This window comes from Pyxicephalus adspersus, chromosome 3 (genome assembly GCF_032062135.1).
Source record: "Pyxicephalus adspersus chromosome 3, UCB_Pads_2.0, whole genome shotgun sequence".
NCBI classification, from domain to species: Eukaryota; Metazoa; Chordata; class Amphibia; order Anura; family Pyxicephalidae; genus Pyxicephalus; species Pyxicephalus adspersus.
In genome coordinates this window covers 70,508,203-70,580,291 of record NC_092860.1, presented here as the reverse complement: position 1 = coordinate 70,580,291, position 72,089 = coordinate 70,508,203, and the positions used below count along the sequence as shown (strand labels likewise).

Sequence of the window (72,089 nt, the reverse complement as noted above, 5' to 3'; positions counted from 1 at the left end):
TTACAATAAAACAAGAAGGGCTTAGTCCTTGGCAAAGAAGGTAGGGGTCAAAAAGTTTGTAGCTCCCTTCTATTTGGCAAAAGCAGACCCCTGCCTTCCCCCAACACTACCCCTTGCTGTCCCCAAAATGTAATCTTACCCTACAATGGAAAAACAGGCAATAAGAAATATTGAACATCAAAATACATTGTTATGAGAACTCATGTTATGAGAAAGGCAAAGGTTCTTTATCCCAACAGTTTGTTAGATTCAATGTTGTTACTGTCGATAAATACTGTATGTAATAAGCTGGTAGGTAGCATGTAGTTATTAAATGGCTATATATTTAAATACAACAAAAAAAGTTCAGGACTTAGGTATCGAAAATGTGTTAACAAGGACATATCTTATGCCTATTGTAATCAGTGTCCTGTTTAACGCTAACTAAATTTAGTATGAAATGCCTTTTAGTCTGCAGCTCTCATTATCCATTTCAAGTACCCTACATATACATTTTTGCACAATGCAGTGTACACTTTAAGTATCTGCTGGCTCCTAATTCTGACACTAACTGGTCACCACTTCAGTCTACGATTTGTAGACAGAAAACATTGGATTTAGGGCTGCAGTTGTTATTGCAGTGGGGACTGGAAATGGTGTTACAACTAGATAAGTGTCTGCGTGGAATCTCTGTGGAATCAAAAGCCTAGAATTTGCTGCTGACAGGCTGACTTACTCTGGACTGTAACTGATTTTTATCTAGAAAGGTTACTGCTGCAGTGCAGAAAAATATACTGCATATTTCTTCTACTGCTCTGTGTAGTGGACTATAGACCTTGCTATATTACAGAACTGATAGAACTAACAGTTCTATCACGTGCGACCTTTGCAATTTCCTTCTTTCTTTTTCGGTTTCACAGTTTGTACATTTGTTAACAGGGATTTGACTCCACATTTTAGTCATCTTTGTTCATTTCAAAAAGACAATTTTTAAAAAATATTCCAGTCAGAAGGAGGAGGGGGTGCCAGGTAACAATGTGTGTGATCCACAGGGATTAAAGGCCTGGAGCAGTAGAGCCACAGAGAGAGGATGAAAAAGTTTCAGAGAAGCAACCTTCTAAAGGGGCAGAATCAATAGAAGGGAGCAGCCTCCCCTAAGTAAGCCTGTTCGCAGTGATAAAGGTAGGTTATGCAGAGCCCTGGAATAAATCAGTTGTGTTGATCCACATGTGCCTTATAAGTTCCAGTGCAGGTGCTGAACAATCCATGAGTAGGATAACTTGATCATTGGAAATCAACATTACACTGGCAACCCATTCATTTAAGAAATATTTTATTGCCTCCCAGTCTTCCATATGTAAGAACATCATTTCCTGCACAACACATTGATGGCTTGCCAGTCCAGCATAATTTCATCAGTTTGTCAACTATTACTTAGCTATGTACAGCTTGTTTATTAACTGAAATATTTGGTATTTTTATGTTTTATTTACATTTAAACAGCTAATAATACAAATACTTCTCACTTAACAGCCTGGATCTGTTCCTTAATGTAGGTCGTAAAGCAAAGACAATTTTCAGAAAACTGAAATTTTACAGTAGACACAGTAATATCAATTCCCATGCTTCTTCAGCACATGTTCCCTTGAAACCAGTATCCTTAATTTATTTTTTTTTCTATATTATATGTCATCTGTGGGTGCATATAATAAAGGGACCTACAAATTGTTAACAATGATTTGAATATAGCATATTGGTATTATTACAATTTTGTTTTGGAGTGTTTGCAGAAAATCACCAATGTTTTTGCTGTTCTATTATATTTTCATGTATTTACATTTACATTTTTCACCTTGATTTTCTGTGTTATATAAATGTCCAAAAAAGTTCATAGCAGTATGATCATGTGGAGCAATATAGGGTAACATGTACACTACATTTTGTAATCATAAATAAACAGACCTATAAATCTTTGTGCAGGGAAAAAGGGGGAAAGTAGTTAATATGTTTGAATGCCCTTAAAAAAGCCCCATTTCCTATATGGCTGTGGACACGGGATCAATTCTCAGTGGCAGAGTTCGCAAAGGAAAACAAAATTCGTTCATGCACAATTTCCTGCCACTCAGCAGAGCTAAAACCAAAGTATTTCCTTTTAAGCTCTTGCTGACCAGCAATTTAGGAGGTCGCTTCCCTGCTGACCACTAATATAACAATACTAATTTTCATGGATCGTAGAGTTATTCTTCTATATTTTTTTATTGAAAAAAATTTGTTTGTATAAAGGAAGGGGAATTAAATAAAATAACTGCTTTGGATCCCAAATACACTAAGTACACAAGTAACAAAATTAGCAAAATTAGGGAATCATTTTTTTTAAACTGTATTTATATAGTGCCAACATTTTATGCAGCACTGTATATCAAATAGGGGTAGCAAATGACAGACAAATACAAACAATGACACTGGAGGAAGAGAAGAACTTAAGAGATGGGGGATGTAGCACAAGAGAAAAAAGGTATTTATTTTTAGTCTTACACTGCCAATAATTCCTATTATTCACTAGTATTATTAAATATCAGCTTTACGCATTGTTGCTTCAATGGAAAAATTGATTTAGTGACCCTGTTTAAAACAGTTCTTTTTTAATATTATAGACAGCTTTATTAAATATAACTCTAATATACTGTGTTTTTAAATGTGTTTTGTCTGGGTAGTTGAACTGCATATACAACTGTTTATATTTTTTTAACTAGGTTACAGTAAGCAACTACAATAAAACCAAAGACAGATTTTAAAAATGAATTTAAAATATTCACTTAGATTACAAATGTGTGTTCTGTTTGAATACCTAATCCAAGGAAAAAAAAAGCCCAAAAAGTTTCTATATAATTGAACAATTGAAGTTAAACATAGCTTTACTTTGCTTTGTGAAAAAAAGATATCTGTTTCATTATTAAATCAAACCCAATGTATTCTACATCATAGAAATGAAATGTAAATAGGTCATATTTCTCTTTCCCATTAAACTTGCCATTATATAATATGGCTTTAGCAAGATGATGTATTCTCCAGTATATAGCATATACACATTAAACAGACAATGATATAACTAGATAAAGCACACTAATTTGTATGCATTGCTAGCTTCAGAGCTGAAAACTGGAGAGCATGCAAAATCTGAAAAAGACTTACTTGTAGTCCTCTGCGCCTTAGGATGTTTGATTCATCCATATCTAATTTTTCCTTCTTTGCCCAGTGGTGTCTTTCACACACCCAGCTGCAGTATGCTAACTTGTTAAAGTCTTCTTAGATCTGTCTTTCCAGTGTCTGGCAGGAGCACAAATAATTTAACTGTTCCAGAATTCCAGTTGGCTGTTACCAGTCATATGATTGCCCTTTTTCTTAACCTCTCTGTTGCCATACTAGATTGATGTTCTGCTTATCTCTGTTATCTACACCAAATTGTCACCCAACCAATGCACCAAGTGTCACACATTTTTTAACTCTTGCTCCCAAACTCCATTATCATTAACTTTATTAATTCATATCTGCAATAATCTGTCTAACATAACCTGGTTAAATTTTTAGACCTACAGTTATATTCCCAACTCACATTGTGCTTATGTCATGGATTCAGCATGCTGTTGTGCAGTATTGTTTTTATGTTTACTAGTTATATTCAAGGCATTTGAGAAATGGAAACATAGTAGTTCAAATTATAGTAGACATTTTTTATGATTTGCAGAGCCATAACAAGTACCATACTAACAAAGTGAGTAAAAAATTAAAAAAAAAACTTACAGTAGGATGGACATAAAAAAGCCTTGTCAAATCCAATGCAATCCAAAATGCAGATGTAAAAAACATCTTAGTGGTTACTAAGGATAATACTGATAATCTAAATAATAAAAAAAAGGTTCTTACTTCAGAGGCTGTTAGTATACGTATAGACACTAATAACTATGTTACATTAAGTGCAACCTTTTTTGAAAAACTCATGTACACCTTCATGTATCCCCAGACTGTCTAAGGGATGAGCCACTGCTGTAATGATGGATTTCAGTTCTATAAAGACATTTTCAGATATACGGTTTACCTCCCGCCCCCAGGCACCTATTGTCAAACACTAAGAGCCTAAAATATGTAAGACACTGTCACTGCTAGGTTTTTTTCAAACAATTGAAAACGCTTTTGCAGGCATTTGCAAATGGCTGTAAAATCCCAGCAAAGCAGGCAGCCCATTCACACGGGGGTGGTCCATTGTGGTGTGTTAAGGCTTAAGTATTATTACAAGGTACATCAAGAGTTAACATGCACTATGTATATGTTGTCCATGTGTACCACCACAGAGCAAAAATCTGTGCATTTATGCTAAGCACAGCACACTGCAATGCACAGTAGTTTGCTACTGCAGGAGCAATGTGGTATGTTTTGCACCTTAAAAACAGGCTTTCAGTTTCGTTAAAATGTATTTCCAACTACACGTATTTTTTATCTAACACATGCCGCATCCCTAATAAACCATAGAGAAAAGTATACGGTAAAGAACACCAATTTTTGTAGCGGGATTTTTTAGGCCAATACCAACAACATGCATTATGAAAATAACAAAATTTTATTATTCTTTACATTAAAAACGATAATTCCTAATACATAAAACCAATATTACAAGCAATAATCTCTCCTTTCAGGATATTCCTATGGGGAGTACACTCCGAGTTTGTTCTCTATGCGTTTCGCGGAAATATCAGCTTCCTCAGGAGAGAAGAGAGAGAATCTACAACCATAAAGACAATTACATTATTTTCATGTTCATATAATCATCAGACAAAATGTTACTATGTCCACAGCAAAAATACATTATATTCAAAGTATTGCACACCAATGTACCTGATGCTTGTATATTCAGAAACACTGTCTTTTAAAATCAGTGGTGAAGTACAGGCCAGTGACCATGGCAATCAGGCTGTTATATGCTCCCATCTGCTACTGACATAAAGACAATAGCACCTTAATTTTTCCATCTTATCATGTTTTACATGTTTGGTAGTACATAATAAAAAATAAATACCCATTTCATAGGAAGTTCAATGTATGTTGCAAGTGCTCTAAGCAATATGGCAAAGTACCTTAAATGTGTTGTGCGGAGATATCACATATTTGATTACAGATGTGTTGTTTACCTTAGTCCTAATGATAAGACACAGGTACATAAGCACCAGAATGGAAGCAATTATAGGCTACATAAGGACTAAATGAGATCCTTACTTACAGTTTAATGCAGGACTTCAAACAAATAACACTGCTCTATAATCTAACAGCTGAGCCACGTGATTAAAAACTGGCTACCTCGTGTGATAGAGTAAGCATCCCATGTACCGAATAGGCAACCTATAAGGGGATGATCCTCCTACGTCATCCACCTACTGCGGGGTCCCACCCCTAAGCACGTAAATGCTGGCCGTTTATTGCCATCTATGTACAGCTAAAATGTAATCATGCCAGTACTTTGAAAATAGGATTTGAGGATTAACCACTAGCTGGAAAGATGACTACAAACATGTAATTTGCAATAAATCATATTTTTACTGTACAGAAAAAAAGAATGCATTTAAAAATGTTTTGAGTCCTGTGTTTTACAGCTTTACTTGTCTCAACAATTGCTGTTTATAAATGCAAAGTGCTAAGACTAGAGAATCCTAAAAGCTTTCTTGCATTTCAGCAAAAAACTTTTTAGGAAGAATATTTAGCTAAGTATTAAAAACTGAACATATTTTAACTTTTTCTGTAAGTAATTGCAAGTCTGCCCAAATTAAACCAGGAAATGCTATAGGATACTAGAAATCAGACTCTGTAGAGTTATCCTCAGAAGGAAGATGATGCAGTAAACATCAAAAATGTACGAAAAAAAACCTCAGGCAAAATACTGATTTTTTTATAAATTCAGTTAATAATTAAAAGCATTCCGTTAGTATTGGACTTAAATGTGTTTGTAAAATAACATATGCTAAAATCTTCTTATCTTCTTCAAAATATGAATATATAAGCACTTAAACTTTCCTTTTTCTTGTTTTATTATTAAACCATTAATGAGAGGCACATTAGACATTTAACACAAATTTGTTTAATCAGCAAAATAATAATTATTCTCTGGCTATGGAAGACCCTGGTAGCATTGAGCAAAACTTGATACTTAGTATACTGAGCAGGTTGTATGGATGCAATTAATAAAAGATGGTATTTTATTGTCTATGGACTCCAGAACACATCACAAACTTGTATTTGCTGTTCCATGCATTTTGTCATACATGTTATTCCCTTTTAACTTTCTCTCTTTCCTTTCCTTTGTTGATGTCTGTACCCATGAAATGTGTTTGTCATGTAACTGAAAACCTCAATAAAAATGATTGAAACAAAAATGTAAGGCTTAAACCTTAAAAATGTGTACACCTTTTCTGTGAATTATAGAGTAATTTTGGTTTTCATTGACCCTTTTTGGTTCCTTCATGTTTTTTATTGATTAATGTATAGCATATCATAACAATTTTCAACTTGAACATTTTGGTCATCAAAATCTGGAATTTGATTTGTCACTTATTTTTTCATGATATAAGAAAAAAAAATCATCTAGTACTTAGCAGGTTCTTATATTTTTTAAATCTTACCTCAAGTGTTACACAACACACAACAGATTCCAGTGTCATTATTTAACAAAAATCAAGGGAAAACATAGAATCTTTACCTTGTAGAATGATGTTTAGCAGCAATATTTTGAAGTAATCATAATCATTGTATATGTGATGGTGTGCGTGGGATCATTTTCCTATTACACAGCTCAACAAAAAAATTGTTTTCATTTGCCAAGGATTTTTCAATTTATTTAGTGTATTTCAAGTCTGCTAAATCCAGAAATGCAATCAGTTTCATTGAATTGGCTCTAGTTCTTGTGATACAGGAATCGGAATAGACAAATATTAACACAGCATAATATTATCAATCTTTATTTACACCGATGTTTTGCATTTTATACATTAAATGTAGCATTATTTTCATGAAACTTTCATTTGCCTTTTTATTCTCAAGAATTCTTCAAGAAGTTGGTTAAATAACCCTAATGTATTTTGCTACATTTGTGGTGAATATTCTCAGCAAAAAAGGGGTAGAAACATTACAGAATTTGTGAAACAAGCATATCTTGAATATTTTGTATTAAACTGGGGTACCAAGATACGTATCGGGCTCCCCATATGGTATGCAAAACTTGTGTAGAGTGTCCACATCAGTGGAAAAATGGAAAACTGAAAAGTTTGAAAAATGGAAAACTGAAAAGTTTGAAAAACGATGTACCTATGGTATGGCGAGAGCCCAAAAATCATCAAAATGATTGTTATTTTTGTGCTGTGAATGTAAAAGGTTTTAATCGATACAAGAAAAACAAGTGGCAGTACCCTGATTTGGAATCAGCAAGACGACCTGTGCTGCTTGGTGCTGATGTTCCCATACCAGTGTTCAGTACACTCCCTGATATTCCTGTATCCGACATGGAGGATATACAGGGTTTGGAGTGTATTCCAGGAGTTAGAATGGTAGTGAATATGAAGGAAGTGTTTCATCAAACCAGCACTTCTCCCAAAAGAAGCTCAGTGATTTAATACATGACCTAAGTCTGTCAAAACAAGCATCTAAACTTTTAGCATTCAGGCTAATAGAAAAGAACTGTCTGAGACCGAAAATTAAAATAACGCTTTATAGAACAAGAGAGGTGACACTCCTACCATATTTCAGTGAAGATGGAGACTTTGTGTACTGTTGTAACATCCCTGGACTACTAGCCCATATGGGAGTAGTACAAAAGCTTTGCTATCATGAAAACCAATGATTCATATGTGTTGATTTTAAATAGTGAACTTTCTACTTGGACAGCAAAGTGGATACACAAAGTACCCATGTTTCATCTGCTTTGCTCCACTCTAGGATAGTGGAGCAAAGCAGGATCACTGGAAAAAAGTAACATGGCCTCCAAGGGAAAACATGAAAAAAGGTGCGGCAAACAGCATTAACGAGCCAATGGTTGACAAAGAAAACATTTTTCTCCCTCCACTTCACATAAAGTTGGGATTAATGAAGTAATTTGTTACAGCTCTGAACAAGGGCGGTGATTGCTTCAAATACATTTGTAGATTCTTCCCTGGATTGAGTACTGAAAAAATAAAAGCAGGAATCTTTGATGGACCCCAGATTCGGAAACTGATAAATGATTAAAATTTCACAAGTTACATGACTGATACTGAAACTTTTGCCTGGCACAGCTATGTCATGGTTTTCAAGAACTTCTTGGGTAACCATAAAGCACAAAATTATGAGGAACTGGTACAAAACTTGCTCTTAAACTTTGGAAATTTGGGTGCTACTATGAGCATAAAGGTACACTATCTCCATAGCCATTTGTAACAATTTCCGGAAAACCCTGGCGATTTCAGTGAGGAACAAGGGGAGAGGTTTTATCGAGATATAAAGGTAATGGAAGAAAGATATTAGGGCAGATAGACACATGACGGCAGACTACTGCTGGAGCCTTTATTGTGATTGTCCTGATCATCAGCATAAAAGGAAATCATACAAACAGAGTTTTTCAATTACTTCTTTTTGATTAGTTCTGACTAAAGATGTTCTTTTAGAGAAAAGAGCCTTCGTCCTGGCAACTTTTCCAAACAGACCAACTGGCCTTCTTTTTCTAATTATACATGATCATTAACATGTTAAATTAAACGTGTAGAGTATGAGCAAATACTCTTTTTTGAAGGGAGCAGTGGATAGGTCATCCTTTAAGAGGTAATTGTTGGATGGAATCTGGGGAAGAATTGGCAGCCTAAAGAATAATCCAAGAGCAGCAGCAAAGCCGTTCCAGGATGAGCTCCCAGAGGCTGGAACCTCTACACATCTCACCAGGAGGGGTTTGTTCCATGTGAGCGAGACAAAGCTGTCTCCAACTGTTACCAAGAGTGCAAATGTCTACAGGAATCCATCAATCATTGGGGTGACAGTGGGACAGAAACCAGGGGTAGATAAGAAATAGAGAGAGGATGATATGGAGAACACTGAGATTAATGCTGGATTGTATAGGCTTTTAGAGCCAAATGAAAAGCAAGACAATTAAAAAAAATGGTGTTGAATTCTGGATATACAAATTTGAAGGTGTAGGGGAATACTTTACTATTAGGGTTATGAATATAGAAATCTTGATGCCTCATTAAGGACAGGTGGAAGACAGAAGAAGGGTCATTCATGACCAAAGAGAAAGGATTTATTTGTATGCCATGATACTCTTTGTAAGCCATGAGTAATCCTTAAGAGGCAGACAGGTTAAAACTAATGTAATTTAGAAAGGATAGTCCAGAATTCTTTTGGCTGATGCATAGAGAGAAAGGATTTACTTTATGTTTAGAATTATGATGATAATTATTGGGAAGGATCCCTTCTTTGGGGCAGAACTGGGTGTAGGGTATGTATCTAGCACCAGTTGTACGGGCAATATGGCAATGTTCATAGATATAAAATGGTAGATGTCGAATTCCTAACTGGTTGCAGTTCAAAAAACATTGCTGGATTGTGAGTTTTATGGATTTCCCATAAAAAATAGGCCAGGCATTGCCTAATGACAGAGAAAAAGGATTATCATATTATATTAGGAGAGATTATTCAATAACCAGATTATTCATTATTGAATAAACAGAACAAATATTTGAAATATGCTGCAGTACAGTCAACTTTACAACTTCCAATTTTTGTGCTGTGGTGGTGACATTTGAACCATAAGACTGTAGCCATCTCTGAAATGCAACAATTTAATTCATAAATGCTACTTATTTACTAATGTCAATGCTAAGGCCTCTGGATATATTTGATGCACATTCCCATAGGAGTTCAATGTTTGTTAAAGCAACTTCATTAAGGACTCTAAATGTTGGTTTTTAAATTGTTCCTCTTTTTTAAGCAAATGACCAGTGTCTTATTGGAGTTGAAAGTTTAAACTTTACATTTTGGCCATCTTGAAGTGGAGCATCCCCTGATTTTGACCCATCACAAAAACGTTTATATTATTTGTGTTGACTAGCATACCTACTATCAGTTATACAACTGTCAGAAACTGTTTGTATTATTTCTTGTATGTTCTATAATTGTCTCCAAAGATCTAGCTGCTGTCGCAGCGGTTCTTAATTTACTTTTAAATTAGGGAATTGCTTCCAAAGAATACAGAAAGAAGATTACTGTTACTTATTTTTGCTGTAACATATTCAAGATTTGACACACGAGTTTCAGACTTAAGTGACCTAAGTGAAAGGATTTTTCCCTTGTCAATTGATTGCAGGTGATAAAAAGGAAATTGCCAGAGATGAGTGGATCCTGAAGGAAAATCATAAAGTAACTGGACAAAAAAACTTCTGAGGTTTGTTGAACAAATATTTTTCCAATAAGGTTCTCAACTGCTTGTAGAGATTGTCCTAAATTTGTCTGAAGATGCATGGGTTAAGGCTGTCTTTAATTTTCTGTAATAAGAAAAGAATGGTAATAGCCATGGATGTTTTTCACAATAGATCTTCTACCAGGCTCTCAATTGTACTGCTTTGTACTGCTCCTATAATGAATGCTGTATAAATTTGAGAACAGGGACAATGCAGCCATTTTGCAAAGCTGAACGGATTGATTATCTTTGTTGTTACAACAGTGCAATGATTTTCTATACAATTCACAGCACACTGCTGGAAAGCTTACTTTTTGCTAACTTAATACGTATCTACCTTTTTTTATATATACATATTTAATATGCATATTTATGTTCTATTTTTTTTCTATTTGTTTTGGACAACTACTAATTTATTTGAATTACTCTGTAACCCCCTGTAGAGAAGGGTGATGGTGTTTTACAAATTTTAAGAAAAATCCCTTTCACATAAGGAATTAAATATCCCTTGAAGCTGAGACAGATACACAGAACTTGGGATGCATGTTCATAACTCACTAAGGAGCTGGTTGAACGTCGTGTCGTTTCTGTTCTCCAGTGAGCATTTCCCTAAGAAAACACAATTTAGTTATGGGAAAGTAAGCTTATAAATTTAGGGCCAAAATAAATATAGATCATCAAAGCTAAGGATAAAATTGCTTAAATTTTGGATTCCCTGGTTCCTCTTTTATCTTAATAAAAACTCTAATGGAATTATTAACAAAAAATTACATTTTCATCACAAATCAAATTTTAGATTCAGTGACATTATTCTTAGGTCCCTGTATATTTCAATGCAATGCAGGCATAACTGGCTAGTGGCAAAGACCAGCAGGGACCCGTACTTCACTTACTGAAAACAGGAGTTTGTGGTAATGTCCACATGTGATAATAAGCCTCTGTGATTGATGAAACTGAAATCCAATAAATGAAAGGAGTACTCCAGTCATACTGGAAAGGAAAGGCTAGATGATGTTTGATGTCTTTTAGTCAGGAAAGCTTTGTTTATGTTTGTTTTGGTGGACTTTTACTACTGCCAGTGTAAATGTTACAGCACAGCACCTTGTTTTTAGCTAGTTTAGCTTGCACCATGCTTTCTAGCCTAGCTGCCATACTGCTATCATGCAATTTCCCCCTGACTGGAAGAAACTCCAATAACTCGCATTGAGGGAACCAGAGGTTGAACAAAGACTACAATCTCTGTACATTGTACTAGAATTCATTATTCTGTGTTAACTCATGATGGGCAAGCTGGTCTAATGGATATATTTCTTCTGCGTGTTCTACACCATCAAACACTTATGAATAAATGCCACATCTCATTAATTAATTATGTTGAAGAAGAAAGAAAAAACTTTGGAAAAAAAAACATGAACTTTAAATAATTTACTGAAAACCAAGCAATCTTTTAACAAACAAATCAGCTTTTTAATTCAATCCATATACAAAAAGGAAAATAAAAAACATCAACAAAAGACAATAATGCAGATTAAAAAAACATTGATCATTTGGTAGTCCAAGTTTTTTACATATGTTCTATGCGTTTTGCAGAACATGTCTGCTTCTTCAGAAGTAAAATAGTGCATATCAGACCTATGTCACAAACGACTGACATGAATAAAATTCAGTAAAATACAAATTGTCCCATTCATATTGGACCTATATCTGAGGACAGTAGAGGCACACCAATGACATGGAACAGATGAGGAGAAGGTGATCCAACCACAACATCATTGAAGTAGTAGTGTAGTAATTAGTGCTACATTTTAGGTTATTTATTTATTTATTTATTAATAGCATTAACCTCCTGGCCGGTTCATTTTTGTCTGGATTTATATGTCTAAAAGCAGTACATTTTCTTTCATGAAAATTTATTTTACATTGTAGACCTGTAATTTTTAGACATAACTCACCGAAATATTTATTAAATTTAATAATAAACTTTAAATAAAAAACACAAAAATCTGTTAAAACAAGGGTGCATAAATAAATAAAAAAATACTGAAACCTGTAATTTAACTGTACAGTAGCAGTTGTTTTGTATGGAATCCAATACAAAATAATTTGAAATTCCCGCCATGCCCCCTCACATGTAAAAATGTCGTAAGTCGAGTTGCAAGTCGCTGGGGAAAACCCACTAGTCAAGCTGCAAGTCATTCATTAGGCGACTAAAGCCGGACTAGAGTCCAAGTTGTGCAACTTGAGTTCCAACCTGAAGGTAAATCTGGTCTACACTGAATATTCCAGAAATAAATACAATCGTTCTATTTAATAAATTACTAGGTCACAATAATGTTTAATAATCTGGATGATATTCGTGTTCAACAACACATCTAAAGCTCACATAAAAAAGTTATTAAAGTCATTAAAAGTTTCAGCAATGGAAAGTCTGTGAAACAGACACCATCAATCCAGTGTGCACCCCCATTAATTCAAGTGCATTGCAATGTAAAGTTATAAGGAGAATAATACTAAAGTAAAACACAGACCTATACTTTGAGCTTTGGCATTCTGCTATGTTACAAGTCGCTTAATACGAAATTATTTTAATAAGCAATCTTTGTTGATAACATTTTGTGCTAAATGCATGGGGGTTCTTTGAGAATGCTTTTGGCAATGTTTCGCTTTTTATTGTAGGTAAATAAAAAGTAGTATTGTAGGCTTCCACTGATGGCATAATTCACAAATATTTTAGATACGTTCTATCAAATGTAAGTTTGTTTTTTTAGCAGCTTAAGCTGCGTACACACTTCCAATTTTTATCGTTGGAAATGAACGACGAACGAACGACGAACGACCGATTGGCCAAAAGTCGTTCGTAAAAAAAGTAACCAACGACGCCGACGAACGAGGATAGTCGTTGGAAATGAACGACCGGACCGGACCGGATTGTTTCTCACAATCAAATAAATTACTGACCCTATGATCCTATGAGGGTGACTTTTTTTACATAAGGAATATTCAAATATGCTACCACATTGAAGCCATATCTGTTCCTGGGAAAAAACGTATATTACATGAGGGTAGACTTTATGGAAACTGCTAGGCTGAAAGTGATACACTAATCACACAGACAGTTAAGTTGAATCCTCACAATGGGGTTAATTTACTAAAAGAGTTTTACCTGTTCACTCAGCAAGGGTAAACAATTTATGTTCCATTCATAAGCTTTTCAAAAACAATATATGGTCCATATATGTAAGCTTTTCAAAAACCAATCCCTTCTCTCATGAATCCTTCAAAGCCACAAAACATTGATAAACACTAACCAGTGGCTTTATTAGGTACACCTTTTTGATTGGTTATTTAAACAATTGTTTAATCAGCCAATCACAAGGCAGCAACTCAATGCATTTATGCATGTAGACATTGTCAAGAGGACCTGGTGAAGTTCAAACCGAGCATCAGAATGGGGAAGAAAGGGGACTTTTGGTGAAGTTGAACATGGTTGTTGGTGCCAGGCAGCCTGGTCTGAATATTTTAGAAATGGCTGATCTGCTGGGATTCTCATGCACAAATGGTCTGTAAAGCTGCGTACACACGTCAGATTTTTATCGCCCGATAATCGGCATCAGCCAGATATCGGGCGAAAATCTGGCGTGTGTACAGTTGGTGTTGTCCATCGTCCGAACGACCGTCCTGGCGGATCGACGGACGATGGACGACAACCGTTCCTAATCAAAGGGAAGGGGGAGAGCGCGCAGCAGGGTGCCGCTCTGTCGCTCTCCCCCTCCCCTCTCCATAGAGCATGAACAGTGCTGTATGTACAGCACCATTCATGCATCGTGCAGTCCTTTGTCGTTGGAAAGGATCGTGAAAGATCCTTTCCAACGACAAAAATTGCACGTGTGTACGCGGCTTAAACCCTGCTGTGATGTTTGGATGATAAAGTTAGATTTTGGTGTCCACACCATGAAAGCATGAAACCATCCTGTATTGTATCAATGATTCAGGCTGGTGGTGGTGTGATGGTGTTGGGGATTTCATTTCTTGCACACTTTTGGTGCCAAATGAGCATTATTTAAATGCCCCAGCCTACCTTAGTGTTGTTGCTGTTAATGTCCATATCTTATTCTAGTGGTTACTACCAGAAGATTTACTACCATGTTACCCCCAATACCCAAATCATTTTCAACTAGTTTCTTGCACATGACAATGAGTTCACTATACTCAAAATTTCTCCAGAGTCACTAGATGTCAGTCCAATAACTCAATCCAGCACCTGCATAACGCTATTATGTTAGTATGTACCAAGACTGCAAAGGATTTTTCCAGCACCTTGTTGAATCTATGTCACAAAAAATTACAGCAATATATACAGCAAAAATATTTGTAATATGTTACATTTTTCCTATATAGTTTTACCTACACTTTTCACTAGGTAAAGTTTGTTTTTGGTATTGATGAGTTTTCTATTTGTTTGAAATCATTGTACTGTAACATGATCCATAGCTACTGGATTAGCTTCGGATTGCAGACTGAAATCCTGCCATTATTCCTTACAGTTGTTTAAGATAGTGGAACATAAACATTTCTTCACCCATAGCAAGGTGCTTGCAAAAGTAAAGTGTCTTCAGACCATCATAAGTTCTTTACAGTAAGAATAACATTTTATGGCCAAATTCCATTGAAAGAGTTTTAGAGTTTAGTACAGGGAAATAGCCTAAAAGATTTTTATTGGTGTTTGTGCCCCCAATGGGGAGAGTTACTTTTACTCACGAGACAATGTAAAAGGGACATTAAGTTATTGGTTATCTTGTTTGGATTGGAACAGCAACAAAGACACGTTTATTTAGTAAAGTCAGAAATGATTACAACATCTCTACGGTTTTATCACAGGGTATTGCACCAGGGACAGAGACAGGAATTGATGGCTTATCTCCCTGGGGGGAAGAAACAGAAACTTTTGTTAAAAACATTTGTTTTTATTACTCACTGATTCCTACATTGGGGACACTAAAGCTGCGTACACACTTGCAATTTTTGTCGTTGGAAAGGATCTTTCAGGATCCTTTCCAACGACAAGGGGCTGCAAGATGCATGAACGATGCTGTACATACAGCACCGTTCATGCTCTATGGAGAGGGGAGGGGGGAGAGCGACGGAGCGGCACCCTGCTGCGCGCTCTCCCCTTCCCTTTCATTACGATCGGCTGTCGTCCATCGTCCGTGGATCCGGCAGGTCGGTCGTCCGGACGATGGACGACACCGACTGTACACACGGAAGATTTTCGCCCGATAATTGGCCGATGCCGATTATCGGGCGATAAAAATCTGCCGTGTGTACGTAGCTTAACAGGACACTTTTATTACTTGAGACAGGAATGAGGAAATCAGAAAACTATCCCAGGAAATACCAAAAAATGTTGTATCCTAAGACCCTGCATCAAAAGAATAAAACAATGGCAGCATCTTTATAGCTATTATCAGAATTACCTAGTTATGAAAGTTAGGAAAATGTCCATCAAGCGCAACCTTTAGGAACCCGTACACTTCTCTTTTTACAAGAGGAAAGCAATCAAGCTCCCTAAGCACCTGTTGCCAAATTTTCAACCATAACCTTACACCCAATGACAGTCAAAAAATTCCCTTGGATATTTAGATTTGGAAAGAAAAGTTTGTAATTCTTTCAGGCTTTTATCCTTCATATCCTTCACAAATGGTAAATACTACAAACACTACTACACTAAATGGGGGAGGGGCACATATCAGCCATAATGTCATGTATTGAGAGGTGCTGTAATGAACCAATAGAGAAAGCCTACAAATTAGAGCCAGGAAAATATAATTTAAGTTATACTGAGTACTTTTGGTAGGTAAAGCCCTGTCTTTTTGGGGACTCGTTGTTCATTTTATTTTGTGGTTGTGTTTTTTTTTGTTTTTTTGCAGCAAGGCTGCAAGGCCTTGCAAGGCAGCATTTTAACGTCATAACATTTGAAATGCTGCTAGTGACCTGAATCCATTTTACAATGTTTCCTGTTGCTGAGGTGTCAGCTTCTGTAAAACAAAATGTTTTGAGGTCCATGGGATAAAGGGTAGGTTTGTGCAGCAAAAAAAACTTCTTTATTCTAGATCAGTTTTCACAAATCAATACAACTGTCATAGCATAATAAAACATCTTTATGAATACAATTTTAAACAAACCATATTCCTGTTTATGTTTGATGTAAGTGAACACATCAAATTTTTATTTTGCACTGTCGACATACCTTTTTTTCTTTAACTTTTACTGTGACCACAAAACTTTTGCATTCTCATGAAGCACATATTTTCTATTGGTAACTAGAGTGCAAACACTGCATTTTTATTTGGGTCTGCATCAGAGCTGTCAGTAGAAGATTAAAGCCCCTTTCAGACCTTGTTAGCAGCTCCTAGCCATCCTCTACTATACTGTCTGACAGCCACTTTGTCATACAGTCAAGTGAGGTTGAGCGCAGTTGAGATAAAATAAAGTTATTCCTGCAAAAGAGGAAAAGCAACCAAGTGTCCAAAAATGATTTTTCACTTTTAGGAACTGCACTGCAAAATGCACTTTAACCATGGCCACATGCAAACACACACACAAAATAGTTTCTTACTGCACCCATTCAATAGGAGCAGTTGGGAGTGCAGTTGACCCTGCAGTAGAACACTACAGTCTGCTGCAAGCCTTAAATGGCCCTTAGCTGCTTTTTTCCTTTGCAGACAGGGGTGAAGTAAAGGTGGCCGTCAGCACAGGAGGTAAATTAGAAAACGTGCATGCATTCACCTTGTGATGTCTGGTTTTACCTTTTTTAGGTTACCTGAAATACAACTTTAAAGTAGCTTTCTATAACTTGACCCTAGGCCTAAATTCAGTGGTAAAGTTTGAAAACTTTATGTTGTTTTAAAATAGTTTTCTTTTACAAAGGTTGAAAAAAAAAACTGCCAAGATATGGTAATATGGGGTAATTTTAAAGGTTTCTTCCCTGCTGTGAACTGAATCCATGAGGTTAGGGCTATTGGCTCTTGAGCAGCCCCAGGTAGGTTCACTTACAAGCTTAATGGCCTTCAGATATGTGTCCCATAGAATATGCACTCAGTGTTTGGTTAGAATGTGTTTATATTTTAATTTTAGTGTAGGGACTGCAGAATGAGATGGGCATCGTTGTTGGCTCTGGAATATTTCCTCATATTGATGGATGTGGACTTAACACTGTGGATTATTGGAGATGTTATGGCATCAGGTGGGCTTTGAGGCCTTTGTGATTTTACCTTTCACCCTGTCCTGCCCAGTGAGCAATATTTTTCTTTTCTATGTATATTTGAATGCCCGGTATTATAACTTTTGTATACATAAGTTGTAGACTGCAGTAGAACACTACAGTTTATAGAAGCCCCAACTAGAAATGATACTCTGCTGGACCTAGGTATTTCTAACAATGCAGAGCTTATACCAAATGTGCAAATAAAATAGAATCTGGGTAGCAGTGACCATAATATGATTTCATTTAATGTAAGCTGTAAACAGGAAGCAAAAACAGGAAAGATAAAAACATTTAATTTTAAGAGAGCAAATTTTTTATTAAGGGCGGCTCTCTGTGACTTGGACTGGGAGAAAATACTGTCCTCAAAGAACACAGAACAGAAATGGGAATGTTTCAAGTCTGTTCTACAAAAGCAAACTGAAAAATATATTGCAATGGGTAATAAGTTTAAGAGGCTTAATTAAAACAGCTCATGTAAAAGAGCCATATGAAAGGGGCATTCCAAAAATATAAAAATGAAGAATAACCTAAATCATTTGAAACCTATAAAGAATATACCAAAAGATGTAAAAAAGAGATAAAATGTGCAAAACTTCAAAATGAAAGACAGATTGCAAAGGAAAGTAAGGCAAACCCCCAAAATGTTTTCAAATATATTATTAGCAAAAAGATCAGATCTGAGCATGTAGGCCCCTTAAAGGATGTTGCTGGGTTGGTAACTGGGGATAAAGACAAGGCAGATTTACTAAACACTTTTTTTAGCTCTGTGTACACGAAGGAAAATTCTAAGAGCTCAAGTCCAAATTCATAATAGCAATGTCACTGCCTAAAATGAGTCACAATGGCTCAGAAGTGATGTGATTGAGAAACAGCTGGGAAAAATTAAGGTTGACAAAGCACAAGGACCTGATGGATTACATCCACGTGTCCCCAAAGAGCTGAGCTCAGTTATTTCAAAGCCATTATTTCCATTTTTTAGAGAATCTTTAGTCACTGGCAAGGTACCGATGGATTGGCGTTAGGCCAATGTGGTTCCTATCTTCAAAAAGGGAGCAAAGTCATTACCAGGTAACTACAGACCCGTTAGTTTAGGTCCTAGAGGTCTCTCTAGGTCCTAGAGAGTTTGATAAAGAACCACATAGAGGAGTTTCTGCAATAAAATATTATTATAAGTGATAGTCAGCATGGCGTCAAGAAAGACAGAAATCAAATTTACTCTCTTTTTATGAGGAAGTAGGTAAACAGGTAGACAGTGGAATATCAGTTGATATAGTGCCCCTGATTCATCAATAAAATCCACGCTCGCTGGAAGCGCGAAAGACCAGCGAGCGCGGTTTCCCGCGGTCCGGAGGAGTAAGAAATGGAAAAGGATCTGGGGGTTCTGGTAGATCATAGACTTAATAACAGCATGCAATGCCAAGCTGCAATATCTAAAGCTAGTAAAGTATTTTCTAGTATTAAAAGAGGAATAGACTGCAGAGATAGAGACATAATCCTGCCCCTCTACAAATTATTGGTCAGACCACATCTGGAAGATACAGTCCAGTTTTGGGCCCCAGTTCACAAAAAGGACATTGTTGAATTGGAGAGAGTCCAGAGAAGGGCAACTAAACTAATAAAAAGAATGAAGGAGCTCAGCTATTAGGAGAGATTAGCTGAACTGAATCTATTCTCCCTTGAGAAGCGACATTAAAGGGGGGGATATGATCACCCTGTATAAATATATAAACGGTCCATATAGAGAACTCTCTTCCCCATTATTCACTTTGAGATCATTACAAAGAACAAGAAAGCACTCTGGAGGAAAAGAAGTTTAAGCTCCGGATAAGGAAGGGATTCTTCACTGTAAGGTCCCTGAAAATGTGGAATTGGCTCCCTCAGGAAGTAGTTTCAGCAACTACTATAGATTGCTTTAGGAAAAAGCTGAATGTTTTTCTACAAGCACAGAATATAACTGGGTATTAAGGCTTTAAAGTAAAAATACCAGTGACTGTTGATCCAGGGAACATCCGATTGCCTCATGGAATCAGGAAGGAATGTTGCATTGGGGTTGTGCATTTGGGGTGCCTGCTACAAATGTGCCTAGGGGCTTATATTGCCTAAAGTTATCATTGCCTACAAATACTATTTGACTAGGTATTAAAAAGGCTCCAGTAGTTTATTTCATATCCCTGTTTGCTTGTTTTACACATCCCTTATATACTAGTTTCTGTACTATATGTATCTTGGCTGTGGTTACCAGATGTCACAGTTTCTCTTCAGACACTTTTTTAGTATGTAGTGACATTTTATTGCAGACCACAGCTGCGTACTACTTTGAGACTAGCAGCTCTTTGTCACTTACTTTGTGTTATCATATTCTCATATACACAGTTCATGAGAATCACTCCTGGTGATCTTTTGTTCTTAGTTTGGTTTTCCCCTCTCCTAAAGGAATATTTGTAATGGAAAGTACATGCCGCATTTAAAATCATCTCATTGTAAAGTTTAATTTTAAACTGTGAAAGTTATGATGCTGTCACTGACTCCTTTTGGATCCAGAAACAATGCTAGGATTACAGTATTCCTTTGGATTCAGCTCATTTTTTTTGCCAGCGCTGAGCAACAGGCAGGTAAGTTAGACTGAAACCAGTCAATCTTAATCTAGCTGTTTGAAAACTTTGGAGACCTGATTACCTTTATTCTAATATTTTAAAATTCTTATAATCAGTATATCTTTTTTATATGTTTTTTCTGCTGTTTGTTAAATCATGAGTTCCTACCACAACAAAGTTGTAACGAACATTTCCTTCCCTACTAGACAGGCAGCATGTAACCCACTCATTTCCCCTAAGGCAACAGATAACAAAAGGCTGTTCACTTTAGGTAAACTATAAAGGCTGTTAAATGTGTACAGAGAAGAAGTGACTGTTTTTCTATAAAAAATTACAAATTCATTGAATTTGTCTTCTGATCCAATACTAAAGTAATCCATAGAAGTACGTATTTGAAGCTGTTTTTTCATACATAAGGGCATCTTCCTTCTTGACTCGGGAATACTACATTTATTTCACTGCTCTTTTTCCTTCGTCAGAAAAAAAAGGTTTAGTTTGTTAGTGCTTTTATCCAGATCAAACAGTTCAGATTATAAACTCATTGCATAGCATATGCTGTGGTAACCACCTGGAAATGTTTACAATGAGTAGTTAAAGATGGAAGCAAGGGCCTGGATACTGACTTCTGTCAACATTTGAATATCAAGTACTTATTTAACCTGTTTAGACTATACATTTTGTGGGCAGAAATAGTAAACTCGAAATACTTGATAGAATAAGAAACAAAAGTACTGCTAAGCATAGAAAACATTAAAAACACTTATTACCTGCATTAATTATTTGTTTTTCGTATAGTATAACCTTTTCTAGGTATAAAAAATGTAAACTAAAATTTAAAAGTATATATATTTTGAAAGTAAAATATGTATTACCACCCACTTTAAGAAATTGTTGACTCAACAACCAAAGATGTAAATGAAAGCAAAATCAGCACTTTCTAAGCCTCATTTCTTTTAATTAGAACAAGGTTGTTACAACCATTAAAGTATGTATGCCTTATAACTATCTTGTATGTCAGGAAAGTTAATAGATGTTTTAGCATAGTAAGGAGGTTTGCAAAAAGGATTCAAAAATGAAAAAATAAATAAGAGGAAACATTTTTTTTCCTTTTTATTTTATGTTCCTTAGTTTTAGGTAGAATATGGGGTGCCTATAGTTCTTGTCTTTTTTGTTGCTGTCTGTGTCCTATTGGAGACATTTTTTTCACAAAATACAAAAGAAGAGAAAAATGTGTATCAATGGAAATAATGTACCTTATAAATTTAACAATAGTGTATACATAACAATATTGTTACAATGTATTTTTTGTAATGGCTATAAGCTGCCATGTCATTAATACATAACCACGCCCACTCTTCCATCGCAGATCTGAGCCTGCGATGGGAGAGTGGGTGGATTGTGTCCAGGGACACAGCCCACCCACTTCCCTGAGTCAGGGGGTATGTATGGGGTACATGGTCCACAGCTCTTGCCGGTGCATCCCCCAACCGAGGTCCTTCTCCTGAGCCCGCTCGGGGGTGCACTGACAAGCCGTGGACCCCCAAAATGTTCTCATGGACCACCGATTGGCGACTGCTGGCTTAAGGAATCGTTTTTATGATTTACTTGTTAAGCTATTTTAAACAAATTTTCGATTGAAAGGAAGCTGCCCTTTAAAAGTGTTTGTCCAGCCAAAACTTTCTATTTTAGTTTTGCATAGAACAGGGAAAAGTACAAGAATACCTGCCAGGATTTTACTGCTATCAGGGCTCTATTAGAGATTTCCCCTTTCCTTCTTTTGTGCTGACCATCTTTTAACAGACAGAAAGTAAAGAGTACTCTTCAACAGCGACACAAACAGTATCTGAATTAGTTACCAGGTGACTCAGTTTCCAGGAATCTTTCAGGATGACATACATGTGGTTCTGCTCACCAAACAGGAAACACAACCCCAAAAATGTTTTAAAAAGCAGACTTACTCACTGCTGCTTCAGGTTGTAAAAAGCCCAGAGACAAAATATACGTCTCAAAAATTACTAAAAAAAAAGTAAATGGAGATAAGACATAGTTGAACCGATTTGACATAGGACATCCCAAAATTAACATTTACCTTCATAAGCCATACTGCCTTTGTGCTTAGCTTTATACTTTATGTTTTGCAGATACAACCAAGAAGTCCCCCACTGATCTTATTTGCTACCAGAATTATACTTTGAAAAATAATTTTTGTTATTGTAGCTGGAAATCTGGAGAGGAATCACGCAATGCTACTTTCATTTTGAATTATGGGTATGTAGCAACAACAAATGTACAACCTTGTAAAGTTTGTTTAACTGTTTAAAATATTTTTGACAAATAATACTTACATTTACTATTAATTACACATTACCTGAGATGGTTTACCTTTTAGTTTAGTAGCTTTTGGTAATACTCATTTTACCAATAATGGTATTGAACTAATAATTGGCTAATATAACTAAAAAATCACGGATCTGTACATAATTAAGTACAGTGGACACCAAAGAACACAGATTACTGTAGCAAACAGCAAAAGAAGAAATCAAGAAAATGAGAGAACAACAAAAATCAAGAAAGTTATTCAAAAATCATTCCAGGCAATACATCAGATTTCTGAAAATGCCTTCTTTGGATTATGACATTTCGTTCTCTAGTCTGCTATGTGTTAAAAAGCAGAGCTGTAAGGTACACAAAGTTTAAAGTTCAGTTAGGGTTATATTGGTACAAAAAAAGCGGGTGAGAAAGGGAAGCTTTTACTATCCTAATAATATGTTGCCAACCCCTTAATATTGAAAATACAAGGGAAGGTAACTGGGTGAGTGTACAAGAATGAGAGGGGTTTTGTGGCAAAACAACATACATTCATTTATGTAAAGATAAAAACATCAAGAGTCATCTTACAATAAAAGTATTCCCCCTTATGAAAATGGTATCTTGTCCATAAATTACACAAAACAGATTCAAAATGAGACGTTCCTGCTCCTGGCGCGTTTTGCTCATGTGGGGCTTCCTCAGGGGAGAATATATGCGGAGACACATCATACAGAGGACTCACATTTATTTTTCTCAGACTCAACAAAGTTTTCTTAAAACTGCAAACAGAATGAACAGTAGGTTGGTGGTAGATGGTGTCAGTATATACCTTACTTGAAGGTCTGTGTTAGGTAAAGAGATGCAACCCTAATAAACTAAACAGTAGGGCACGTAAGGGGTAACAACCTCCTGGTGTTCAACGTTGTGACTAGAAACAAAGGGCATTACCCAGCCTCTCCCATAGTCTATCTTCTCCAGTCGTGGAGAGCTTTAATAAACCAGGCCCCATGTGTCCATCTTGGACAACCAAAAATGGAATAGGTCTTTACTTCTGAGGCTGAAGGGATCCAAGTTGAAGTTCACATACAGGTAGTCCCCGGGTTACATACGAGATAGGGACCGTAGGTTTGTCCCTAAGTTGATTTTGTATGTAAGTCAGAACAGGTACATTATTTTATTAAATGCAAATAGGACAGATGTTTCAACATATTAGGCAGCGTGGTGTCAGTTACTGTATAAAATCCCCACTGTGAGTTAATTACAAACAAAGCAAAAAAAAAAAAAAAGAGCCTAGACATTCATGAACTTCTGGAGCAAGCTGTGATTTGATATGCAAAAAGAAACAAATGCAGCAAAGCTCAGTCTCAGCTGTGTTTAGAACTGTACAAAAGTGCTTTCTACAAAAATAAAAACACAAATTATATTCCCTTTTTTTATTCAGTATGGTGCCAGACATGCCTTTTTATCACGTCAATAGGAGAAAACTGCCTGTGTACATCTATTCAAATTTGCTTACAGCTAAGCTATGATCTTGCTCAATCAAAAAATACTGCTAAACTGAGCAAACACATTTTGAGGGAGGGGTTTAGAACTGACAAAATCAATGTGACATGTTTTTAGAACATGCCGCATAGAAAGAACTCCTATTGCGGTACTGAACAAACTTTGCAAACTGTAATAAAGCCAATGTAAAATGGTCTTGGGGTTTAGAATAGCAACAAAAATGACACTTTGGCTTTTCAGATCCCCCAAATCAGTAATCAGATGTCCCATTTAAAGATGTACATACTGTGAAATTACAAAAGGATGCAATAGCCAAACAATTTACTAGGACATTATAGAAGCATCTTTGCTACAACCTGAATGTTGATCGAACAAAGGCATTGTGCAAGTCTAGACAAACCAAACCAAATATGCACTGTTCAGTACAAATTATCCTTGTTTGACCTGGATTTTAAAAGCAGTGCTAAATTAAAGGTATGTTTTTCTTGGATTATACCCATTAAGTTGACTCATCCACAGGTAAAGCAGGTGTATATTATAGGATATTTCCTGACCACTGTTCTGTGTGCTTATAGGAGAGTGCTGTCCATTTTGAGGATGAACTTGCTCATGGGGTTGTGGTATACAGTCATAATTAAATGTATACATAATGCATATATTTATCTTTAGGTTTAATATTATTGGGTGGGAGTTAATGTTATACTTCTAAAATTTAAGAAAGTCCTCCTTACCTACACTGACATTCCCACAAAAAGAGCTCAATGGTTTGGTGGTGCCTGTGGAGAATAATGCACTGTCTACTTCTGTCTAGTATCTTCTCAATATAAAAAATATCTTCATACTGTGATCCTTTTGCTGTTCCTGTATGCTCCAGTTAGTCGTCAAACTGTGTTGTCTATAATTTCACATCCATGCTACAATTTATGCATAACATATTGCATTTTTTATTGTTAAGATTGACCTCTGAGTTTGGTGGTAAGCGTGAGGAGACCGTAATTAAAGCAGCTACAAAATATAAAAGGTTGACTAAGCTGAACAAAAAAAAATGATATGACACTAACTGTAAAAGCAGACTAATAGGTGAATCTTATATAGGCTATGGGAGGGTTATATGAGAGGAAATGGTTAAGAGATTAAGGTTTCAGTTTTCCTTTTTCAAAGTTTTGGTGGTTTTTATCTATTTCTGAGAATAATCTTTACACATCTTCAGTCACAGCAAAAATGTAAAATGCATTATAAAAACATTTAAAAGTATTTTCAGAGTTAGATTGTTCAACATTTATAAAAATCCACCAAAGGATATGCTAAGGGAATATGACATACTGTGCTGTAAACAGATATACATATATTTTAATATAGTTGCCTAATTATCATATAATACAGAACCATTAAAAATAGAACACTATGATCTTGATCAACCAAAAATGAACATAAACCTGTCATTTTGTTTTTTAGTGCCTATATAAAATGCTTTGATGCCTACCAGGCATAGCAATATTAAATTATTTATTCTTTCAATCTATAAAGGCTGAAATTATAAGTTTGTCTTTGCTAGCCATGTTTATATTAATTATTGCTCACTGTGGGAAATGCTCATGTAAAAAAAAAATAGGATAAAAATATTTACTAAATTTAAAGGTACAGAGACCAAACAAGCATGTGTTACTCCTCAAGTAAAGGGCTCATTGTTACCTGCATTTGAAATACCACATGTGTTTATTTTTATTTTTATTATTTTTATTTAGAATTTCTAGACCTTTATCTTTAAAGCACCACCAGCTGTAAAATGACTTACCGGTATATTATTCCTATAAATCCTCTTCTTCATATAATATAAACAACAAGCAGCACACCGATAAAACAAGTAAAAAAAAATAACAAATTTAAAAAGACATGTTTTGTGTAATTTATTTTATTTGTTTCAATAACATAATATTTTACTTTAAGCAGAACTCATGAAGAAGATGTAGTGGACTATTTTGAAGTAGGACAAGAAACATTTTTTAGTGCTGATAGCAGTCAAATGCATTTCCAGGAACCAATTAATGTCTGGGTGGAGGCATATGAAAAAGATAATGTGTACAGCTCTGCAAAAATAACTGTACACTTAGACAAAGCAGGTAATTATGGCAAATACTATGTTTTTATGTGAATATATGATACTATAAATATAGAAATTAAGATCTGCCAAAATCAAGCTCTGTTTGTTTAACTAGGTGTTATTAGTATACATAGATTAAAGAAGTAAGTGTACATGAAAAATGTTGATTTTTGAACAATCAAACATTAGCTCTTCATTCAAGCAGTGCCTGCAGATACAGGTGGTATACTCAAATGAACATTAATGTAACATTATATATAAATAATATATATGAGATAAAATTCCTAACAAAAAATATCAGTAAATACATTGGTGTACATGTATTGTATTGGCTAGCAGAAGTTACTGAGTGTTGTGTTTTGCATAACCAGGATAAATGGAAAGGTAGAAACAGACTTTTGAAGGGCAAATTTTTTGTGTATATTTATTGGTGAAACATTTTAAAATAGTCCTGACTCTAACAGAGACCCACTATTCTAAACACAAATAAATAAGTGACAATAAAATACCTATTAGTAGAGTTCATTTTTTAGTACAAAGTTAATAATCATATGTTCAAAAGTATCTCAAAGTACCCAACACGTTTCACCTTATTTGGCTTCCTCAGGGGATCAATCAGATCAAGAAACATATATTTGCAAAAAAGTTGTACAGAAAGGGTAAGGGACGGTGGGTTCAATGCATCCCTAAGGTTCACATTTTCTCATAAGGTCTGACTGTGATGTGTGAAGGAGCCCATATTAAGTGTGAATAAATGAGACAGTGCTAAGTGAAATATATGTGATCAATAGTTTATTTTCATGCTATATCATATATCCACATATTTTTCATCAGCCGATATTGGTGGTTGTGTGTGGTAGTAAACAGCAGGACGTCCACAGTACAGCACAGCACATGCGGTAAAACCAGTCTTTAACATAAACTCAATAACATTTTGACCACTTCTCCATACAAAAGCTGTAGGATGTTTTCCATTTGCTTTTACACCTTCTCTGTAACAAGCCATTGTCTCCAGTCTATTGTATGGCTGAATATGATGTAATAATTTCCATGTATGATGTAATTAAAAACATATCTGTGCTTAACCGATAAACATAAAAGAATTCACATATTAATTAAACATAGTAAAAGAACTTTCAAACAATATTTCACTGATCTCTCTAACAGTGTTAGATTCTTACTGGCAACAACGAAAACTCTACATCAGTGGTCCCCAATCTTTTGGAGTCCAACGACCACTAAATGTACGGACTCCCGGACCACGCATATCCGGGGAGCCGTGTGTCACTCAAAGGGGAGGAAACTTTCCCCTAAATGACTTCATAATGCTAGAACCCATCCAATCTCCCATTGCAGGCTCAGACCTGCCACACTCAACCCGCCCACCACCCTGAGCCTGTGATCCGTATAGGGGACATGGCCTGCGGCTCTGACCGGTGCACCCCCCCCAAGCGTGGGCCTTTTCCTGTTCCCACTGGTGGGAACCACTACTGGTCTCCGTGCTCTCGAGGCTCTCAAGACGATCAGGGGTTTGGGACCCCTGGTTTACATTACAGGGCTAAAAGCAGTGCTCGGTGTCTCTGTTGAGAAGCCACAATTATAAAATCTCTACACTGCTTGGAAATACATAGAATAATGGAGAGTTGTTTTAAAGTTTTACTGCTTATTCAGACTTTTTAAATTATTATGTATGGACATATATTCACTTTTCTTCACAGTACAGATAGATATAACCATTGTAAAGCAGTTGTGTTTAAAAGAGATTTTACTGCTTGTTTAGAATATGTAAGAGTGTAAGAGTACATGATCTGTAACAAGCTGACTTGAAACATTAAAAGTACTTTATCTATGGTATATGCAGTTATTGGGTTCCTAGTTATGAATGAATCTTGGTCTGAACAGACACATTTTTGATTCACCTCTGCTATCAAAATGTCATTACATTTGTACTACTGCAGATACTTTTATAGAAAAGCAAAACACTGTGCTTTTGTATGATGGATTCTAAATGTCAACAATAATATAAAGAAAAAAAAACTATGTCTGCTGTAATAGACCCTGTTGCCAGACCAACCCTTTGAACATATATCTGCATGGTACTTATCTGTAGACTCTCTCTTTTATAGACACCTAAAAATCCTGTCCTGGGAGTGCAGGACAGTACCATCTTGAATGTGATGTCAGTAACTCAGGCAGACCCCAGCTGTTATTAAAGTGACTACTATGTAGGAAGGAAGTGGAAGAGCTGTAAAGCATATTTAGACTTTTTGTAACACATTTAGGCTATTATGCGAATGGAGGAAGCTGTGCTAAAAAAATTGATAAATTAAGAAAACATTTCTAGAGTAGTCAGATTTTGTAGTTTTAGGGGTAAGCATCTAAAATACATGTCTTTTCATGTTCCTTTACCCACATATTTCCATTTGTTGGTGGAAGAACCTCTTTATTACTGACCATAATAAATATAAAGTGTTTCATAATCAATTCTGACATTTCCTAGTAAATATTGCTGTAATTTGCATACTTTGTAAACATCTCCTATTTTCTATCTAACACATATTGTTCAATGTTTTACTGTAGCATCTGTAATAGAATATACTTGTATTACTCTTTCTGCAACCTGCAATCAGAATTTTTTATGTTTTAATATATGGAGGATGAATGAGGATAACTTCACTGCTTGAAAACTTTTAAGTGGCCTTCTTTTATATAAAGGCTTTGTTTATAAAAAATGGCTATACACGTGGCAGTTTTTAGTCATTTTAAATGTTTTAAATTTGGAACTATGATCAGAATTTTCCCCCTCTTGCTATAGACTTGCTATACCCCAGTTACTTCTAGGAACAGACTTATTTAATACTTAAAATCCACTTTGAGACATTTGGTCAAATGAAGGAAGAAAAAATATATAGGATATGGGCAATAAGCAGTTAAACAGTTGTTTTTTGTATGGTATGCCAGGCTGTACTTTACAATCCAACTGGGGTTGCAAATACTATAGCAAGCAATCGCTAGAAACATATAAGAAATGTAATCTACCCATCCCAAGGTTAAGATCAATTGTAAAGATGAAAACAGGATATAAATAATCCAAAAGGATACATTTTTTTAAAATACATTATTTTTTTTGAATTTCAAACAAATAAAATGAATTGAAGTAGAAATAGGGAAATAAAGTACAGCAAATAAAAAACAATTTGATTTTTTGCCAAACCTATGTGGGGGAATAATGATACTATCACTTTGTGGTTGCTCTAAACCACCAATTTTATCTTTTTGATTGCTCTCTAATTTTAAAGAAAACTGCAACTAAAAAATGTTATTACCAAAATAATAAATAGAGTGTGCTTATGCACCCTAGAGGAGAACATAAATCATATTGTAAATGCAGATTTTGTGTACATGGCAGGACCTGAGTCCTCTCTAAGAACCTTACTGTATGTTTTTAACATAAATTTAAATATTAGGAATTGTGTATAAATATATTTAAGAGGCATCTTTTTATTTCAGCAAACTTTTGAGTTTTATGTACTTTCTGTATGAGATCGCCCACATTTTTATGCTCATACTTAGTTGGTTAATTCTGTTGTTGAAACATGACATGATCTACTATCCCTATTACAGGTTGACAATCAAAAATCTGGCAACCTCCAGATTTGAAGTGCGCCGGATTTTCGAAAATTCCCTAATTTTTTAAAAGTTATACTTAGCTCCAAACACAGGCCAGCCTTCCTCTCGCTGGCACAGTTCCAGGGAGCAGGCAGCAGGGACGTTTTAACGTGTATAGAAAGCAAGACCTAACAGCTTTTTCTGCAGAACAGCGTCATCAAAACATTGTTAAGTAAGGTTAGTAAGAAAGACTAAATTGTAAAGTATTAAACTTCAGGAAACCCTTGCTATAACTAATATATCCACAGCTAATGCTACATTAGTTTGGTGGTCAGTGGAAGAATGCCTCTTTTAGTTTTCAATTATTTTTATTGGAGATTATAATATTTTTACAGAGAAATCAGAAAAAGTAAAAGACAAATAACAAAATGAACAGAAATAGAGGGGTGCAGAAATACACATCACACACACAATATACCAGGTAAATACAAACAATATTAAACATCAGTCACACGTAGACCTACTTAATAAGCTGTTGGAAAACCCTTAGAAAGTTCAGCGCACCACCAAGTATACATTGTACACTTTAAACAAGAAAAGTTAAGGTGAGAAAGGGGGAAACGGAATTGACAGGGGGGGAAAACAGGGAAGGAACCAAAGACCATTATTGAAAGCAGGCCCAAATTAAAGTAATTTGGTAGGTAGTGGGTAATCCAGGGTGACCAGACCTTCTGGAACGTCCCTAATGAATAATTAATGTTGGCCACCAGGAGCTCATTAGTGAATTATCATGTGAATTTGCTTTTCACTTGTGTTACAGTAGGGATGCTAGAGAACCAAGCCTTTACTAGAAAGAATGCTTCTTACTTCTCTGGCAAATGGGACCCTTACATATAGCCAAAAGGATATTTGGTGTCAGTGGTAACTTATCCAAGAGGCACAAATTGCTCAAGGTACCCCTAGAATCCTCTGAAGGAACAAGGTTATTTGCTAGCAAATGTTTTGAAATCTGGATCAGATCCATTCCAGATTTGTTGTATCATCCAGCTTCACTGATGAAAGTGTATCATCTCCAGCCTTGGAGAGTTTTCATAAATCATGCCCATTGGCTGAGACTGACATCCAACCAGTAGGCTCCTGGTAAATGTGTCACCAGGAGGTTCCAGCTGTACAGTTGTAGCAGGTATGGTAGCTTCCAGCTGATACAAAGATTGAACAATATCTACCTGTCAAAACAGTGCAGTTAGAAGGTCTGAGTGTGCCCCCTAGTGACCATGCCACCCTCGGACACAGCCTGGGTGGCCTATTCAGAAATCCAGCCCTGCATATATTATCAATTGTTGGTATTTTGACATGCACCGTTTTACCTAAATATCCAACATTAAGAGCCATGCGGTTATGCTAGACAGCGGGAAATGCTCCTATTGGCTAATGTTTTTAGGGAGTGCTCTCAAGAAAAGAACTTTCTAATAAAAGTTTGATTAATATATCAATATAAATTAAATATTGAGTGAGAATGTTCTAAGTTTTGTTTGATTTTATGTTTTTATAAAAATATATTCTTAGTTATAAAAATTATAGTCTCATAAAAAAAAATATATCAACTAGTGTGAGCTACAAACTAAATACAGATACTGGGACGACGCGGGACCCGATGGAAGAAACCTCTTAATGGTTGCTCTGAGGAAATATAGGTAAGTGTTTTTTTGGTTTTTTTTCTTTTTTTTTTTTAGATTTACTTCCTCTTTATGACTAAATCATTTGGTTCTGGTGGCAATTAATACCATTTCCGTGGATGAGTGCATCTTTACTTTTTTATATCTAAAAAAAAAGTGTGCACGTTGTTTTAAATCAATATAAATCAATAACTACTAGTGTCCTTATGTCATGCCACTTATGTTCTGAGGAAACAACATCAGTTTTACAGATTATCCTACCTTTTCAGATAGACAGAAAAAAAATATTAGAAACTTGTGATGAGTTTTTTCAAACAATTGCACTCCGTAAGTAAATAACCAAGCCTCATTTGTTATTACAATACCAATACTTTTTTTCTGCTCCCTGAAAAAATGCGATGTCAGTGTAAGTACTAAAAAGTCCAGAAACCTCAAATGTTGCTGGAGAAACACCTCTGTTATTTAAACATACAATTGTAAACTCAAGCAATTTTGTTTTGAGTTTTGGTTAGTCACAGTAAACTAAGCTCCAAAAATTGTGAATATTGTGGTCTTTTCTTCATGTAACAAACCTTGTACAGGGGGTTTTCTGCTCTCATCTAATAGTAAACAGAGGCTAGATCTTGGTCTAGCAGTGATGATAGGTATAGACCTCATGCACTCTATGTTATTTGAAATACTACCAAATATAGTTTATTGATCTGTTTGGAACACAGGGCATAAGGCGACACTGACTGACTTTCTTTGGATTGTATTCTTTGAGCTCTCTGACTTACCCAGCATTGTCTTGTTGGGTGCCCTGGCTTTTTAATATTAAAGATGCACAAGCTTCAAATTTTAGTGCAGGAAAAATAAGTGTGTAAAAATACCCCATTAACCCATCATTAGAATAAAACCATACCAATCTGTTTGTTTATATCAATAAATGTCTTGTTTAAAAATGTATTTATTTATTTATTTCCTGGGTATTTAGTTTGTTAGATGTGGATGTAGAGTAGATGTTTTAGTAATATTTGTTTTGAGGCATGGTGTATATACAGTATGGCAGATTAAAAAACTTTCAATATGTTTCTTTTTATATAATAGTAAAGCTGGACCCACCAGACATGGAAACGGTAACAATAGAAAAACATGGAAGATCTGTGACTGTCCACTGGACAAGGATTGATCGATTTACGAACCAGAACGATTTTTTGTCGACCACAAAAGAAGTGCAGTACAAAAGAAATAAAACTTCATCTGCTATGGTAAGATCTCCAAACTTCTATTCTAATAACATTTAATCGAGATATGAAGGTTCTTTTACACAGCTTTGTGACAGGTAATTTTGAAATGTATTGTAAGTTCTCATAATAAAGGTTATGGCGTTCTAATTATGTCAGTATTTTTATGCAAAAAGCGGTACATTGTTGCATGGAAATTTATTTTACATTGTAGCCCTATAATTCTAGGGCATAACTTGCTGAAATATGTCCAATATTTATTAAATTTATAAATAAACTTTAAATAAAAAAACACAAAAATCTGTTAAAATTGGGGTGCATAAAAATACTAAAACCTGTAATATACCTGTACAGTAGCATGTATAATATATATAATGAAATTATACTTTGTATTGGATTCAATACAGTTATTTTGTATTGAATCCAATACAAAGTAATTTAAGTTACCAGGAACTCCCCAGGAACGTCAGTGCACCCACCGGCAGAAGATCGAAGACACAGGACGCGGCCAGAGGACGGACACAGATGAGCAGGATGCAGATGGGACCAGGTAAGTGGGTTTTATTCTTGTTTTTAGCTACCCCGAGTATGGCTCAGGGTTACCGCTTTTTGCAAGTTTTTTTTACCCTGGGCCACACTCAGGAATACCGCTAAGGGGGTTAATTTTTGTCATATAGTACCAACTTTCTGTATGTTCACATTTTGAGTTACGTAAGGTACATTTTGAGTTAAGTGAGTGTATATTCATCCAAAACATTTTTTGTAATGGATAGAGTGAGAAAAATGGCAATTCCTTTGTATTTATACTGTTGACTTGGGCTCTATTAGGGTGGTGCCTCTCACCTCTACTTTGGTTGCAATGGCTTTAAAATAACAGGAAGTGAGTGAAAATCTTCAAGAGATACAGATAGGGAAAAAAAGCTGGAGGTTCCACTCTCTGTCTGGTTAAATTATTGTCATTGTGACAGCATAAGTAAAGGGAAATCCCCTTGATCGAGTCTACACACGTGCAATTATTGTCGTTGGAAAGGATCTTTCACGATCCTTTCCAACGACAAAGGACTACACGATGCATGAACGGTGCTGTACATACAGCACCGTTCTGCTCTATGGAGAGGGGTGGGGGAGAGCGACGGAGCGGCACCCTGCTGCGCGCTCTCCCCCTTCCCTTGCATTAGAATTGCTCGTCGTTCATCGTTCGTGGATCCGCCAGGACGGATCCACGGACGATGAACGACACCGACTGTACACACGCCAGATTCTCGCCCGATATCTGGCCGATGCCGATTATCGGGCGAGAAAAATCTGACCTGTGTACGCAGCTTAAGTGAAAAATAAAAGTATCCAAAAAGTCTTAACAGTATTGTAGGTACAAGTCCAACTCAATAAAATAAACAATGTTAATGTAGAATAGGTCTTCGAGCCTTTAGAAGCATAGGTAACATTTAAAATGTTACTGTAGCTGTGGAGATACAAAGCAGAAAAAATTAGGTCTTATGCCTACTAAACAGGGCTGTGTTGTGTGGTGTAGCTGTGTAAACCTCAGGACCGAAGGGACAGAAATACAAATCATTGGACAGGTATATTATGGGGTATAATATGGGGTATTTATAAATTATTATCTGTTAATGCAATCTAAATAATGCACACTATTTTCTTATTGTAACTGCTGCGCACTTTGGACAATTGGCCACAATGTGGCAGAATGAATAATTTTTTTAATATTCACTGAAACAACAAATGTAGAAGGATTCAAACTGCTGTTGAGAGAACTTTTTAGCTGAATTGACAGAGGAATGTGTGTGTGTGTGTGTGTGTGTATGTGTGTGTGTGGCTCACTAAAAAATATTGCAGCACTCACAAAAAAGGCATATGTTACTGTGCATATAATTATTTTATATTGGAGATGGTAAAATTGCTGCTCTAAATTAAGAATCCGCACTTTTTTATTCTGGGTGATTTGTCACCACCAGCACAAGACAAGAGCCCCAAAACAAATGAGTGTCAAATTCTTTGTTGTGCAGTGAGTGTGACTGTGGGTATAGATTCACTGAAAGAACTGCACATCAGAAACAGAAATTGTGCTTCTCTCTACATTTTTTTTTAATTTGAGATTTGCTGTGGACACCTAGTGACTCTCCTATTGCTTGGTGTATTGATTTATTTTTTCCATTTTATCTGAAAATGTAACTAAACTAAAGTCATGTTTTTTCTCCAAATAATAATGTGCAATTAATTACTGATTTACTAATTTTTATTACTTAGTTAATGAAACGCCTGGTTTCTGTGCATCTTCAAACTCTCTGATCTGATCTACAGGGATAAACTACACAGTAGTATGAGTGGTTAGCACTCAAATTTTCTGCTTTAATAATCTTTTCCCTTCAACCACAGGAATGAAAAACAAACCCATGGCCCCAATTCCATTAATCAAAACTAATTTTCAGATATATGAGGTTCGGATGATACAGCAGCAATACTAACAGGCAGGGGTATAGTGGGGTAGGCAGGGGTGTAGTGGGGTTGGCAGGGGTGGGCACGGGTGGGGAAGGCCGTGCCCCCACTTTCTTCGGGAATGGGCACTCGTGCCTACTCTTTTTTTGCAAAGAATTCTTTGGTGGTCCGCAGCTCTGGCTGGTCTGTGCCCCATGGGGTCAGGAGAAGGACCAGGCTGGGTGGGGTGCACTGGCCAGAGCCGCAGACCATGTCTCTTGTATGGAATTGCAGGATCAGGGAGTGGGCGGGGTGTCTCTCTGAACACAACCCATCCACTCTCCCATCGCAGGCTTAGACCTGCCATGGGAGAGTGGGCGGGTTCTGGTATCATGATATCCCTCTGGGGGAAGTTTCTTCCCCTTTGAGAGACACATAGGCAGGGGTATAGTGGGGTGGGCACGTTTACATAACAATGATGCGCATATGGGTTTGCCATGGATAGTACCGTGCCCCCCCCCCCTTTTTTTTTTACCCCCCTGCTAACAGGTCTGCTGTCTTGGGGGTGGAGGTGGAGAGTGAGGGTTTTTTTAGGTTATATTTTTAGTGTCCTCCAATACAGCATTTAGCTGTTGCTGACAATTTCTTTTTGGAGCTGTTTCCTCTGTAGGGGTGGGGAGTTAGATCAGAACATAAAAAGTCATCAGAGGATCCAAAGCTCCTAACAGAAATCACTGCACTTAAGAAAAAATAGGTTATGCAGGTGCAACTTTAAACCAGAGTGTCAAAGGCTTCACACTTTTTTCAGACTGCGGCACAAGGCCTGGAACACTACTAGGGTAGATGGTCCAACCGTCTCACCATTTCAAGAACCCTGTGCACTAATTGCCAGCAGAAGTGGAAATACTCTTGGCAACTATAACACCTGTACCAAAAGCATGATTTCGACTTATTCACAGATCAGAACGCTGATATCCAATTTAAGGAACTTGGAAAAAGTTGGAGTGTAGAACTTCCTTGCCTGATCTAACAGACCCGGTACTACTTAAAATACACCAAAATACATGTTTTTTTTTTTTTGCAATAGCTTGGAGGGGGACAATTTCTTGACTTGAGTATTCAAACCTTAGTCTACAGATCTTCTGGTGGAAAAAATAAAAATTTGGCCTGGGTCGACATCAGACAATGAACCAATTCCTGCACTGTTTCCAGAAGGATTAGGATGCATCCTGACTGCTTTGACATCTGAACCATGAGCGATAGATTGCTTAGTAGAGTCTCTGTTCTTCCCACAAGAGTTTGCTAAGTTAACCCACATTTGAATACGACATGGCTATATTGGAACAGCACCTTGAAAAACATGAAAGGTACAGGGTTGAGACCATAAGGTATGCAACCTGAGTATTTACAAAAAGAAGAATGTTTACTGGTGATGTTAGCCAATGGTAGACTTTTTTAGGATCCACAGGTCCAAGGTAAAGCAGATTTTCCCATCTGGAGAGTGATCATTGGAAAGGTAAAAGAATCTTCTGAAATTGTGCTGTCACAAAGTCCGGGGCAGTGATGTAAACACCTCAGTAAAAGTGCAGAAGAAAACTTACTAGTGTTATTCACTGCACTAAACTGCCTGAAAAGCAAACTATCCAGGTGTCAGCAAGAATTAACAACTATTTCCCTGTTTAGGAAAATGTGACACGTCTTAATGCTGAGGAAGTTTTTTTCTGATGTTTGGGCAAGATTCATACCCCATGTTTTTTTCATACCCCAGGGAACCTTTAAAAATTTTTAGTCTTTTTTTGTCATCTCTTACTCACTAAAGCACAGGTCCCCCTTTCCTGTGCATGCAGGCAGTTCTGACCCTGGGCGTGCCTGCTCTTCTAAATTTTATCAGTTTCGCCCATTCCGCCGGCCAATCAGGAAATAACCTCTTAATCATCCTTGGCTATTTAGCTAGCTCAGACACAGCACTCAGCATTTGTGCTATGTGTCTCCACTAGTGGTGAACCCCCTAGCTCTGCAGAGCAGTTCCTGTACACCTCTTGGTTAATTCAGTGTTTCCCCTATCCAGCTCCTGTGTTAACCCCAGTCTGTTGTTTCCCAGCCAACTCCCTTGTGCTGTTCCAGTGTTCCAGTTCCCTTGTGCTGTTCCAGTGTACCTGTGCCTCCTGTTGATTCCAGTGTCTCCAGTGTTTTTATTTTCTGGATCCCTGGTATTTGACCCCTGGCTTCTTACCTGACCTCTCTTGCTTGCTGCCTGCCTTGACCCCAGCCTTCTTTAAAAATTCTTTTGCCTAGCAATTTGGTACTGTGTATCTTCCTGCCCACCCTGGTGTGCCCAAGGACTGCAACTTGGCAGTAACCAGCAGTGCAACATCCTCACCACTGGAGGCTCTGGAGAAGACTTGGTGACTGCTTAGACTCTGCGCCTTGGCCCTTCTCAGGGCTCACACCAATTCTCCGCAAGCTGTGGTGCCCACCAGTGGCCCTGTCTCCCTAAGCATGATATTTTTGCTGAGGGTTAGTCCAAAAAGTTGTGGAAGAATTCAGATCAGGTGGTTAGACCAACACTTTAGACCAAAACTTTTGTCTATATGCACAAAATGTAGGTTATAAGGCAGCCTATTCATTTATAGCTCAGTTATATATGAAGGTGTTTACTGGTAATGAAATATGCATAAATTCCTCTTTCCAACTAAAGTTTCTCAGTAAGCTGTTTCCACTAAAAAAAAAAGTTTCTTAAATGTAAAAATTAGGAAAGTGTGAATTTACATTAAAAGTAACCAGAAATTAGTGAAAATATTTTGGAAAGTATCCACTGGAATACTGAATATACACTGGAAAGTATCTGTCCATTTATATGTATTTTTCCTGTTTTATGGGAGCTGATTCACACAATGGAAGGAAGATAAATAATGATATTTGTTGAACTTGTTTAACAAATATCAATCTGTTCAACCTGGAGATTTGGGAGGATGGACATTACATCACAATAATATTGCATATATTCAAATATAAACTAATATGAATATAAACTGTACCTACCTACTTTTACCTAAAAAAAACCAAAAAGACAAAAGTAAATATACTTGAGTATAAACCTAAGGCACAAAATGCATCCATCACTGATCATTTAAAAAATAGCAATTAAGAGAAATGCCAATAACATTATTGTGAATAAGTACATTAATTGTGGGGTATTTTTAAAACATTTAATAAATAGGAAAAATGTTTGGACCATGGACCATTTTTACTGGCCTAAAATATGTTGTACATTTAAGTTGGTTATGTTTGGTCATTTGCTTTTAAATGATCTTTTGTGCACGGTTGTTGGTCAACACCAGATGGTGCTGTGTCCTATAAAGCAGGGGTCCCCAAACCCCGGTCTGCGACCCACTAGTGCAGCCGTCTGACAGGTGGGCTGCGGCTCTGGCCAATGTATCCCCCTACTTTAAAAATTTAAACCCACAGTTTTTTTTTGTGGTTATCAAGTGACGATGAATACTATACCCCCAAAACTTTACTGCATGTTTTCAGCAATTCTTTATACAGTGTTGTGTTTGTTTTCTGTACACAAAAAATCTATACATATAAAAATGTATATATATATATATAAAAAATATTTTTTTCTCAGGTTTCCCAGGAATGCAAGCTATATAAAACCAGCAGGACACCCAACTGTACTAAAATAAATTTTGAAGAAACTAAGCTGCCTATTTGCAAAGGTAATAAATTTATCTGTTAGTTTTTTTTAAAAAGAGTGTTGTATTAGTATTGTTGAAATTTGGGTTTAAAAAAGGAATTGAACCTAAAATTGAACCTAAATTCTAGAATTCCATTCTCTGCCATTCTTTGTTTACATCACAAAGGAATAGCTCACCCTTTCACTGTAAGACAATGTATTTTAAAGTAATTGCCTCGCCTGACACTAACCATAAACCTTTGTTATGTAAACAACATTTTTGCTCCCTGTTCCTTCAGTAATATATTTGTTTACCAACAATTCGTTATTAACATGGGGGAACCCCTTGAAATAACTTTGAGGTCTTCAGGGAACCCCTGCTATACTTACTATATCCACAACTCACAGTATATTAGTGTGGTGGTCAGTAGGAGGAATATGTCCCAAATTGCTGGCCAGTGGTAAGGTTGACACCCTAACAGATGGCCAAAAAATGGCATTAGTATCTGTCAAACTGACCTGATAGTCACAAATTGTTCATCCCCTAAGGAAGTTCTAGCAACCCCTGGAGAAACTTCCATGGAACCCTGGTTGGGATATGCTGTTCTATACTGAGCTGAAAAAACACAATAATGGAATCACAGTATTCTCTGGTGCTTGAAGAAAAATACAAAAATGATAAATAAGCTGTATGGTATTAATTCTCATTGATCTGAAATTCACTAAAACAGACATTTTATTAAAAATGAATGTGAGCTTTTATAGTCTGGGTCCATTAAAAGTCACGTACTTTGCTAGGTGGTAAATATATCTGAAAAAAGGTTAGCATTATACTTACCTTATTCTTGTTTCCTGCAACACTTTGTATGGATGTTCTTCTGTAAGATTCAGCTGCTGAATGGATGACATCTAGGATGAGTTATCATCAAAGAGGCTACTTTCATTTCAGGTACAATGTATGCATAATTATAGTGATTTGGGAAGGGGAGAGAGCCAAACTGCGTAAACGGACCTTCATTTTTAGGTAAATGTGCATTTTAATTGCAATCCTAGATCAGTGTAGTAGAATGAATTTCCATTGTTACAGGGTCTTGCAGTGCCTGTCAGAAAAGGTCTGGGATGGTATATGTAACACCCAGAATGAGGTATTACCCATATTAAAGGCTTCAGGGAAACAGAGTGGTCATTTGTTTGTAGAGGTTTTTAAGAGGAAAAACCTGGTTCTTTAGGGCCCTGGAGCCAGCCAAGCAAAGTGAAGGGTTGGTTCCTGATTGGGATATGTGCACCTGCACTTTAGGAGGAGGTAATTAGTCAGAAGGGAACTCAGTTAGTTCCCAGTTCTGCGGGGGAACAGCCATGCCTTGCTAAAGCAACAATTACATGTTAGTGTAACATGCTTGTTTTGTTATCTAAAGACTGCCTTGTATTGGTTATGCTTGAAACTGCTTTACTGTTAGTCAGGGAGGGACTATCTCAGTAAATGTATATAGTTGCTCAGCCGAGACATTTCTTTTGTTTGTTTGGTGCTAATAAATAAACAGGCCGGAGCCTGTTTTCAATTGCAATTTTAAAGTCTGCTGTGTGATTCACTGCTATCTTCTGACCCATTGCTATGGATGATCCCACACATGTAAAAAAAAATATGAAAAACGAAAGGTCGAATTAAATATTGGTATTGATGAATTCCAATAAAATTTGTGAATGTAAGTACCTTATACTTAACATATTTGAATATTCCCTCTCTTGGATGCTTCTCATGTCAGCTTTGCCCCTCTGACCCCTTGTAGGACCACCCCCTAACTAGTTTGTTAAAAAAAAAAACTTAAAAAAGGACTTGTAGCTTACAGCCATAAATAAAATTCAATTTTACCTTTAAAAAGCCCAACCCCTTACAATCATTCTGAGACCTTATCTGGATAAAATAACACATTGGAGTTCCACAGTGGAACAGGTACAAAACAAATCAAGAGCATTAATTCCAATAACTGAGAAACTATTTGGCTAAGAAAAAATGTTTTGCAACAAGGAATGATCCCACTGGTGAAGGAAATTTAAAGGAGAACTGTTGAGAAGTGTACACCATAAATTTACAAGCACTGCCTGACTATCAGAAAGGACTTGGTCCTCACATCCTCACAATACTGCGTTGCAAAACTCCATCCTTGCTTGTGCTGAAGCGAACTCCCAAGCACTTGAGATCTTGAAATGGTAGAAACTGGCTCATTTTCTGGTTGATGAGCAAGCAAAGGTGTTGCAAACCAATATGACATGGCGATTTAGTCTTTCCACTATAATATTAGCCCTTACAGCAAACACATAGAGCTGTTTGTTAACTGTACAAGTCTTTGTATTTGTGTTGATTTTCTCTTTTCCAGTCTGAGTTCTGGAAGATAAACTGCTTGCATATTTATTGACATATTAGTAAATACAGAGGGGCAATATATGTATTTATTTTGTAAAAATAAAACAAAAAAAAACATGTAATTGCAACTTGGGACCCATTAGATAGTTTAGAATCATTGTTCTAGACTAGGGGTCAGCAAACTAGCCGGTAGTTCGTTCCGGCCTAATAACCCCTGGCCCATCAGACCTAATGCCAGCCAGCAACCCGCGGCTCCATCTGCCAGGGGTGTTAGGAACTACCGGGGCCACTGAAACTCCAGGGCTGCCGGAGCTCTGGTGCTGCCTCCTTGCTGTTGCTCCCCTATTTACTGCGGCTGGCGTTGATACTTCAGTCGCTGCGGTAAATAGGGAACGCTCCCTGAAGGAAAATCCCTCTCCTCCTCAATACATACAGAGGTGAGGGATTTCACTTCAAGAGATTTTCCCTGGTGGTGGGCGGAGCCATTAGGGCGGGAGTCCAGCCTAGTGTGCTCCTCCCCACCCCTGAAATGGCCTATTGGCCATAAGTTTGCCGACCCCTGTTCTAGACAGTTGAAAAAAATGGAGTCTGAATAACAATTTGAAAATATGAAATATGTAAACATAGTACACTTTTTGTGTATATTTCATATGATATATGAGAACTACATAACATAGTTACATAGTCATTTAGATTGAAAAAAGTCCATCAAGTTCAACCACAAGAGAAATAAACATATCCCAGATAAAAACCCTATAGACATAGTTGATCCAGAGGGAGGCAAACAAAAAAACCTGGTTCAATTTGTCCCAACAGGGGAAACATTTCTGATCCAGTGAGGCAATCAGATGTTCTCTGGACCAACAGTCTCTATTATCTTTACTTTAAACTTTAATACCCAGTTAAACTATGTGCTTCTAGAAAAGCATTTAGTTTTTTCCTAAAGCAATTTTTAGAACACTAGGCTGTAGGATGGCTATTCCACATTTTCACACACTTTACAGTGAAGAATCCCTTCTTTATCCAGAGATAAAATTTCTTTTTCTCCAGACACAAAAAGTGCCCTGTTCTTTGTAATGACCTTAAAGTGAATAAATGTGAAGCTAGTTCTCTATATGGACCCTTTATATATTTATAAAGGGTAATCGCATTCCCCCTTAACCCCCTAGTGTTCTAGATCTGTCCGTATTTTCATGCAAAAGTGTTACATTCTTTTGCATAGAAATTTATTTTACATTGTAGGCCTATAATTCTTAGACATAACTCACCGAAATATGTCCAATATTTAATAAATTTATTAATAAACTTTAAATTAAAAAATTAAAAAATGTCTTAAAAAAAATACAGAAACATTTAATAAACTTGTACAGTAGCATGTATAATATATATATATATATATATATATATATAAAAAAAAAATATATATATATATATATATATATATATAGATTTCTTTGTATTAGACTCAATAAAGTTATTTTGTATTGAATCCAAATAAAAGCGTACCTATACTCACAAAATCAACGTAGGCTTATGGATAATATAAGCCCAAGTTATAATCATCTGAATACTTTTTTTTTTTCAGCTTGCTTTGATCTTTAAACATTAAAAACAAGTTGTAGCCACACTTACAGGTCTTTCCATCGCCTAGGCCGTGAACTGCAATCTGACAAATGCCATCTTTGGTGGGAGTATTTCTAATCCACTCCCACTGCCCTAATTATGCAGATTTTTTTTTCTTTCCTTGCGTGGGACTCTCAGGTCACTCGAGTGCGACTACTCATTCTGCAGCTTCCTCCTGCTTCTTTTCAGCTTGTGAGCTTTCTGTGCAGATATTTACTGAGCTCCAGCTAGTGAGGGAGGGGGAGTGGGTGGAGGAGATGGTCAGGAGAAGAAGAAAATGTAAACTTGCCAGTCACAAGCTGGCCACTTCTAAACACCATAAATCATTATATTTTTCATGGATACAAGCTGACCCAGTCACTGCCACCAGGGAAGACTGACATTTTAGATTAATATTTGAAAGACTAGTTTTTGGGTATAGTTCCTCTTTAAGCCACTCTGAGTGTGACTCAGGATTACCATTTTTTGCATGGTAAATCCATCCCGAGTCACGTTAGGGAATACCGCTAGGGGGGTTAAACGTCTCTTCTCAAGGGAGAATAAATTCAGTTCAGCTAACCTTTCCTCATAGCTGAACTCCTCCATTTATTTTTCTATTTGTGAACTGGTGCCCAAAACTGGGCTGCATATTTCAGATGAGGTCCAACCAAAAAATTAAATTAGGATGAGTATAGTAGTAGATGACTTTAAAGTTTGGGCAATTTCAACAAAAGATAAATAACATTTAGGTATTTCAAAACATAGATTATTTGTTGAACATTGAGCATGCTAAAAAAGCCATCTATACTTATAAGTGGAAAAGAAAAAAATATTTCATATACATCAAATAGTGTTTCACAATTACAAAACACAAGGTATATCCTTTTAGTCTTTTTGATGCAACTGGTTTCACAAATAATGCTTCATTGGGGTGAACAGGACTGTGGTTCAATGTACTATATACAAACAAGATACAAGGCTCCCCTCCCCCTTCTAAAGAATGGTCTAATCAAAAATCAAATGGTTATTTATAGTTACATTTCTGTCAATGCATTCAGTTTTTTATGTGCACCTCTGCACTGCCTCAGTAGCGGTTGAGATACTGAATCAGCTGGCCTCACAAGTACAACCAAGGGACCAATTTATATTTATAAAAAAAAAATATTGTTCAGTTTTGTTGGGATAGAAACAATAGACTTGACGACAACCACTACTATTACAACCAACAGCCAGTTGGAGTACTTCTGCCACGCATGTACCTTGGTAACTGGCTGATTTACATTCCACCATTATCACTTGCTTGTCATTGGCTGTATTGCACATAATATTGAACATACACAGGATTAAAATTAAAGTACTCAAAAAAAATTAAAGTATATCCATCTAACTAAACACCTTTCAAATACCTTCATCTACCTTAATTGGCACAGAAAAATAAATATTACTTTTGTTAAATAAAGCAAATAGTATATGAATGTAAAAACAGAAAACAGAATGTGAAAACAGAAATAAAAATGTATTTGCCGGGATGTTGTTTGCTTACAACATAAACCTATTTTACAGAAAGCTGCACGTTTGATCTCGATGGCAACAAAGAGTACTACATTCAGATCCGCCAGAAATATACCGAAAGTGTATGGAGCGAATGGAGTCAATTGGTATTTATCCCTGCAGGTAAACTTGAGTAAAAGACCAGGTGTAGTCTTTTTTGTATATATGCTGTAAATTTATGAGCAGGACTAAAAAATATTTAACGTTACTCATTTCTATTTACTTAACTTTGCTTTTAGTTGGGAAATGATTTCAATCATGGACCAGATCTATAACAGGTTTGTTGGATCCCCTAGATTTTTCCATGATAAGTCTGTCTTTTCCAGCCTTGTAGAGCTTTGATAGATTTACATAAAGTTACATTACCCTCCCTAGCGGTACATTTCTGTCTGGATTTATGTCTAAAAGGGGTACATTGTTTTTCATGAAAATTTATTTTACAGTATAATATATTATGAGTATGAGTATGAAAAAGTTTGAAACACAAAATCATGTAAAAATAATAATAAAAAATAAATATATATATATATATATATTTATATTTATTTATGTATATATATTTTTAAATTTAAAAAAAAAAATTAAACTCATACTATTACATTATACTGTAAAATAAATGTTCATGAAAACAATGTACTGCTTTTACACATATAAATCCAATGTATTGCATTCAATACAGTTATTTTGTATTGAATGAAATACAAATGGATTTTGAATTTCCCGCCATGCCCCGCCGGCAACGTACACACGCACTGACGTCACCGGGAACTCCCTCGGTGACTCATCGTGTGCAGAAGACGCTGGAGGAAGAAGAAAGAAGACAGGGATCGCGGCGATGGACAACGTGGGACGCTGGCGGATCATGTAAGCACTGTATTTACTAACCTTCCCATAGGTTTACCTACCCTGAGCGTGACTCTGGGTTACCGCTAGGTAGGTTAAGGCAGTTCACTGAACATTAATTCTGTATGACATATAACACAAACTGGGAGGTGTCTGATTAGTGTCAAGCCGCTTACTGCCAAAATCATAAAAGACCTATATGCAGCAAAGTAAGAACTGATGGTCTGACCCCATAAAACCTTGGCCTTAATATCACCATACTGGTCTGATACTCCTTGCAGAAACAGGAGGAAGTAGGACAGGTAAAGCTGGGTTTGGAATTGTTTATTACACTTTCCAAGATTTTTTGTTAATCTACAAGGATCAAGGAAATATGGTGGCAGACATTCCTGTGTTTCTAAGAATACTAGTTGCATAGCTGTTCCTGCAACAATGTTGATTACCTGCATTCTTCTGCATACCCTTCTTCCTTTTTATTTCCTCTGTGTATACTGGGCAACTGCCCAGAGATTCTGCATTCCTAAAGGCCCCTAGGAAGTTCCCTACACCTACTCACAGACTATACCTGTGTCATAAAGCATTTAACACAGTACCCCACAGGGGGTTAATATTAAGTTAGGGTCTATAGGTTTAGAAAATTCAATCTGTAAATGGAGAGAGAACTGGCTTAAGTACCAGTACAGAGAGTAGTGATTTATGATTCATACTCTGAATAGTCTAAGGCAGTGGTGCCCCACCTTTTTTCATCCTGGGGCCACTGTTGACATGGAGATAAAATAAAACTACCAGGCCACAATGCTAACAAACAATAAAGATGTATGTTTAAAACTAGAATAGTTTTAATTTGAAATTAAAATGAAATGTTTCTAGTTACCATAAAGCACCAAATAAAAGTGACATGACAAATCAAGAATTTCTGAACTAACCATTTGATGATCATTTTATTAATGCAAGATACAAAACTAAAACTGTCATACAGTGCTGGCCAGTCATATATTGCTGCACCATACAATGCGTCCTGTTATTTATAGTGGGCCACTAAACTTCTTTGTACCCCAAAATCTCTGCAATGGATACTTCCAAAGAAATACAATTAATGTGACAGATAGCCAAGGGGTACATGTACTTACTATTACATATTCAGGTCCCTGCATCTCCCTGTTTCAGAGAAATTAGGTTTCACAGAAGGTAAGTGGCCAGATATGGCTGACAATATAAAAACTATAGATTTTTATTTTATGATGGCACCACAATAATACAACAATACATTTTAGGCGATTTAGCCACAGGAGTCCCCCCCCCCCCCTTTATCCTACATTTTAATATGCCTACAGCTCCCCTTTCAAAAGAAAATTGTGTTTTAAAGAACATAAGCGGACATTTATATGAGACAAGGCACCATAGTATGGTAGGAGTGATATGTTTTATAGCCACAAGAGTCCCCAACTTAGCCTACATTTCCCTTTCTCTACTATTAGACAGAAATTGGGGTTCACAAAAGGGAAGTGGTCAGCTATGTGTGACAGAGTAGCACGGTATGGCAGATATAGTTTTTTGTATCTTAATGGCGCTGTAGTGATTACATTTTAGGGGGAGTTAGCCAAAAGAGTCTTGCACTTGCAGTTACATTTTCCTTTTCTTACAGAGAAATTGGGGTTCATAGAGCGTAAGGGGATAGTTACCGTATGTATGACAAGGTAGCGTGATTTGATCGGTATAACATTTTAATAGGGAAGGGAGGAAAAAAGGGGTTACCTACTGGCTCCCACATTTCCAGTTGTCAACGTCCCCCCTGTTCCAGAGAAATTGGGATTGAGAGAAGGTAAGTGGCCAGCTATGTGTTACAGGTGCCTCACCAGACGCTCAGTCCCTCGCACCGCAGCGTCTGCAGATTTGACTTGAGGTGACAGTAAGCAGTACTGAGCGTCTCCCTCTAGGCAGGGTTCCATGGCATGAGGAAGGGGTAACCGCACTGCAACCTCACCATCAGTCTTAGCAAAGCCTTGACGTTTTGTGAACAAGCAAGTATAGTGTAAGAGATATGAAGAATTACAGTTAGGTCCATAAATATTTGGACAGAGACAACTTTTTTCTAATTTTGGTTCTGTACATTACTACAATTAATTTTAAATGAAACAACTCAGATGCAGTTGAAATGCAGACTTTCAGCTTTATTTCAGTGGGTTGAACATAAAGATTGCATAAAAATGTGAGGAACTAAAGCTTTTTTTTAACACAATAACTTCATTTCAGGGGCTCAAAAGTAATTGGACAAATTAAAAAGCTGAAAATAAAATGTTCATTTCTAATACTTGGTTGAAAACCCTTTGCTGGCAATGACAGCCTGTAGTCTTGAACTCATGGACATCACCAGATGCTGGGTTTCCTCCTATTTAATGCTCTGCCAGGTCTTTACTGGAGCGGCTTTTAGTTGCTGTTTGTTTGTGGGCCCTTCTGTCCGAAGTTTAGTCTTCAACAAGTGAAATGCATGCTCAATTGGGTTCAGATCAGGTGACTGACTTTACCATCCAAGAATATTCGACTTCTTTGCTTTAATAAACTCCTGGGTTGCTTTTGTTGTATGTTTTGGGTGATTGTCCATCTGTATTATGTTTCCCCTGGCAAGATCAATGCTGTTCGTCGTTGCATCCTGCAGAGAACCATCACAAGACAAACCCAACAAAAACCTGACTCCTATGAAAAATTTTGCAATGCAATCTTGGTATCTGGCACATTGTTCTGTGTTAGCATCTGGGGCTTTATAATCACATCAACAGGAATTTGCTGGAACTTGTCTCAGGTCAGCAAAATCACACCAAGGAATGGAGAGACAAATAGAGTGGATCCTGCATGACCTGAACAAGCCAGTGGTGTGCATAGTCAAGCATTGCCTTCTACCATGTAAAACCTCTGTATGTGCTCATATAGCAATGGGGTCCCAGTTGCAATAAATCAGAAATGTAAAAAAACACAACAAATCATGTTCGGTTGATTTAATGGTCTTTCTACTTTTTTCAGATATTGATTATAATATAAATACAAGTTACAAAGAGGGAACATTAGAAAAGAATGGAAGCCGAACACTCAGATTAGATTGGAAGGTAAACTTTTTGACGCTACAATAATATACGCAACATTTCACAATATTATATCTGTAATTTAAAAATGTTACATGTTGCACATTTTACTTTGAATGTATATGTTGTAGATGTGGACTGGATGAATTGAATTATTTTATAATGTCTTGATCTTGCAATTGGTGAGAGATGGTGGCATTATGATTAAGTATGAGAAGCAGAACTTGCAAAATGACTATAAAGAACACAGCATGAACTATAGTGAACTGAAAAATATTCCTCTGCCTCTACCTCATATAGAACTTCTTTATGTTAAGTTTAATGACAGTAGGGAGGGTGGCATGGGCCCCATCAGAATTTCCCATGAACTGTTAAGCTCGTGGTGCTAACAGGCAAAATGAATTATCAAGGTAGGCTAAAGTTTTGCTAGGAAATGTTTGAATGTCAATTGTTTGTTGGTCAAAAGACTAAAATGAACCATTTCACAAATATATAACATGATGAGAAAAAAATTATATTGTAAAAACTGAAGTTTTCTTAATGATTGCTTATGTTTTATATTTGCAGCGTGGCAGAGAAAACCAGGGGGATATAAACTATGATATCACTTTCACTTTACTTCCCTGTCCAGATGCCAAATTACGTACCCATACAAAAGATAATTGGTTTAATGCATCAATTTCAGGTGCATCCTATAATGTAACTATTGTAACATTTAATCAAGCTGAAAAGACACCTCCATGGTCTTTCACAATTGATGAAGATTTAACAGGTATGTATGGTATACCAGTGTTTCTATTATTGACTTGAATAAAATTTTATGTAAAAGAAAATGGTATTCCAGGCATAAGTCTTGGGGACTCACTGCAAATGGTACCATACTGCTAATTTATCACAAGGCATAGGAAGAAGCTGCAGAGGACAATGCCAGCTGCTATTGGAACAAGAAAAAAGTTAGGTTATCATTTTGTAGACAAAACCAGCATTAAAGTAGATCTAAAATTCCACTTTTACAAAATGTTTAATCAGACAGGTTATTTTTTCAGAAAAGGGATAGGCGATGTCCTTCCCCCTGGATGTGTTGGGAATAAATGAACTCTCCCATATCATCCTGGCACAGCTAATCAAGATGGCCTGGGAGAAAAAAGAGAATGAACTTGACAGTGCCCCCACGATGGAGTGCAGATAGATGAGTCACACAGTTCTAGTTCCAATTTAAACCCTTGCTGTGGAGAGGGGGACCCACTGTATAAGTATAAAATATTTTTTAATGTAGGTTTTTTAATGTTGTTTGTTATTTCTAAACTTACGAAATCTGTATTTTGAGCTTTTTTAGTTGCATACAAAATACAATATAATGTCCAAATTGTCTAGTTAATAATAAACAATTTTGAAATTATATTGCAATTTGTGAAACCATGATGACCCTTAAATTATGTGGTAATGTTCATTTGTAACGCCTAACTGCACGTAAGTTTGTGAAGTAGAATCTTGACATTTTTTTGGTCATTTTTGTAGATTATTTTTTTTTAATACATACTCTTCTTTACCCTTCATGTGACAGAATAATTTCTTAGTCTCTTGATGTCTCCTTTGTCTTCACCAATGCAGATTAGGTATCCCTTATCTGCAGCTTAGACAGTGTAATGCGCCTGGACACACAAACCACAACCAACTCCAGGAATTCCTTTAACAACCTTTATTACGTAATCCAGATACAGGCTGAGGCAAAACACAAGAAGGTCAGTCCGATAAAGTAAGGTATAGAAAGATGAGGCAAAAGGCGTAGTCAGGGACAATCCAAAGTCATAGTAGCATGTGCCTCTCTTACAGCAGGGCCCCTGGACCGTGCTGTGCTGCGCATGTTCGCAGGAATGCTGGGGGTGCCGTTTGACCGAACAGTAGTTCTCCTGGAAAGTAGAGACGCGCTGCTAGCAAAGCAGCAACGGCCTCGGCCATGCTGCCTGCTGCGGGGGCTTCCCTACACTGCCCGCGATGGGGTCGCAGAGGACGATGCAGGATTGTCGGCAGGGTAAGTTACCCACAGGCTGAAGCTGACAGGATACCAAACATGTAAACCTGGAGGTGCTCAGTGCTGAGCTTCTCTAGGGTCAGTAATCGCAAAGAATTTCACCACTCTTCTTAAGGTAAGACATAGGTAAGGTAAAACCACAAATGGAAGTAGAGGGCAATTGCTGATATGTTGAAGTGACCAGGTGGCTTTACAGCCATTCAAAACACTTTAAATAAGCAGATGAATGTTTGCTATCTAATATCGAAACAAACTCGTGACTGCAATTGTATTCAAGCTCTAATCACCACACTATAACAATTATGGCGGTGGCAGTAAAAAGGTTTAAATATTTACATCTAATATTTTGTTTAGTTAGTCACAATATTTAAAGGAAATCTGCAGCAAAGCAAAATGTGTGTAATGATATCTAGCTAAAAGTTGCAGCTAATATTATGACTTTGGAACTTTAAAAAGAGAAAACTCTTTTAATTGGTATGCAAAATACATTGTATTTTAGAAATATGTTTTGAAGATATCACACTATCAGAAAGTCAAATAATAATAAAGTTGGGAAAAAATGAGACAAAAGATCCTGAAACCTATTGCATAGTGTGGCAATATTCTACAGAGAAAGAAATCTCCTACAGTAACATTACGAGGGCTTATGGCAGCAATTATATAAGCATATCAACAGGTAAGTTACATTCATGTTTTACGTTCTCTTACACCTTTTGGAAAAGACCACCACTAAAACTGTTATTGATTTTGTATATGAACTTACGCTTTAACATTAAACAGGAAGCTTTCTAGGAACAGAGCTCTATCCTCTCATTTATGTTCTCAAGGCCTTGTGCAACTGCAATGTCTGGGCTTTGCCCATAAAAAAATACATATTTTACTATTTGTTCTTCTTTCTGTGCTGAGAGTTGATTTCAGATTCAGCACATAACTATTTTTTTATTATGTCTACATAGGTGATTCAATTTGTGAATAAATAAAGTGTCATGGTTTAAATAATTGGGACAAAAACCTTTAACCTGTAATGTTGGTAAAATTTCACTTCAGTTCTTGTTACAGTAAAACTACAGGAAATTAGTGGGAATCTCTTAAAATGAGGGAAAAGTTCTAATTTATCCTATCTGTTTTGGTGAGATTGGTCACCATTACATAAAATAAAGGAGTGAGGACAATGACAAGTGGCAATAAAAACATGACAGATCGAACCCTTTCCTTTTCTTTTTCCAAAATGTTATTTTAGGTTTTGCTTTGATGAACATAATTCTTCATTGCTGTGAACAGAGGATGAGGCCATATATTTATAGATATACAAAATAATCTTTAAATTATTGTGCCACAAGCAATAGCTTCAACTACACAGAATTTTATAAATTTATCATACATATACACAGTACATATATGTACACAGAACATACTGTATACAGAGAACTAACACTTTGCATTGTCTGTCTCCAAAAGGTGAACTTCGGTAATAGTTGAAACATACTTTACAATGAACACTTTGGTAACATACAATATGTATGCCAGGGTCAGGACTATGTGATTTACAATACATAGGATACAGCTCATAGAGTGTAAAAGTCAATATATGTACATTGGTCAGTGGTGTGTGCCTCTTGTAATATTGCTGATTAGTGATCTATGCCCGTATTGCTGATCAATATTGGTAGACAGTGCTCCTCAATGGCAAGCAATACCTTTCCCAACCAGCGGTCAGTGTGTATTGTCCCACTTTTTTGGGGGGGTTAGAGGGAGCAGTGTTTATTAGTTGCTGTTTAATAAATACTTACTTACCTGCTAACTATTGATGTGATCACCACCTCTTCCAGGATCTCTGAAGAATAGCACTGACCTGGAACTATACAGGCAGCATTGCACTGGATATCCCTCCATCTGGAAATGCCTGAATACAGTCAAGCAAACTACTATAATAATCAGAATTATTTCTCAGTTAGGTCACGCTAGACTCAAAGCACTTGCCCCCAGTGCCAGGGTCCTGCAACATCTATGGTCATACTAGCTCAATGACGTCAATACATTTTTAATCGCCTAACCAGAATAAGTATGCAGTGTATCTGACTTCATCTTGACCTCACTCACAAACCAATGCTCAATCTGGACTAGTGACTCAACCCATTATTTATCAGTAATATATCCACAAACAGCATTTTATTTTAGTACAGATTGATTTGTATTTCCTTACATTTACTGAAACATTCACTGGTGGAGAATCAATTACTGCCAATGAAACACATGGGCCTGGAAGATTCTCTACCAGGGAATGTTTCAGTTGATGCCAGAATAGAATAAAATACTTACCTGTAATTTTGTACAACATAACAAATGTGTAACACTTAAAATAACTCTCTGACTCTGTAAAAAATCTCTTTAATGTTTCTTTTTTTTTTTTTTTAGATAATTTTCATTTTATGCAATGTTACAGAATTCACATACATTCATTTAACACCACGCAGCACAGAACTATCGGCACAGCTTACTACTTTCGGCGTAAGTCTGATTTTTCATCAAAAGTTGTGCACATTCTTAAAAGTTCAAAAAAGACAAAGTGAACATAAAATGAATGTAAAAAGAAGAGTTTGGGAAGGTAATGGTAATGTTTTTCAAGCAGAATTCAGTATGTATGGAAAAACATTAAATGCTCCCTCTCTCTCAAACACTATATTAACGTAAATAACCATATGAAAAAAATTGTCCTCTCAAAACAGTACCCTAGTTCTGTGTATGATCTTGATATTTGGGTGACTAAGGATAATTATGGTAATTTATGCAACCTACATGTTCTGAAACATTGAAATATACAAAAATATAAAAGGGTTCTTTAAGGGTATGTAAAAGCAAACAATGATTGTCTCTAAATTGTTCTTTTTTTGGTATGTTAATATATCCATCAAAAGACTTTTGCTATGTGTTCAAAAAGTACAAAAATACTTGATGATGCAGCCAAATTCCCTGAGCTGCTGACTGTTATCAGTTACCATTGTTTCCAGAACAGCCTTCCATGTTGAAAGAATAATAAAGGAAAATTTGGGGTCTTCCTCTTTTGGTTTTAATATACCTTATTAACCCAATGTATCCTGAAATGAAAACTTTATTTTACAGCAAAATTTAAGAGATGAGGCAAATTGTATTTTGAAATAAAACTCTAAGTGTAATATTCGAGGAAAAAAAATTGCACAGAATATCGTACACTTCTACTAGATTTTGTAGGATGAATATGACTGCATCCGTGGATGCTAGCTCTTTTTCAGGTTTGTTAGGCTGCCAGGTGTTCCTAATTTCCCACTTTTACTAACTTCTGCATGTTGGGCTTGACTGCATTTGAGGATGCTAGCTAGCTTCATAAGGTGCAGACAGCAGTGGGATTTAGGCAAATCATTTTTCTTGTGTTTGTGTTTTGTGTTTGTTTGTGTTTGTTTTTTATTTTGTATTTTTTAATCTAGTCTAAAACGTCTAGACACTGAATTGTTGCCTGCTTGTTGATGAATAGATCTGCTGTGAGCCTGTTAGGGAACAATGGAAAACAGCATTTACAACCAGTCTGAATGTCCAACTATTTGCCATATTACAAAGAATATCTGGAACCCCTAAGTGGCTTTATGTGACTACTTTATTATGCACAAACTTTGTAAAGCATTTCAGGTTTATTTGAAATAGGACATTCAAACAGAGGAAATAACCTTTCACCTAAGTTTTAGGTTTTAAAAACCGTTAGTAAACTTAACCTTATTGTGAGTTGTCATTTAAAGTCTTGATTTTTCTTTCTCAGCTTCAATGAACATAGGACCAGGAAACCTCACAGCTGTAAACATTACTTCCCATTCTGTCCTCTTGCAATGGGATAATTTTGATCTTCAAATGTGCCAAGGTCTTCTAAAAAACTGGGAAATTACTATCACAGATCATAACACAAACATCTCAAGAAGTGAGTTGATATCATCTAGTTAATCTATTATTGTAATTTGTCTAATTTAATGTCCAACTGAATTTAAATTTCAGAATCTGGATGCAGCTGTTGAATCTGGATGCATGGTTGCTTTTCCTCCTCTGAAGGAAGAAGCATACCACAAACGCAAAGTGTGCAAACACACTCACCTGCAGTTCACTCTCAGGAAAATACGGGGCTGAATTTCAAATAAGGTCAAAATAAACTGTGGCCAGGGGTACAAGGACCAAGGGCATTTTTCCGTTAGTATCCAATGCAGAGTTAATAAGGTTCAAATGTTAGCGGCTACCTAACATTGACAAGATGCATTGTATGGTATGTGTAGCCTCTGCTTCTAGGAATGGTAAGCAGGTAGCAAAATCTGACAAGCCATTACTGTATAATGTTTTTAGATTGGCATTTTCTATGCTGCCGGGGAAAGTGGAAGGGGGGGTCAAGCTTCTGGCCTACGGGGGGGGGGGGGGGGCTATAAATATGGCCCTGGGAACATACCAGTGGTTTGCTATGTGCCCGGGTAAACCAAACCACAGACCTGAAAGAGGCCTGTTTCACTGGTAAATTAGTGTGCCATGAAATAATTGTACTCAAACATCCTTTTGGAAAAATGTGTTTAGAATACTTTTTCCAGTTGTTCTATGTTCTGTATCATGCAGTTTTCCTAGTATCTAGAAGTGTTTGAAATACTAGTTTATAATATATGTCTTTATATTCCCCACCCATTAAATGACAAATCCATTATGGTTAATGACATTGCCAGACATTATATGGACTTATATTGTTCTGAAACAGTGAATCTTTGGATTAAAATGTTGCAGATACAAAATAAATATTTGCAAAGTAAATATGAAATACAGAATTGTGCTTACAACTTTAAGAAATGAAATTTTGTCACAACATGCATGCTTTTAAATTGTTCTGTACAATTATTTTAAGGAGAAACTTCACAGTCGACTCAGCACCTTGTAGAAAATCTGTCTTTGGGATTCAACTGCACCTTTGAAGTTAAAGGGATCACTGTCTATGGAGAATATACGGGAAATGTCAAATATGTGTTAAACTCGTTAAGAGGTAATTTAATTTATTATTTGTTATATCTTGCTTATTTTTTCAGGTCATTTTTCATACTTTTGTGTTTCAATGTTTTTCTTACATTTTCAAGTGTTTTTTTTTATTATTTATATATTTTTGAGGATACAACAATATCACAAACAACATAAATGGAAGTTAACACAATAATAATATCCTATAAATACATTATAAAAATTTAACAAGTTAACAGAGAACAATAGGGTACTTGAAATAAGGCATAATGCAGAACTATGAAACCATATTACATGGTGGATAACAGCAGGACTGTTATGGTTATCTGCCTCTCCTGCTGGTGGGGCTGAATACCTGGTTATAATGAACTTCCACTGGCCACCAGCAGATGGCCCCATCAAGGAGACCTCGATGTGCAAACAGCTGGGAGCTCCTTTTTTAGGAGTTTGCCCTTCTTTGAGTCCTTGCCAGATCCTTAGTGCTGTTTGGCCTGTTGACTGCTGTGCTCTCTGGCCCTGTTCCTGTTCCTTGTCCTAAGACCTGTTGATCTTGACCTGACCCGAGCTTGTGTACCTTTTGGTTCTGATAAGTTTTTTAGTTAGTTGTTTTTGGCGGTGTTTGTTAATTTCTAGATTGTAACAGTTTTGTGAACATTATTTGTTCTTATTGAACCATTCTTGTAATAAACTTGATTTCACCCATCAGTGATCTTGCATCAGTTACTGCCATTAGTGATCACCTGCCACACTGCTAAGTGCAGTTTGTAACAAGGACTTAGACTTTATAGTGAGTTAGAGCATGATCTGGTGAGCACCCTAGGTGGTGAAAAGAGGGTAGGTGAGGCAGTCGGTTTGACATGTATTGGTGGGTCATTTAGAGGAATCCTGTATGTGTACCACGAGGTTAATTGAAAGGAATTAATAGGTTTCTGTTTAGTAAGAGTGGTGTTACCAGTCTGCCCGTATATTATCTGCTCAGCAAACTGTAGCATAACCTGCATCCCTGTAATCATGAATTTTCTACTGTTCTCTGCATCCCCTGCACAGAAATTGGGGTTGTGCACAACTCAAGGGAATTCTGGAATAAGTGCTGCAACCAATGAGCAGATTGTTCAGTCCTGTTCTGCCATTTGACTTTGACTCTACCTTGTCTGCCGCCTGCCCTGACCTCGGTCTGTTCAACTACCTCACCTTGACTAGCTGTGTTCTAGTCTGCTAGCCATTCCTATGCTGAAGTAATCTGATCCTTGTCACCCCCTGGTGGGGAGAGCCTGGGGGACGTGACCTGTTGACCTGGTAATCCTCTGGCCACTAGGGTCACCAGCCCATCACTCCTTGAGGGGTGCTCTGGTGAAGACCAGGGGGTCACTTAGGTTCCGGGCTTCCTGTGTCACCTGCCAGGCAGAGGAAGAGTATCTATAAAAATCCCCATCTGCGAAAAAAACCTTATAACAAGCGGAGGTGTTTAATAGGGATATAGAAATTTGGGGAAGATAGCTTTAGAAAAATGGTTATCTTACCCATATAGGAAAGGGGGAAAACGTGTCCACTTATGTAGTATGTCTCTAGTCGCCGCAAATATAGGTAATTTGGTAGGTAATGAGGAAGAAGAGGAAAGAGATTAGAAGGGAGAAGGAAGTGGGAACAGGAGGAGAAAATAAAATAGGTAAGGAAATAGGAAAGAAAAGAAGGGGGGAAAAATGGAGGGCTATTGGGCAGATGAGGAGTAGATGGGCAGGTACCATGGGTGGGGGTACTTTTGACACCCTAAATTATTGCTAAAACTAAAATTATTGTTTGGTGTGTTTTTTCCTATTTTAAAAGTAGGGATCATTAGATGATTTTTGCTAAATACTTTTGCTAGGACAATCATAATTTTCATTTTCAGTTCGTCAAATTTTTGTCTTTGAATTTATATTGTTGACTTTAACTACGCAAAACCTGTGACCATAGTAAAGTCACAATACATTTTCCCAAATTTACTTTTATTCACCTAAATTTTTTAATAAATCCTTTTACATTTTTTTCTTTTTCGTACAATGTTTAGGGATTTTGCAAAAAATGTAATTAGTAAAGGCTTTAAAAATATTATTATTATTATTATTATTAATAATAATATTAAGATTAATAAACTGAATCTATATAGAAATATTTAAAATCCAATATTTTGAAAGTAATTCTCCTATGGTAAAATGCCCATTTATACCAACCCTTTTGGATTTTTATATTTATTAAATTTTTTGAAAACAGATAGACTTGAAAGAAAAGTTTTTACAAAACTGGACTTCATACTTTTAAATGAGATCATGAACAAATAAATATGAGGACTGTTCCACTGGTAACCATTTTATCCATTTTGAATCCTATATTAGTGCAAAATTTTACAGTTAGAAACAAAACATGGTGTAAGACAAGTCCCCAAACTAGGTTTTACATTGAATCTTTTAAACCTATTACATGAATAAAGTTTTTACAGTGTGCTTACATACAATCGACTTAAAACATTTTGATTTGTGTTTTATGTTCAATGATTCCCTCCCATTCTAAGTCACGGAAATCAGCCCTTTAGCATTCAAAAATTTGCTTCCTTAAAATTATTATCTTTACTATCTTTACAGTTTTTGGTTCTTGTTTGCAACCTAAATTTAAAGAAAGCATGTTAAAGTCACAGGTATCAAGATTTTCTTCTAAATTAACATTTGTAATAAGCTTTGCATTGTTTCAAAATCCCAGTTCCAACAGAGCATTACCGGGGCTTCATTGAACTGTACCTTAAAATTATCTATTTATAAATGTCCACCCTTTTGGTTATGCAGCACTGTGGCCACCAATGTTTGTTTGCAACATGGGAATCTTCCTATCTCCTGCCAAAGCTCCCTTTCTTTAGCAGGTGATAAGCCAATAAAATGTAAACTCAGAGCTCTAGAAACTCAAATCCTTCTGTCTTATACCAGGTTTTGAGCCATGCATTTAGCTCTGTAAGTTTCCTGTGTTGCACATGCCACAGCCAATATTCCATTGAATATAAATTTGCTGCTTAGTCCTCTAAATTGATTTAACAATCAATTTAGGATTGTTAAAAAAAGGATCCTCCAGCTTCCATTTATTTTGTCATTGATTCCAACATGAAGGGAAACATCCCAGAAGTTTATCTTTTTGACCCACTACATACAGAACCTTGAGAACAAGGGTGACTGCAAACCATTTGGTTGAGACAATCCAGTAGACAAATTATCCTGTCAGTCCTCCTGGTTATAGCATACCCTATTACCACCCACTGTCTAATCTTTCTTGCTTTATTCTTTAAGGGTAGCAGTGACATCTAGGGCTATGACTTCTATGTTTGCAATTTGCCCACCTTCACACAACACAGATTTCTCCCAATATTTAATATTATGTGTTTTTTTGTCACTCAACACTGATAGCACAGTTACAATATTTATTTTGCCCCCAGTTTGGAGACTATGTTTTTAACTTTTGCTCACTCACAATCTCAATAAATTCACAATCCAAAAGTTGGCAAGGTAATATGAGCAAGCTCTTGGTAACTTGTTTATAATGTGAACCTATTTTGAAATATTTTAGGTGGCTAAAGGTACAGGGTTTTACTAAATATAACATTTTTTTTCTTCTAGATACAGATACCAACAACAAATGGCTTTCATTTGTAATGATCCCTGTTTGTTTACTTATTGGAATTGTCATATGTGTGTCTAAAACAAGGTAAGTGACTATTTCCCCTTATCAAAATAACTTTCACAGTGTCAAATTTATAAAGATTCATATAATTAGGAGTAACTTCAACAAAGCTGTTTTGCACATGTAATATGAGGATCTTTAACTTTTGGTAAATTTGTATTGCTGTCTGGGATTTCTCCTTACTGCATGTGCTAGTGACAGTGCTGTTGGTTCTACCTGTACTTCCACATAATAAAACATTCAAACCAACAAAACAAGTTTGAAGCATTTAAAATACTTTTTCTGTATTTTTACAGTTTTTTTTACATTGGTGACAGGATGCAACTTTAGTTTCCAAAATGTCGCAGTGGTTTCAAGACAATTTTATTTGGTTTTAATTAATGCAACCTAAAATATTTCAGGCTCAGAATGTATTTGTTTCCTGTTCTTCCTGACCCTTCAAAGAGCAATGCAACATTATTTGCTTCAAATGATACCAGCTATGTAAGTACTATATATTGTCAGTATATGTATATAGCATAACCTGGACTATCAATATATAACTCTTTCACTATACATTGTGAAACCAAGTAGCTAAACATGGATTGTTTTTTTTTTTTTTTTTTTAACTTGTTCGTAATGTCAGCATACAAGAGCTAATAACAATCTCTAGATAGTAAATTTTGTTTTAATAAAACATCCTGCAGTCACATAATTTTTCCACCTCAACAGGAAGGATTTTTTTTCCCATTTGCATACCTGACAGCGTGCACTCCAAGTGTAATATCAAACCGCAACTATAAAAAATGTATCAAAATAAAAATCCCGGGGAATCTCGAATGCTTTATATACCCACTCTACATAACTCATTTGACTGAGGCGGGAATTACCTAGAGCCCTCCACTCTCTTTTGAAAGCATTGAAGGAGAAAGTGCTCGCATTTTGTCTGTTCCAGTTTTTAGTTTCAATTTCCAGAATTTTCTGATCTGCCATTGCTTCAGTACTTTCAGACTCAGGGTAACCCAGGCTGGAAGCCCATCTCTCTGGATCCTTGGCTTTTTTTCACATTTCCCCTTAGTTTCCCAATCACCCAAAGAAGGGTTGAACCAGGACTGGGAAATTCGCACCCGTCCAGGAGGATTCTTTGCAAGCATGTTACCAAAATTAAACCTGATAAATTGCAGAGAAAAGAATAGCACTGGGTTGATGACCATACCTAGGTCACCCTCTCTTCTGTACAGGTAGGTAGCATTCCATTTCACCAGATTCATTCTGTTTCCCCAGAGCATCTGGAAGAAGCAACTGCATATCCTAGTGTACAGGGAAGCTGGCAAAAGACAGACTTAAGCTACGTACACACTTCCAATTATTATCATTGGTAAACGAACGACGAACGATCCTGCACGATATCTGCGAACGATCGTATAGCACCGATCCTGTACATACAGATAACGACACGATCGTTCGTAGATATTGTACACACAATAGATGCGATCGTTTGAACGATACAGGAAGTTACGTGCACCACAGGAACGTTCGTTCATCACGCATGCTCAGACCATGGACGATCAATGAACGATCGTACACACGAACGATGGTCAACGATCGTCGTCCAATCCGATCCGCCGGTCCGGTCGTTCATTTCCAACGACTTTCTTCGTTCGTCGGCGTCGTTGGTTACTTTTTTTACGAACGATTTTTGCCCAATCGATCGTTCGTTCGTCGTTCATTTTGAACGATAAAAATTGGAAGTGTGTACGCAGCTAAAGTTGACATACAAGAATATCAAACCCAGATAAGTTTTGATCAGATCAACCATTTCTCTGTATGACATTCTCTAATTCTTCCAGTTTATCATCATGGCATTTGAGATTTCCAGCTTACTTTCCCAGTTTAGAGATAATCACCTGACTAAAATCAAATCCCCAAAATTTTGACTTCCTTCTGAGGTTCTGAGAAGGTATCCAGGAGGTCAAAACTCTCACCCTTCCTACCCATACCATGAAGAAAACTTCACACTTGTCACAGTTGATCTTAGAACCCGAGGCCTTTGCAAACTGCTCAATCTTTGGGACTACCACCTGCGCCTCATCTTTCCCAGAGATAATCACAGATACATCATTGGCACAGACGAATTATCTCACAGGGGGATCAATAATGCGCAAAGGAACCTCGCACAACAGTCCACTCTCAAGGCTCTAATGAAGAGGTTAATTGTGAACATCCTTGACACCCTTTTGAGCTTACTTCAAACGATTTACCAATCCAGCCAATCACAATTGGGAAGCTTTTTGCCCCCACATAGATGACCAAATCAATAAATTTAGATTGTAAGCTGTATCTGTCAAGCAGCAACCAAAGATGATTAATTTGATCAAAAGCTTTTGCCTGATCCAATGCCAACAGATATTTCCTCCAGCCAGCAGCCCTACATGTCTCCAGGGGCCTCCCAGAAAGCTAACACTGCTGAGTGTCACGCCAAGACAGACAGGGCCACTAGGGGGTTTTACGACTTGCACAGAGGTGGTGTGAGCCCTGAGAAGGGCCAAGGTGCAGAGTCTATGCAGTAACCAGATCTTCTTCAGAGCCTCTGATGGTGAGGATGTTGCGTTGCTGGTTAATGCCAGGTTGTGGTCCTTGGGCACACCAAGGTGGGCAATAGGAAAGTCACATACCAGGGGTCAATTACCAGAGATCCAGGGGCCACTGCGGACACAGGGAACACAGGAGACACTGGAAGCAACATGAGGCACAGGTGACAGAGGAATATCCACAGACATACAGGAACACAGGAACAGCACAGTGAAGTTGGCTGGGAAACAGACTGGACAATGAGGGGTTAACTCAGGAGCTGGACAGAGGAAACACTGAATTAGCCAACTGGTGGAACTAGCTCAACAGAACTAGGGGATCGGCACTAGTTGAGACACGTTGCACAAACACTGAGTGCAGTGTGTGAGCTAGCTAAATAGCCAGGGATGATAAAGATTTTCTGATTGGCCAGCGGTTTCAGCAAAACTGATAAATCTTGGAATCAAAGGCACGCCCAGAGTCAGAACTGCTCATATGCGCAGGAGAGAGATGCCTGCGCTTTAGCAAGGAACAGGTAAGTGTGACACTGAGAATGTACTTCTACCTTGAATCAAGCAGTGCTGATTGTTGGACAAAAGATTGCCAGAAAAAACATTTTGCCAGGAACTTTCTATCAACATTGAGAAAGCTATTTGGGTCAGATTTCTCAATTCTCAATCCTATCTCTTGATAGGAGAATCACAGCAGATCTCCTCAAAGGGAGCGAACCCTCTTCCAGACAACCAATAAAAATCTCTGCCAATCAAAGGGCCAGATTGTATTAAAAAAAAATATATAAAACACACTGAAAAAGGGAACAAGAGAAAAGTAGGATTTTTTTAGGCAAGTAAGTCCCAGATTTCTTTTACTATTGAACTATTATTATGTGTTCACATGATCACATATGATTCACATTTGCCTAAAAAAACCCTGCTTTTCTCTTGTTGCCTTTTTCTGTCTGTTATATATACTTGGAAGGGGTAGGTGCACAAAACAATACTATTTCTACAGGGAGGTTGGCTCCCAACCTTGTGTCATTTCATTTATAAAACTCTTATCTATAGCATGGCACCCTTTTTGCTAGATGGATATTGGCCAGAGAACTGAGCCAGGTCTCCTTCAAAAATAAAATGTCAGCACCAAACTTACTATTTAAAAAAAAGGCAATGTGCTTACGGATTTGATGCTGGTGACAATAATGATCGCCACCTTCAATGGAGTGGGCACTGCCATCAGGATGTAGCTGCTTCAAATACTTTGCTTACTTCTAAGGAAACTACCTAATGAAATTGACTGTTTTAAAGACGGACCCCCAGATTCCACCATAGGTTCCACCTCTGTCAGACAATGCTTCATACCTATTTTTCTGTGCCATCTCACCCTTTTCCTCACTCAACCCTTTTTCTTACCCACCACCTGGCAATTTCCTTTATCATCCACCTCCACCTTTCCAGCATTCTCCTTCTCCACCTGCCCCACCCCTTCTTCCTTCCTGACCTACAGGTTGTGGATTTTTGTTTTTCCAAAATCTTCTTCATACTCTTGTGTCTCAGGCACAGCTGAAATTGACACAGAAGTAGGGAAAGAAACAGAAGGGGGCATATCATTCACTACACCACTTACACCCTCTTCCATGTGTATACACATCAAACCATCCATTTCCTAAGGGGCCAGGTTGTGGAGAGCCTCTGGGCAGCTTGCATAAAAATGACCTTCCTGACCAAAGGGGTTGTATCACTTGATGTTACAATCCTTTGCAAGATGTTCTAGCCCCTGGCATAAAGAACACTTACTTACTACACATGATGCTGCAAAGTATCCCCTCTCTTCACATTTGTGGCACAGCCTAGGCTGCCCTGGGTAAAGGGCCACAATGCAATCATGTCCTATGAATGCGGAGGAGGGGACATGCTGCACCACATTCCCCACCACTCTCAATCTCACATTTGCCTTCCACGCTGATCAGTTTTGCCTGTGGTCACAGTGCGGGACTAGGCCGTCCAAGCTTTAATCATCTTTACAATAAGCTTTATAGCTTTCCTTGAAAGCATTAGGGTCTTGTGGCCTAACAAAAGACAAATCATCTTCATCATTGGATATAAATGCAAACATATCAGTGGCAACAAATTCAATTTTCAATACCAGACCAGCTGTACTAAATTTAGAAGGATAAAGTTTTTTTTTATAAAATACAAGGTTTGCAGCTCTCATTGCCCCCACAATTACATCATAAGAATTTAAAGGTATCCCAGAATCTGACATTGTTTGCTGTACCATTTTCTGTTGTGGCATTGCCCCTAGCAATAGGGTTTCCACTCACATGTGTATTATTAGATACGGACTTAGCAACTTTTTTTTTTACCTGTCCTATACTTGTCCAATAGGTCCCCATCAGTAGAGAGTCCAGCATATTCTTTATTAGCAGCTTCCACTGGCATAGAGACAACCACAAATGTACCGTGGTCGTTGTTTTAGAGCCAGGCATCTGCATCATCCGGCTTGGTATACAAAGCGGGCACTCTACAGACAGATCCTTTCCTCCTGGCTCCATCTTGTCCCCTGTAGAGTTTTCCTCCATTTCCCCTAGATCACTGCCTGCACTTGTCTGCCCTTGCTGCACTTGGAAGCGCCTTTCATTGATAAACTTCTCTCTAAAGGGATCATTTCTTTCTTTTAAATTTCTTAATAAAAATTTGTACGTTTATCTCTTTTTCCATTTGTAGCCATTTATCTTTAAACTGCTTTCTTTTCCTGCTGTGAGCATGATTGTAGGCTTCTCCCCTCTCATCATACTAACACTGCATAGCTGCAAGTATTTTTTCTTCAGACCTAATCCAGGACGGCCTGTCCACCACTTGGCTGGTAATTTCCTCCACTGTCACCCCTAGGATTTGGAGAACTCCTCAATGAGGCACAAATCTCCTTCAGACTCCTCAGCAAGGAATTTAGGTCCTAGGACTGGACATGTTTTTTATGCAGAGGCACACAGGCCAGCTGTTGTAAGATTTTATGTATCAATACACAATCACGATCATAATCATAATCAGGTTCTAAAAATACTTAAATCTAACCCACACTTCCCATGATTCTGTAATTTATAGAACCACCTTTAGCAGCAATAGCCTAAGGTAGTTGTTTTCAGGATCTCACATCTGAATGGAAGAATTTTGGCCCACTTTTCTTTAAAGCATTGCTTCAGTTCGTGTATGGATAGCTCTCCTATGGTCCTGCTGTAGTATTTCAATCATGTTAATGTCTAAATGTTGACTGGGTGATTGCAAAACTTCATTCTATTGTAGATATGTTGGTGTGCTTAGGATCATTGTCCTGTTGCATGACCTAATTTCAGCCAAGCATTAGCTGTTACACAGATATCCTCACAACTCCAGAATAATTTGGTATACAGAGGATTTCATGGTTAACATCTCCACTTTGCTAACATCTGTATAAGGAAGGGGGGGGGGTAGGGGGGTGATTAGGTATTGCATGCCAAGAAAGAAAGCAATATGGCAATCATACTGTACAGGAATTGAGGTCAGGGTCATGAAGAAAGGATACAGCAGCATTCTCATGGTATAACATAATAACCACAACAGCAGAATAATGCAAGCTAGTCCTGGTTTTGCAATGGCTTCCTGAGCTTTTCACTACTTTTAAAGACTAAGTGTGCTGTTAACTTGCAGAGATTTTTAAGGTCTCCCTGACCACAACCAAGCTCTGTATCAAGAATAGGTAGGGTCAGAACAGTGGACAGGGGGAAACAAGTGTGGTTGACATGGGGGGGGGGGGGGGGTTATTGGTTTCTCCAATGGGGATCAGATTGTGTTGTATGCAATAAAGGGGTCCCAGTTTTTTGGTCTTTATTTGTCAATTTGTCAATTTAATTCGTCATAATCCAGCTCGGTTTGTTTTTAGTAAAGTCTAGAGGGATATTACTCTCTTTCCAGTTATCTACACTATCATAATGCGAGCAGCATAGGATTTTAGTCCGGCCATGGGTTTTAGAATTGAAACATCTACCCTGGAGAAAAGAAGCACTCTCCAAGCGTTTAGGCAAATTGGTGTGCAACACCGAGTAGATTAGATTGTAGATTCTAATCTAAAATCTTTGGACCCGGGGCAGCGCCACCAGACATAAATCAACATGCCCATTTGACCACAACCCCTAAAAAGAGGGGGGAGATACTGGGGTTTAATTTGTGAAGCCTTATTGGCACCATGTACCATCTCAGTAATACCTTCTAATTGGCTTCTATGAGCAATGTGTTTAGGGAAATGGAAGAGAAGGAGTTCGTAATGTCCTACTAATCTTGGGTCTCCCACTCCATTTCTGTCAGCTTTCCACTGCATCATAAAGACAAGCTTTTTCTGGGAATCAAACTAAATGAGGTGCCAACACATCACCATGTGATTTATAATGTGTATTGGAAAATCCATCTGGACCAAGAGCACTACCCACTTTTAAGTGTTTAATAGCCCTGAGAACTTTTTCTGCATTGAATGCCTTATCTATTATTTTGGTGTGTGCCTGCTGCACTGTGGCCAAAGAAATCCTTAACAGATAAGCTATGAAAAATTTATGGAAGGCTTCTAATACCAGCACCAGGTTTTGGGATAGTCTCCCATCATTAATGGGAAGCTTTGGAAGGGTGAAAATTGTGCTCTTGGAGTGAAGCCAAGTCTAACGTAACAATTTCTTATCCCTGGACGTTCGACATAGGTTTAGTTCAGTCCGAAACAGTTCTATTTGGGGACATACATGATGTAGGCAAGGGTTACGCTACTGTTGTGTTTGCAGGTTCAATAAAGCTTTTTGCTTCATATCAATAAGTTGTAAAGATTGTTTTTCGAGCTTAGTAGCAAGTGATATTATGTGATATTATGATCTCTGATAGTGGCCCCGTGAGCCTCCAAATAAATCCCTGAAGGAAGGTTATTAAGGCAAAAATAGTCAAGTAAATGATTTCTGATGTAAGGGGACATCGCTCCATAATGAATCATTAAGTCTTCAACGCAGGTGTGGGTTCATTAGTAATCATTCCTTACAGAAGAGTTTTGTTACTTTCATGGATCTACCAGGCCAAATAGGTATTAGGGAGGCCAATTTTGGACTCTGGTTGGGTGGGTGTTTGTAGGTTGTGGTGAGGATTCGTCCAAAATCTGGTCCAGGGCCAGGTTGGAGTAGCTCTGCAAAGATCTGAATTGGGTAGCTATCAATAGATATGTCAGTCAGTGGCCTAACCGCTCTCATGAATGCTTCTTTCGTGAGGTAGTAATGGGGTTTTACATCCATAATCGTGCTTAATCTGCTCTAGGGGTTCCAAGAGCTGTGTCAATATCAAACTCCAGGTGAAGATCATCACAGGTTGGCAATAGGCCCCTCATGTAGTTTTTCACAGTGGCATCTAGGCCTTTAATATATTCAGGAAGACCTCAGATGTGGAAGTTGCCTCTCCTTGACCTGTTTTCTAGGTCTTCATTTTTGTTTTGAGCTTTTTCCATGTGATCATCCAAAGAAGAGATAGCATCCAAGTGCTGGCCTTGGGTTTGAAAGTCCTGCTTTAAATTAGGATTTATTTTAATTCTAGCTTTATTAAACTCTTCTTCAAATAAAGCAGCAAAACGGGCAATCAAAGTGGCATCTGCAGAATAACCTGTTGCTCGTTCTGATGTTAGAGGGGGGCTTTTTAGGCTTGAAAGGTGCAGGTCATATATTGATATAATATTTATATTTCTACAAATCTATACATGTTTTTACATCTATATGTGTACACTTCTACATCACCTACAATATACTAGTATCCTCCACTACTTAGTTGTATCAGAAATTGTTGTTCAATTAATGAAATGTAGATTTTGGACATTACTATGTATTAATCACACACACCAGAACATTTTGTTGAATGTCTATTTTTATTTTATTTTATTGTTAAATTTGATCAGCAAGCATATATATTATTTCATCTTATTGATGTTATACTTTATACTCTTATACTAGTTTTTTGTATGGTTCTCACAACCCTGTGAAGAAGCCTATAGGGCGAAACGTGTTGGAATTCAAGACATATATAATTTTCCTACTAATGCTTTAATACATGGTACCCCTATAGGGAATTATGGACTTTAATATTTGCTAAGGAAAGATTTGTAAAGCTCTCAGTCTCAACAAACCCCACAAATATTGAAAAGGTTGGGACTTTAATACCCTATACAATTGTGTCACTATTATCTGAAGTTGTCAATGATTTTCTGTCACCACAATATACGTCTGCCTACAAAAAAAAAAACTCCTTATTCTCTTTTATTTACTCCTTTTATATCTTAGGTAAATAGAAATTATAACAATACTAAATTTAGTTACTTATGGTGATCAGTATTATTGTAGTTATCAGTTACTATGAATGAGAAAAGGTCTGTGCCAAAGTTTTACTAATTTATATTTGAAATATATGCAATGGTTTCACTAGTACCCTGTGTTCAGGGTTTTGAAATAATTTCAAAAGTTTCCTGTCTTCCAGTGTTTGGGTAGAGTTGACTTGATTCCTCCCCATTCCACAATTCATACAGAGGGGGAAGTAGGTATTGAACATGTTAATGTTTTTCTCAGTAAATCTATTTCTAATGAGCTATTGACATTAAATTTACACTTGATGTCGGTAACAACCCAATTAACCCAAACATATGAATAAATCAAAACAAATACATCCATATAATAAGTTAGGTGACATGAAGTGGATTGAACATGTGGTGCAAAAGGGCATGGAGAGCCAAGAAACCTATTCCCCCTAATTGGAAAATGGTCTTTTAAAAAGGTTTTTCATTACCAAGGTATCACACAAGAAGCATCCCATGACGGGTAAAAGCAAAGCGCTCTCAATACCTTTTCATTCTTATCGTTGCAAAGCAAACTTAGTTACAGACATATTTATAAGCTTCTAAATGTTCCAGTGAGCACTGCTGCAGTCATAATCTAGACTAAAATAACTTAATTTCATCTTAAACTGGGCACGATCAGGTGTTCCTCACAAGATTTCTCATAGGAGTCAAACAGGTAATGCATTCAACTGACATGGTCTCTATGCACGATCACTGTGCAAGACTGAAGAAAAAGGATGCAGAAGCTCTTTTAAGGTTTGCTGCACAACATTTGGACAAGCCAGTTAAATATTGGGAGAACATAGTCTGCTGAGATGAGACCAAAATAAAACTGTTAATTTTAAATCCAGCTTTATCAAGCTCTTTTTCAAAAAAAGCAGCAAAACGCAATCAAAGTGGCATCTCCAGAATAACCTGTTGCTCACTTTGATGTGAGAGGGGGGCTTTTTGGGCTGGAAAGGTGCAGGTCATATATTTATATTTCTACATATCTATACATGTTCTTACATTTATATGTGTACACTTCTACATCACCCACAATTTACTAGTATCCTCAACTACATAGTTGTATCTGATATTGTTGTTCAATTAATGAAATGTTGATTTTGGCCATTACTATGTAATAATCACACACCAGAAAGTTTTGTTGAATATCTATTTTTATTTTATTGTTAAATTTGATCAGTAAGCATATATATTATTTCCACGTATTGATGCTATACTTTATGCTCCTATACTAGTTTCTTGTATGGTTCTTGCAATGGTTGAAATTCGAGACATATATACTTTTTGCCTACTAATGCCCTAATACATGGTACCCCTATAGGGGATTATGGACTTTAATATTTGCTAGGGAAAGATTTTTTATAGCCTACAGTCTCAAAATTAAACTCTTTGAATGTCATTGCACACAGCATGTTTGGAGGAAAAATAGCACTGCACATAGCCCAAAAAACACCATACTAAGAGGTGAGTTAGGAGGTGGGAACATCATGGTGTAGGGCTGTTTTTCAGCATATACTGGCAGACGTCATATAGATGAAGTAATGTTAAAGGGAGAAATGTACCGGACAATCTTGATAAGAATGTGCTGCCATCTACCAGGATGGTGAAGATGAAATGAAGGTGGACTTTTAACACATAGTCAAAGAAAATTATTAATTGGTTACAGATAAATAAAATAAAAATCCAATGAAAATCTATGAAAAGAACTGAAGATCAGAGTTTATAGCCCCAGGACCCTTCAAGATTTGAAGATAGTTTGTGCAGAAGAATGAACCAATATCACACCTGAGCAATGAGTGTTACTAGTTTCTTCATACAGGAGTTGTCTTGAAGCTGCCATTACCAACAAATGTTTTTCTAGTATGTCATCAATTTCAGTAAGTGTGACTGAAAATAATTTGCTGTGCCATTCCCTTTTATTTCACATACCGTATTTTTCGGCGTATAAGACGCTCCGGCATATAAGACGCACCCAATTTTAAAGGAGGAAAATCTAAAAAAAAAAAAGATTCTGAAGGATTATTCCCCTTCTGATCACCCTGTGCCAATTTAAACTGATCGTCCCTTCCCACTTACCGGTCCGTTTCTCTCCGCCGGCTTGCTTCCGGGATCGCGGGGGCACGCTTGCTTCCGGGATCGCGTGTGCAGGCTTCTCCTCGCTGGGTCTGCTGCAGCCAGGAGTAGAGGAGAGAAGACAAGAAGCACGCAGGATCGCGGTATCGGGTAAGTATGTTACCGGTTTTAATTATTTTTTAAACATGCATTCGCCGTATAGGACGCACCCACTTTTCCCCCCCAGTTTTGGGGAAGAAAAAGTGCGTCTTATACGCCGAAAAATACGGTAACTTAATTTATGAACATATTTGTTTTAAATTCTTGTATGTGTAGATTGTTTGGGTTGTTACCAACTTCCAGTGTAAATTTCATGTCAATAGCCCTATTAGAAATATATTTACTGAGAAAATTGTTGAGATGTTCAATACTTATTTCCCCTGCTGTATGGGTGTGTGGTTGCAGTAGTGCTTAGAGAGGTAAGCATACAAGACATATGCAATAGGATGTTTGGGTGCTTTAGCTATGTTTCAAGATGTCCAAGTTCATACACTGATTATCTAGAAGGTACAGTCATTAGATTACATATAAGAACACTATGTAAAATTTCCTTGTTCACCTACAGGAGGTGCCTATTTAAGTAACTTTTACTAATACCTTTTACCTATATTAAACACTATTAGCAAGGTTTATTATTACATTATTCTAATGTATTTCAACTTAATCGTTTTAGATTTTATGTCCAAAATATCTAAGTGATGCAAGCTCTGAAAATGGACATACAGGCTCTCTGAAGATAGAAACTGACGTGCCAGTAACAAACACAGATATGATTTTCAAGGAACCAGATACAAGAGAAGTTGCTATAACCAGTGAAATTTTTGACAATGATTTGTTTGTAGTTGCAGAAACTGAGATGGATCTCCAATTTGCATATAAAAAACAGGTGGTTGCTGTGACACCAGGTAATGGAAAAGAAGTCCTGATACAAGAGATCAGAAACCTAAAAGATGAGGACTTGGAAACAGAAACTGATCTGAAAGAAAATGTAGCTTTGTTAGGTATTTCTGAAAATGCTATATGTATATAACTTAATGAAGGTACTATGAACCCAAGATACCTACTAGTTTTTATTAAAATATGAAAAGTAAGCTTGATGGTAAACACTGAAGAAGTTCCTGTTAATCATGCATATAAGTACACTCAGTTTTCCATTGCAAAATTATTCCAAAGCAATTTATTTGTATATGTGTGTGTATATATTAGTGAGGATTCAAATGAGATTGATTAGAGAGATTTGATTAAAAAAAAATCATGATGTTCATTCCAGCCATAAAAAAACAAATGTACAAAAGGTATCCCATTATAAAGTCCCTAAACAATGAATTAAAGTTCAGCTCCACAGAAGAACACGCTTTCTCGAAATACACACAGTTACTCAAACAGCTTGGTCCAGCTGAATCCTAACCACCTGGCCTATCTGGGAGAGACCAAAACTGATCAACCGAATTGGAAATGCATCCCATCCAGCTTATAGGGTTCCCCAGTAAAAACAGCCCAAGTGCATGTTTTGTAATTGGGAGGTAAGGACCTAGGGATAACCAAAATAAAATGTTGGCTTCACCGTGATAGAAAGCCGTGATGAAAGCCGTGATGCTACATACATCCAATTAAACACTAATTTAGGCTCTGTACACTATTTCTACCGCCCATCTGTTAGAGTAATCATATATTTAATTTATGGATGTATTTGTTTTGATTTTTTTGTATGTGTGGATTGGGTTGTGACCAACATCTGGTGTAAATTCCATGTAAATAGCTCCATTAGAAATATATTTACTGAGAAAAAACACTAATGTGTTCAATATTTATTTTCCTGCTGTATATAAGTATAGAAAGTAAGATATAGTGAGTAAAAGTATACATTATCTGTCAAGTTTTGATTGTAGTCTGTATCCCCACGGAGCAAAGAAGAGGAAGTTCAGGTCACAGGAATGTCTGGGACTGCTCCTGTGTAGGATGTAGGGGGAAATCTGTAGAATAAATTGAAGGTAGAAAAAGGGCCTGCAGATTTAAATTTGACTAATGTCTTATTATAAACAT

At 36.9% G+C, this 72,089-nt stretch overlaps 1 protein-coding gene across 2 annotated transcripts; it reads left to right on the top strand.

Annotated features, from left to right (window-relative positions):
* The first annotated feature begins 20,026 nt into the window (after positions 1–20,026).
* On the top strand, positions 20,027–71,101 carry IL12RB1 (interleukin 12 receptor subunit beta 1). Of its 2 annotated transcripts, none has more exons than XM_072405128.1 (15): positions 20,027–20,317; positions 22,441–22,567; positions 26,063–26,232; positions 32,585–32,745; positions 38,786–38,876; positions 44,361–44,471; positions 48,210–48,292; positions 48,836–49,040; positions 50,800–50,976; positions 52,716–52,808; positions 54,088–54,243; positions 55,198–55,332; positions 58,940–59,027; positions 59,405–59,486; positions 70,720–71,101. In XM_072405128.1, the coding sequence occupies exons 1-15, from the start codon at positions 20,215–20,217 to the stop codon at positions 71,074–71,076; spliced, it is 2,139 nt and encodes a 712-aa protein (XP_072261229.1). In that variant the 5' UTR covers positions 20,027–20,214; the 3' UTR covers positions 71,077–71,101. The 2 variants fall into 2 exon arrangements, with proteins under 2 accessions (XP_072261229.1, XP_072261228.1); XM_072405127.1 differs by having other exon boundaries at positions 26,060–26,232.
* Positions 71,102–72,089: the final 988 nt, after the last annotated feature.

Excerpts from the sequence above, each read along its gene's own strand:
- IL12RB1 (XM_072405127.1), top strand. The coding sequence starts at position 20,215 with ATGATGCTGTCACTGACTCCTTTTGGATCCAGAAACAATGCTAGGATT. Across the intron at positions 20,318-22,440 it reads CAGCGCTGAGCAACAGGCAG|ATACAACCAAGAAGTCCCCC; the intron begins GTAAGTTAGACT and ends TATGTTTTGCAG. Across the intron at positions 59,487-70,719 it reads CTTCAAATGATACCAGCTAT|ATTTTATGTCCAAAATATCT; the intron begins GTAAGTACTATA and ends TAATCGTTTTAG.